Source organism: Macrosteles quadrilineatus, unplaced genomic scaffold (genome assembly GCF_028750875.1).
Source record: "Macrosteles quadrilineatus isolate MER2022 unplaced genomic scaffold, UCM_ALF_1.0 Scaffold_2__2_contigs__length_208266976, whole genome shotgun sequence".
Lineage (NCBI taxonomy): Eukaryota > Metazoa > Arthropoda > Insecta > Hemiptera > Cicadellidae > Macrosteles > Macrosteles quadrilineatus.
Window position 1 is genome coordinate 202,455,621 of NW_026542595.1, and position 72,089 is coordinate 202,527,709.

Sequence of the window (72,089 nt, forward strand, 5' to 3'; positions counted from 1 at the left end):
CTAGAGTTTTGTAAAATTGAGCAATTAGCGCAAACAACATTATACATATAGTTAAACTATAGCTTTAGGGTTTTTAAATAATGCTTTATAGGTACTCATTCTTCTGAAAAGTGCAAATAAGTTACGCTATTAGGCAAAAGAACTTCAAATAAAGTACAATATATTACGAAACACCATCAATATACGTTATATATAACATCCTTGCAGGTATGTGTAGTAATTGAAACTAAAAATACATTTTTTAAGACTTATACATTTCTGTGGTGTGGTAAATCGTGTATATTAATTCCCACTAATTCCAGTCTCTTTACAAAAAACAGTGTGAGTTTCTGAACGGATGTTTTCATATATATAAATACAAACCAAGGGATTATTTTAGTTAAATAACTATTTTTCTAAACCTAAATACAAATTAAAATTATTATAATACAATATTTTGTTATGCCTTGGTTTTCTAAAAAAAACTTCAATTTTTCACGTTAACCATTATTCAAAAATTGAACCAATAAATGCATTTGCTAAAAGCAAAGAGTGCAAAATTCAATTTAAGGAACTCGCAAACGAATAATTCTGTGAAAAGGAAAATAAATCCAACACTGACACGACATTTAGTCTTTTATTGATAAACTTCGTTTTAGTCTGTCAAGCTGCGATATGTCAACAACATCTGTGAACAGCGGAGGGATTAGAGGACGTCATTTTGCCTTTGACATTCAATATATTTTGTACCAGAATTAATTTTTCCGAAATCTGTTTTTATGAAAAGTCTATTATGAACGCTATCGCATATGTTATAAGCAAAGAAACGTTTTACTGACAAAAGTAGAACATAAGGACACTTCTAAGGCATATTTTAACTAATATATGAATAATATGAGTATGGGTTGGAGGTATTTATTTGTATAGCTTTGAAAATGACTACAATCAGCTGTTTCGTTAGCATAAACGATGTTTTACAAACCAAATTTTCAAGAACAGCTGAGTCCAATTTCCTCTGGATCGGATCGGCGACATCTGATGGCCAGGTGAGCACTGCGACCAGTTCTAAATTTACTAGCTTTCCTTAGTTCTAAATTTGACAAAAAAGTTAAAACACTTTTACAATATAACAACAGCCTTATACAATTTGATGCTATATGAAAATAATAACGACTGCTTAGTTATGTCATAACTATAAAGGAGCAAGGTATTATTCTTTACGTGTAGTAAAGATATAGTAGTTTACGCAACGATTGCGTAAAGACTATTAACGCACTCTTACTATAAATACTGTATCAGGTACAATTAGGGAAATATTGCATATTTTTTGGACAAATGAATAATATAGTGAAATAGTTAATTTACAGTTAGTTAGTTTTGTAGTTAATTTCAGCATCGAATATGTGGTCCACAACGAGTTGGGTGAAAAAGTGGTTAAGAGGTTTTCAAATAAACGAGAAGCACATTTTCATTTATTACATTAACTTTATTTTGTTTTGTCCATTTAATGAATTGCTGGTATGTAATTTCATACTTTTGTTTTGATTTTGGTGGCAAAATATTAGCACAAACAGTTTGTGCTCTTATTTCCATCTCGTCAACTCCACTTTCACTAACTTTCATTTTTAAATCAATTTATTCGACCTCCCCTTAACTTCCATCAACTTAGGTTTAAGAATACGCTAGTATCAACAGGAACAAGTCGGATCAACAATTTAAATTGTCAACTGATCAGCTGTATTACTGGTTATGTTTTCGCATATCGATTGATATTCGAACTTGGCTTCCATACAAAAGAAAGGTTTTCATTTATTGGCCAGCATCTATGAAAAACTTAATGTTCGATCGGAAGGAAATAGCAAAAGTTTTATCTGCTATCGAGCAAAACATCTTCCTTCAAGCGGAGATCCTCTAGGAAATGTTTCGCTACATCCAAATGTTTATGATTGATACGGTTTATTTCAAACAGACATTAACAACTATCTTTTTCAAGTATTGGGCCTGCAAATTTATTTTTAAAGTAAATTACAGAGTAAGTTTTTCAACTTACATTAGAGTTGTGTAGAGCTTAGGGATATAAAACTTATAAACTTACTCTATATTTAATTTTAAGTCTTTGAACAAATTTAAACAATTATTCCTGAAATTAACATTATTTTTTAAATTCCGATTTTCTTGAAAATATTTTACACTATGTAGGTATGTAGATGAGTTATTAAGTGCTTACTGTTTGACATTCAAAACGTATTAAATTTGAGATTATAATCCATAGGAGTCAATTAACATTCATTTAATTGTACTTTTTATGTTTTTCACTTACTTTATGACTATAATATCAAAAACACTATTAACACGTTTTCTTAACACAAAGAAACGAAAATGTAGCATGATACCTAATTTGAAGATTACATTATAATTTGCCTAAAATACGTGTAGATTGAGTTTCTAACTACAATTGGTAATTTTGTAAAGTTAAACATCCTTTCAACAATTACTTTGTCTAGGAATTTCTTTTAGCGAATTTCCCATATGGGAAATAAGCTACTTTCACAATAATATGTAAAATGGTTTAGGAATATTTTTCCGAAAAATTATATTTTTATACTTTTAAACACTTTACAGTTATATGTATATTATTATCAAAATTATTGGGTATTTAGGGTACTAAGAAAATTTAAATAGAACGTAAACTGAGTTGAGTTTTGACTGGGGATTGTTATGAGGAAATATTTGCTTTATTTATATATTCTCATGTTGGGATATCAATTATTTTCTTGTGTTATTATTTGAATATAAATTTAAGTGGAATATGTTTGATAAACACACACGGATTACTGGTATAATAAGGTTTTACTTTAAAAGTATATTTCGTTTACTAAAACCGAGCTCGTTATCAAATAATCGATTAAGAGTAGTATTATTTTACATAAAGATTCAGTAGGCCTAATGTTTTTCTGTTTAGATTCAATAATCCAACACTAAAATTTATGAAAATTAATTTTAATGTACTTGTACTAAAGCCTTCCAAAATATTGTTTTCCTCTACTTAAGATTAACATTTTTTGGTTCCGCAAACATAAATCAACACTGAGAAAGAAACCTCAAGTTAGTCTGTTTCACTAAAGAAACATCCCAAGATAAGGAACTTCTAGAAGTTGTGAGAAGTTGTGAGCTGCAATTTACTTCTTTAAAACTTTGTTTAAAAACTGATGCTGTCTCGAAATCAATATTGTTTATTGTTTCCTTTGAAAGAATTTTAATATTGCCAAGAACTAGTTTTTGGTCCTGTAAAATATTTTTAAATTTTTACTTCAAGAAGGTGAAAAGAGACATCGGTTCTCCAAGTCTAAAAACATTATACATTTACATTGATCATTAGTGATATATGTTCAGTGTTATTGGTCACATATTGCATTGAAATATTTTAGCAACGTTCAAAACCAAATATTATTTATCTATTAACAAGGTTAACAAAAACAATTCTAGGCAAAAACATAAATTTATTCGATGAAATCAAGCTTTATTATTATGTATTAACAAGGTTCAAAAGATTTCTAGGCATAAACATACATTTATCCGATAAAATCAAGCTTTACGGAATGATGAAATAGCTTCTAAGAATAAGCCTATTGTGAAAAATACCACTTGTAACTAAAACCAAAAAAGTTACCTAGCTTATAAATATTAGTTTCAAGACATAACGTATCGTAATAAGGTAAACCTATTTGTGAACGTAGTTAAGCCAAACTAGCTCGTAGTAATGTATTCTACAGTAATTTATATTCTTAATGTCTTGGCAGAGTTGGGAGGGGGAGGGTTAAAACTTTTCTAACATTGCTCAAATTCAAAATAGGATGGAGTAAATATTCCCAAACTCTTGACAGATGCCTTGTTTGATGTTGCTTGGCGAAGCCAGTATTTAACAAAGAAACCAATGGCAAACAAGTGTGATGGTTAGTTAATTAATCTAAGGCCAGGATACACAATGCGAAATTTTTTTTTCCATCGGTCCTATTATAATGTCAACATTTCAATATTCTACATCAAGTAACAATTTACAACTTATGAAGTATAACAACGCATTCTTTTTTCAAAATTTTATTTACAATATGTTCAGCTTTTTTGAAAATTTAGCAAATATGATAACAATTCATAGAACGTCAGTTAGTTTCTATTCATCGACAGACCTAACCTAAAAATATTCAATGGAAAATAATAACAATAATGAAATTCTTTAAACAATGCGTGAGCTAAGGACTAAAACATGAGTTCTTTTTTGATCCTGCTCTAGAATCTATCACGAAATACATTAGGTTGTTAAAAATTGAAAATATAGCAAAATACTTTTGTGGATCGGATTCTTTGAACGTTCGTTCTGAGTTCTGGTCAAATATGTCTACGACATTATGTTTTTTTAACTGGACGAACACAAACAAAAACGTTAAAAACTCTCCATTTTATGAAGAATATGAATACACACAGTCAGGTAACAAAACTACTTCCATCATGAAAAATAGATTTGTTGTAATGTGAAACAAAGAGATAAAAGTCGTTTCTCTGTTGCCTCACCTGAATGTATAAACTATTGACAAGACAAGTACTGAAACATTTGCCGGCTCAAGAAGTTATATTTGGAAAGTCACTTTAACAAACTGTTTTCTTTGGTAGTTTATGTACTCTTTCCCTCTCCATCTATATCTGTCTGCAAATGTATCGTTGTATTTTTTAGTAGGAATAGCACATGTTAAACAAAGTACATTAAACAAAGTCCATATATTGAAAAATGTACTATATTTTATATATTATATATTTTTCATTGCAATCATAGGGTTTATTTGTCCAAATTTTGTATAGTTAAATATTTATATGGGTCTTAAGTAATTAGTATTAAGAATATTGATTATAAGGGACTTATTTTTGATTCTCAACTATTATTTATAAATTTGTGACGACCAAATACATTTTAAGAATATAGTAGTCAACGTGAAGGTATGTTTCAAAACAGTTTGTTTAAGACAAATGTAGGAACACACATAGTTTCAATAGTAGTTAAAGAATATATTCGTCTAATATTAATCGATATTTTACGGTTTGGTCTTAGTTTGAACCAAACGAGATGAATTATATCCAGACATGTCTGGAGTGTCAATTTAATCCTCAAGATAATTAAAAGGAACCTTCCCTTTACAATGAAAAACCTTGTAAAATAGTATCATCTTATCTCCTATCATTCTTTAAGCACTTTTCGTTAAGCACAACAAAAACTTAACTTTTAAGTTGGAAGAAATTCAAGCTAGTTCTTTATTACAATTTTAAAACAATTTAGTTTTTGAAGCAATTTTGTATGGCGTTTCAAAAAGTGCTGCGTACTACTCGTTCATCAATTATTGTGTTGTTTTATCTCATAACCATGTACAAGGCAGAGAACTCATGGAAAAATTATAATTTATAATGAATTTACAGTGATATCTATTACAGAATTACTTTCAGAAGATGTAAAATCATCATTATGATACAAGCATTTGTTCATAATACTACAGCTAATAAATAATCTGATAACAACAGAACGCATAACAAACTTTAGTACTATTTTATTCATCAAAAGCTTTTCATTTATTTTTCACAAGATGTCACCGTATAAAAAACAGTAGCTTAAGGCTATAAGAGTCTTAGTTGAATAAAAATATCTAACGCATACAATAGTGATTTTTTTTACTTGTAGTCTTGGAAAGTGTTCTACTTGATCTCCTCCATTTTTACTCCATCAGTGAGTTCTCCTGAACTTACATCCCATGAGGAACTGTAGGATTCAAATGATTTCACAGAGCTACCGGAGATTGTTGAAATACTGTTAAAGCCATCGGCCCAGCTTGACCCTGCGGAGTTTTCACTGATTTCCCCTTCTTTATTATCTTGATAATTATCATCATCATCATCATGATGACCATCATCATCTTTTTCCCAGTCATCATCTTTTTCCCAATCATATTTGTCCCCATTATCTCGTTCACTATCATCTAGTTTATCAGTATCGTGTTTTTGATCATCGTGATCATTTTGATCCTCATTTCCGTGAATGTCATCCTCAGATTGTTCATCTTGAGTATTTAGGAGGTCATTTCCTTTTTCATTCTTCTCTTCATCGTGCTTTTCCTTTTGACTATATCTTTGCTCTTCTTTACGTCTATCTTTTCGCTTATCCTTTACATCACTTTGCTCGTCCCTTTTCTCATCTTTTCGTCTATCTCTTCGGATATCACTTCGCTCATCTCTTCGCTCATCTCTTCGCTCATCTCTTCGCTCATCTCTTCGCTCATCTCTTCGCTCATCTCTTCGTTCATCTCTTCGTCCATCTCTTCGTTCATCTCTTCGTCCATCTCTTAGCTCGTCACTTCGTCTGTCTCTTCTGTCATGACTCATTCTATCTCTTCGTTCATCCCATTGGCCGTGTCCTTCCTCACTATAGTCATCACTTCGCTGATGATCATCACTCCTCTGACCTTCGTCGAGTTCCGAGCTGGACATGTTTGCGCGATCTACAGCACTTCGTATGACATAGTTCTTGTCTATCAGTGCATGCCTGAGACCGTACTCAACCACGTAATCTCTTGCATGTATCATCTTGTCTGGGATGTTGTACTCTAAAGAAAAGGATTCATTGAGTTAGTTAATGAAATTACAATAATATTGACATGTTTGTTGATAAGGCTTGTGAATTTTACTAGTTTACGCATCGATCGCGTAAAGACAATCTTTAAGACGCGAGTAAAACATTTGTAAGGTACCTGTACGAACCTTGGCCAATGCCTTTAAAACTTCTACGATTGTCTTAAAGTCTAGTTACACGAGTTGTGCACACTACTTTATCTACGGCTGTTTTTTAATTACTCCCAATCACTACTCATGACGTCTAAGAGATTTTATGTTTTCGTTTATAACCTCTCATTGCCACTGATTGTGATGCAACGAGCGGAAGCGAGTTGCATAATATCGTGGAACGTACAAGATTTTTTACCTGACCCGACAATATACAGGGGGTTATGTACAGGGTGAGGCAATGAGAACGCTGCAATTTGTTTTATCTGTCACATGTTAATTGTTGCAACAATGAATTATCAGCTGTGCTTAAAACATCAATTAAACCATGCCATTTTAGTAAATATTATGCCTGAGGCTATTAATACTGAGATTTTGATGTGGAAACCTATTTATAAAATAGTGGTTCTTGTGCAAAAACCCAGAGATTGTTTGGATCGTATTCCATCCTTGGTCAACATGGCGCTGTTCCAGATTGGAAAACAATGTTGAACTGGGTAAAATTATTTAAGACAATCGCTTAAACAAAAAAATAATCGGTGGGTGCCGCAAAACTCTTACACCAGCAAATCTTAAAAGAATATGAGTCCCAGTAACTCAAAGTCCGAAGAGATTTGCCTGGAAGCTTTTTTTGTTGAAATATAAAGTGAAATAAGCTACTTGACGTTCTAGGTTTTTCAAAGTCACCCCACAGATTTGCTTGAACCGAAGCTAAGGATAGTCCAAAAACTAAAGTGATTCCTGAAGAAGTGCTGGAGGAGTATTTGATGGAGTTTCAAGTGGCTAAAAAGGAATTTCAAGTAGGACAATGAAGTCACTTGTAGGATTTTGTTCTCAAGAAATGGAAAAATGACTTTTTTTAAGTTAAAATAGCAAAAGATAAGCTGTGTTTTGGTGTGCTATTTATATCCATAGGGTGAATATTATTGAGTTTGTACCGTTTATAAATTGGGGCGCTTTCATTGCCCCACCCTGTACAATATTTTGCATTACCCATTTCACTCATCTTCTAACAGTAAACGTTCTTTTATAAACTAAAGCTAGGTTAGGAAAATTGATTCTTGACAAGTGCACAGCTGATTTCTAGCGTTGAACGTCGTTAACTCCATAGAGGTATATTTTTTAAGTTGAGCACTTAATGTTATTTAAATAGGTTTCATTACTTCCCTGAGTAAGTTTTTGAAACTTTACTTCACTCGTGAAGTAAATAAGTTGCTTACATCACGCTTGGGATAGGGAAGTTTAACATGGCGGGTTGGGTAAAGTAAGTAAACAATACTATTAAGTGGATCTTTTCAATTCTAAGAACTGCATTTAAAAGCCTAGTATAAAAAAACTGCTGTAAAATAATTTTACTTTCGACTGCTTTTTAAACAGGCCTTTTCAATTCAGTTCTTAGAATTGAATAGTAATTCACTTTAGGCCTACCTCATTGTTTGTTTACCTTAACGCATTGATTTATTTATTTTACAGCACTATTAATGGACCAATGTGGTTCAAGGATTGAGAGAAAATATGAAAAATTGTAATATTTTGAATGTTAACTTATCAGCTGTTAAGCCTAATGTAATAAGTCGTTACGTCCACTATCAGTGGCAATGAGAAGTTATAAACGAAAATAGAACCTTTCTTAGAAGTTATCAAGTAGTGATTGTTAGTAATAAAAAATACCCCCGCCGCAGCAAACCTGCAGACTAAGCGAATTTCCATTTGCCTGATTGGATTTAGACTAAAATGTCTCCTTAAAAATATCACATTTATTCCCTATTTAAATAGAATCAGTTTAACACATACTTAGGTTTGCTGCAACAGGGAGGGTAAAAGTGTTTTTTTATGTAAAATGTTAATAGTTAGTAAGAAATAAAAACATTTTCCAAATTTGGGCAAAATATGTTAATAAACAAGCACACTACAACGGTTTACTTATTCTCCATAAGAATAACATGGGAATTTTAAATTAACAATTTTTTGGAATTTTCTCCGTAACCATTAGGCGCATTATAACGCTTCAATATACTAAATTATTTGTTTTTTTAAGCTCTACAAAATAGTTTGGAAAGAAATTTCAAAATTTTATGTTTTTTGTGTCAAAAATAGGAAAACCCCATTTTTACCCCATAAAAGCCCCCATAAACCCCTGTTTCCATGGTCCGATCATGCTGGTTCGCGAACTCGTTCGAATAAACGTAGGTTTACATGTTTGTAGCAAATTTCATCAAAATCGGATCATTTTTGCTAGAGTTATCGCGCTAACGGACACACATATATATATATATATATAAATATATATATATAAATATATATATATATAAATATATATATATATATATATATGAATTTGAACGGATGGTGTTTTTGGTCTCTAGGGACCTCAAAACGAAAAAAAAATCGGTCCCGGGTCCAGGTCTTACCATGAGTACTACGGTAATAGCTTATTCCCTACCTATATGGGAAATTCGCTAAAAACGGTCGTAGGTAAAATAGCGAACGCAACTCACGTAAAGAGACTTTACGACACTCGTAGATGTTCTCAATTTTCTAATTTTGTGGTAAAAACTCTTGCGATTGTTGAGTACACTACTATTTTGTGTTACAGAAAACAATCGATTGATTGGTAAATACATATTTTTATAAGCAAATTTAAACATTATCTTTTTAATTAGTGACGACAGGGATTACAAATTTAAAGGCTCGTGTAGTTTTTGAAGATGATTCCCATTTTATGAAATTAAATTATTTTCGATAATTGAATCGTAATCCTCGAGGAGTCATTAAAATTTCCTCGTAATTATAATTGTAAATACTCTGTATTTTCGTTCTTATAAACCATGTCAGTCATTGGCATGAACTCTAATAATCATGCATAGTATTACAATAATGAATTGAGAAGTGTAATTTTATATTATAATTACTAAATGGGATGGAACTTTTATTGGCAAAATTTGCTTACCATTGTATTTCCCTGCAAAAGCGATGAACAAACTGGATTTGTTTATTTTTTCGTACTGCTTTGGCAGTCCTGGCCTAGTTCCCCACCCTCTGCACTCATACACCGTTCCGTTGTTTCCAATGAAGAAACTGGTGGACATTAAATAATTTACTGTACAGAAAAAAATTAGATTAATTTATAAATTTTATCACTTAATGTATGGCCAAGTCTTAACATGTTAACGACTGAAATATGTTCATCACCATTAATAACTGTAGATGAGTTGAGGAAAAAACGAAGATCCAAAAACAACTTTTAAAGAATATTTATCACAAGAATAGCTACGAATCTTGTATTATTCTAAATATAACGCAACGTTAGTTTATTACTTGAAAGATACTTGCCTGAGTTTTACCAGGAGAATTTTATAATTAGCCAATATCACTGGTAATGGGACTAAATTGCGAAAATAGTCAAAAAATTAAAGACACCACTAAATTTATGTATTTTAGTTTTAGTGGAGTTTATTTTGTTTAAGAAAGAGCAAGAAGCTTAACTCAAGGTATTTGGATACCAAAGTAGACATGTCATCTTTTCTAGCTGTGGCCAATTTTGTACAGTATTCAAATTCAAACATACCAGTTTATAGAGTTCACGTGGTGCAGTAAGTACTATTATAGTATTAGTATTAGTAAATTGTCTAGTATAGTATTATTTTATTTTGGGAGCGAGCTGGTCTAGTGGTTAGAGCACGGGACTCCGGTTCCTGGGGTCCCGGGTTCAAACCCCGCTAAATCACCAATGGATTTTATCTCAGTGATATTGCCGTAACCCCTAGGTCTAGGCTGAAGTAATATAAAAAACAATTCCGGGCTCGTGCCTAGCGTCCTAGGACAAAAAAGTATAGTATTATTTTAAAAACTTTCACCTCTCTTATTTCTATGAAAATGTACTACCCTTGATGGTGTATGTGGCATAAAATTTGCTAAATTGACTATAGAATATTCTTAGAATTTGGCTTGATTAAGATGTTACTGTATTTTACATTTAGGTAATTAAAAGCACCACCCTCTGTTGATGGACTATGTCAGCCATGTCCATAAGCGTCATGCAATTTTATGCCTACTTTAGGGTCTAAATAAATCTATTAAATTTTTATACAGTAATCCACTAAACTACTTTTCTAAAATGATTCACTAATATGACCTCTGTTTTTAAAAGGAGTGTTTAATAAACACACCGGTATTTCAGATTTTTGTTCAAGTTTGATACTTAATATTATACTAAATTCCATCATGACAAAATGTTATGTTACCTGTATTTAATATCTGGACAGGTTTTAGTACATGTGTGTCTTTCATGCAGATAAAGCAGTTCTCTGGTGCATTGTTTCAGATTGAAACACCGATTTCTATAGGTTGGCAGACAGAAGATATACTTCACAGGAAGCTTTAATGGTGCGCCACTCCCCCATTTTGTGCTAGGAGCTTTCCATTCCTGTCTTTTAACCATTGACATTGGCCTTGGCCTGAATAAAAAACAACATTAATTTAATTGATTTAATTATCTTTTTAAAGGGTACGTGTGACGTGTAACCAAACTATTCAAAAAGGTTTGTGGTTATTACCTATAAACTGAATAGATGGTTTAATTTGGTATTTTGTAAACATTTTGGGTACTTTCCTGTTAAAGGGAACATTCATTATTATCGATATTTTTTTCGATATATCGATATTTTGTTTTCCTTTACGATACATTACAAATTGAAAGCCGATCGCTAAGCTAAAATAATATAGTCTACATATGAAACTGTTCTAACCTAACCTAACATAACCAACCAAACTTGCTGTATCATTAAAAAATTCCATTTGTAACAGAAAAGACAAGTGGAGAATTTTAAACGGAGTTTCTAATTTTACATCAAGTTTGGTTAGTTTTGTTAGGTTAGTTTAGAACAGTTTCATTTCAGTATTTTTTTTTTTAATTATTGTTTGTTGATTCTGAAAAATATTTATTTATCGTAGTTGTCAGCTGATATGTTTCAATATTGTTAATATCGATAGATCGAGAAAAAATAATCGATAATAATGAATGTTCCCTTTAACAGGAAAGTACCACATTTTGTACTGTGCAAATTAGTTTTCTAATGTTTCTTAAATTATTTTATAGTTGAGCAGGGTTTTTAAGAAGGCATTGTGGAAATTATTTTTAATCGAAAGTTATGTTTATGTATCACTCTTTTGAATAATAATTTTATACTTTGGTTTGATAAAATTGATAACTGGCATTAAATGTTTAGCAATAACAAAAATAATATTAATATTTTAAATGGGTATCATACAAATTATTAAAATCACAAAAATTGTGATTATGGCTAATCTCGATATTTTCCCTTACAATTTAAACCCCTACTCAGGACCCTTTAGAATAAGTTTTTTTTGTTCTTACCTAGTTTTACGAGGATTTATGTCATCTCTGTTTTTGTATATATTTTCTTCAAGTTTTGAGTATCCAGATCTGTACTGAGATTTTTGATCGTAGTTTTTAATTCTTCGATCCTTATTTGTATCAAAATCTGACTCATCTCTGTATTTATTAGATTTCCAATCTCTTCTGTCATTATAGTTTGAATAGCGGTTGCCGGGGGAAATCTGATCTCTTTCTCTCCATTTCCAGCTTGGACGGTTTTCTTTTGAATCATTCCATCTTTGTTTGAACTGTCTTTTACCTCTGAATTCATTTTCATCCAATTCATCATCACCACTTCTATCCCATTTCGAAATGTCATCAGCGGCCTGGGATTTAAATTTTTCTTTTCGATTTTCAAACTTTGTATGCGTTCTTTCCACTTGTGTTTTCTCATTTGGAATTTCACCATTTTCGCCAAATTGTTCTTCTTCGTGTTCATCATCTAATTTCCATTTTACTTGTTTTTTACTTCCTGTGTTATCAGAGGGGGTACTGTCCCCAACCGTCCCATTTTTTACATTATTTTCATCACCTGGTTCTCCGTAACTTTGAAACTTATCAAGCTTGTCATCTTGTTGAGTTTTTTCATTTCCTTGTTCACGGGTTTCACCGGGTTCTTTTTTGTTTTCTTCAATGTCATTGTTTGACCTAACATTATTTTTGTCTCTAGCATGTTCTTTGTCTTCGTACTCTTCCAAACCATCATGTTGAGATTCTGCCCCTTCAAAATCAGATTCACTATCATGGTCCCATTGTTTTACCCTATGCTTAGAAAATGATGACTTATCATATGATCTTCCTCCGTTTTCCCTAGACCTTCTAGGAAATTTATCGTAACTATCTGATTTCGTATAATTTCTATTAAAATGTGTATTCTCGTTATACCTCGTATTCCTGTTACCGTCATTCCACTTCCAGTTGTTAGATTGATATGAATTAGTTTTCCATGATTTACGAAACTGTCTGTTATCGTCATCTCCATAAGAAGTTTTGTTTTCGTAGTCTTTGTAAGGTCTTTTATTTTCTCGGTTCTCATCATAAAAATCATTCGGATGTCTGAAATCATTCTTTCTGAAATTATTATAATTTGGGCTTTTTCTCCTTGAGCGTTCATTTCCATAGTTTCTTTCTCCAGCCTCCCATGGAGTTTTATACCTTTTATTCCAATACCTTCCACCCTGGTTATGTTTAGAGTTGTCAAACTTGTCTGGTAGCCAAGACTTGGAACTTTCTGACTCTCTTTCAAGTTTTCTTTGCTCCTTCAAAATGTTTTTGGTGTATTCAATGTCATCTATCAATTTTTGGTTTGGACTTTTTTCAGTGTCATCCATTTTTATTTTGTTAGAATCCTAGAACTTGTTACGAAAAAGTACAAATGGAGCTACCAGTAGCACTGTATTAAGTTGATTAAACAACAGTTTTATGTATTCAGATATAAAATTGAAAATTTATGTGTAATTATTTCAAACTGTTTCCATATCTTCATTCATTATATTTATACGATGGCTGCCTAAAATTTATATCAATAATAATTCAATATTTAAAACTCCACAGTGAACCGATTTAAATTGTCTCTCACGTGCTTGACACAGGTAAAAGCTAGATTACAATTAGTAAGAATTCCCTTTAAAATACTGATATTTGACATAAACACAATACTTTCTTTCTAAATACAAGGTACAAGTAAAAACAAAACTTACACTGAACAATCTATAATTAATTGGAAATCAAGTGAAAATTAATGGATAAGTATTTAAACCAGACAGGCTTATCTCTTTAATGATGGATGTATGACTGATACATCGTTTCATCTGCCACTGGTTATGATCATATCAGTATTTCTTTGGTCACACATTCTAAATTCCCAGCTAGTAGCCCATAGTGTTAGTTTTTACTGATATGAGTGTAAGTGAAGAATTAAAAATGTGAACAACTTTATCTTTTTTTCGTGAAAAACACTTTCTAGAAAGATTGGTAGGGTAAGTATAGTTTGCATATTTTTAATTTTAGGAAATACACAGTACATTTTATTTCGGTTGATAACATAATCAATTAGAGTAGAAAGAAAGATGCTCAATTTAGAAATGAGAATAACTTTAGAGCAAATAGCATATTAAGTATTAATAGCTATTCTGCACTAGCTAAGCAAAAAATAATTTTGTTTTTCTTGTTGGTACAAAACCTTTATATCGAATATTTTTTAATATATTTGAAATAAGTTACTTGTATGCATATATTAAACACTAGGAAGAATTTTTGAAAAAATATACTTTTATTTTTTAGCTTTGGTATATTTTTATTTTATATTTTTTCTACATTTTTGTATTTAGGTCCATATTTTTATATTTAAGATGTTCTTTTGCCTACTTGCGTCCCCATAGTTCCAGAAATATTATAATTTCCGAGATTTCTACTCGGTTGTCCGGTTGTTTGAGTTTGAATTTGTGGCATTATATTGTTACTAATAAAGACCGTTTATTTGGTGTGCTTATAAACCTTTAAGAGTGATTTTCTTTTGTCTCCTAGCTTTTTTTCTTTATCCCCCTGAGAAAAATATCACTGAATGTGTGAAAAAAATTCTTATTCCTTTGTTTCAAGACGTCCTCTAGCTCTAACTTTTTTTTATTTATCCGTCGTATTGTCCAGCTCGTAAGATAATGTTAGTCAGTATTTAGACAACGGTGGTGCGTTTCCACACTAGAAAATATACCGGGAAGCAATATGCAATCGATTCACCATATGATACTTAAAATTAACCTAAATTCTATCATGACGAAATTTTATGTTACCTGTATTTAATACTAGCTGGTCCGACAGACGGCGTCCTGTCCTAATGTGGTTTTATGTCAAATGCTCATTCAAAACCATCCTTGAATGCCACCATGCCACCATGCCATGGTGCTTACCATGCTTGGTGCTTAATAATGCCTGAAAGTTTCATTACAATCTATTGAGCGGTTTCGGAGTCCATAAAGGACAAACAAACAAACAAACATATATACATTGGATTTTATATATATAGATCTTGACCGGTTTTAGTGCATGTGATATGTTACCCTCCTCAAGCCCTCCTTAAGGATACCCCTCTTTAAGGATACACTCCTTAAGGATATCTCTCCTTAAGGATAGCCCTAATGAAGGATACCCCTCCCTAAGGGTATCCTCCTTAGGGGTACCCCTCCTTAAGGATGACCTCCTTAAGGATACCCCTCCTTAAGGATAACCTCCATAAGGATATCTCTCCTTAAGGATACCTTCCTTAAAGATACTCTCCTTAAGGATACCCCTAATTTAGGATATCTTCCTTAAGGTTGTGTAATACATCAATTTAAAGGTCTAATAACCCGATCATTTTGGTACAAGAAAAAGTGAGTTATCTTTAACCGTATTTACAGGGTGGGTCAAAACGTTTTAAAACGTTTTTGAAGTTAAGTACCGTATTACCCTAACTACTGAACGGCACAGCACCAATTTTTCTTTTTACTTAGAACACCATAATAAACTTAACAATATATTTGTAATTTCCTCTTAAACCAGTTTTAGAAAACTACACACTTTTGGCCAAAGTTGTTTTCCACTGCATTAAAAATATTAAGTCAAAAGTAAGTTTGGGTTATTTCAGGGATCATTCAATCAATATGTAATTTCAGTTTCAGATTAGCTAGATTGACCTTAGAAACTGAAGTAGACTTTAAAAGTTTATGAACCATCTTATTCTTGTTTCTGTACTCTTCTATTTTATAAAAGGTAAGGAGAGGTATCCTAAAGAGGGTATCCTAAAGAGGGTATCCTAAGGAGAATATCCTAAGGAGCGGTATCCTTTATAAATGTATCCTTAAAGATGGGTATAAGTAGGATATTCTAAGGAGGGCATCCTTAAGATTCGGGTACCCCTCCATTTGATACCCTCCTTAAGGGTGACCTCCTTAGGATACCCTCCTTAAGGATACCTCTCCTTAAGGATGGCCTCCTTAAGAGTATCCCTCCTTAAGAGAATCCCTCCTTAAGGTTATTCCCTTTGGATACCTCTCCTTTGGAAATCCTCCTTAAGGGTACCCCTTCTTAAGGCGTACCTCCTGTAGGATACTCCTGCTCAATGATGCCCTCCTCAAGGACACCCTCCTTAAGGATACCCTCCTTAAGGATTCCCTCCTTAAGGATGAAATCATTAAGGATACCCCTACTTAAGGATGCCCCTCCATAAGGATGCCCCTCCATAAGGATGCCCCTCCTTAAGGATATCCCTCCTTAAGGAAACCCTCCTTAAAGATACCCTCCACAAGGATACCCCTTCTACGGATACCCTTCTTAAGGATACTCCTCCTTAAGGATATCTTACTTAAGAATAACCCTCCTTAAGGATACTCCCCTTAAAGATACCCTCCTCAAGGATACCCCTCCTTAAGGATATCCCTTATTAAGGATATCCCTTATTAAGGATAACCCTCCTTAAGGATACCTGTCCTTAAGGAATGCCCTTCTTAAGGATATCTCTCCTTAAGGTTATCCTTCTTAAGGGTATCCCTCCTTAACGATAACCTCCTTTGGATACCCCATCTTTAGGATATCCTCCTCAGGATTATCTCCTTAGGATACTTCTCCTTAGCTTTTATAAAAAAGAAGATTTCATAAACAAGAATACAATGGCCAATATATAGTTTTAAAAACTTCTTCAGTTTCTAAGTTCAATCTAGCTAATCTGAAACTGAAAGTACGTAACGATTGAATGATCCTTGAAATGCCCCTAACTTTATTTAGGACTAAATATTTTGTAATGCAGTGGAATCAACTTTGACCAAAAGTAAATATAGGGATACACACTACTAAAACAAACATAAATAAATTTCTAGTCCTTCAACAGAAAGCTTTGAGGTGTATGGTGGGACTGAGCTTTGGGGAATCTTGTGAGGAAACTTTCAAAAACCTTGAGATTCTTACCGTTCCTTGCATAATCATCAATCGTAACTCCTCCCAATATTTCAAGCAGATGACAACTGCATTGTAAACCATTGACATTGGGAACTGCAAGTATTTAATCTCATTTACGAGAAACAGATATGTAGCACTTGGACTTTATATAAAAGTACAGTACTATTGGTTTAATGCTAGCTCCGCTCAATATTGCTATCAATAATAATAATAATCATTAATAATCAGACAGTTGCATTGTAAACCTAGTATTCTAGCAGTTGTAGACAGTACATATTTTCTAGCCTTCCCTATCTTCCCGGTAGCAGTAAACCTAAATAATTATCGTTAAATCTAATGCTATAGGAAATAAATATTGGTACCTATTAAAAAAAAAAAAAAAATTAAATCAAATTAGACAAATATTTGCATAGTATGGGGATACTTTTTACAAAACATGGTGAAGCCATTGATTACAAATCCCGTAAATTATATTTTGTCGGAAGATGCATCGATGATCAGATACTTGCTTCCTATAACATTTAATGCTATAACCAACGCCTCCGTAGGAACTGGACAAGGAAATGAAGCTCCGCCGTGCTTTCTGCTAGATTTCACCAGACGGCTTTGTATACCAAAACGGCACACGGAAGATCTCTCAGGTGCCGTTTGACGTCACTAACTGCTGACGTCACTGTGAGGGAACACCAATACCGCAACGATTGAACGATACGGTTTTGAGCAAATTGGCCTCTGTGGTGTAGTGGATAGCGTGGCGGGTTGATAATCCGTATGTACCGGGTTCGAATCCCGCTGGTAGCACCAACTTTTTGTCAACAATTTTTTTCATATCAGCAAGTTTGGTTGGTTTGGTTAGGTTATGACAGTTTAGTTTTAGTTTTTGAATTTTAGGCATTTATAATTTTATTTTATGAACAAAACTATTTTTTAGATTAGTAAACCTTTATTCGATTTGTCCATTATCAGCACGTTTGGTTAGGTTATGACAGTTTAATTTAATAATAGAAAAATTATAAAATTGTCTGTATCTTCAGACGCAGCAGTTAGTGACGTCAGCAGTTAGTGACGTCAGCAGTTAGTGACGTCAAACGGCACCTGAGAAATCTTCCGTGTGCCCCACCGCTTTATATACACGTTGGGTCCAACCGACAACTAACTATAAACAAAGTGTGTAGTGTAATAGAAAAAAAAAAAACAGAGCTAGAGGTAACAGCTGTCAGCTGATACGGACTGGGGAACTGGAACTGGATCTTTTTTATCTTTACTTTTTTAGTTCCTCTAACTCTAACCTCTAACTGGTCTGGTTTAACTTAAGGGTTAGAGCTTTTTGTAAACAGAACCGACACTATTAACGAATAATGATATTGGATGTTGGCTCTTTGGCACATGACAAGATAAATTAGACTAAATCTTGAACCATAATGGATGAAACTGCCGTTAGTTCAGGAAAAAAACAAAGGTAGGTCATAAACAGTTTTGAACTAGGCTAAGTTAGGCCTAGGCCTAAGGAATTTTTAGACTAGATATAGGCCCTAGGCTGTATTAAAATGCTTAGTATAATTTTAACTAAATTTTTAGGAACAGGGCTAGGCCTGTTCCCAGCCCAAAGCTTTGACCATGCAAAATTCTTTGTAACCTAGGCTAAGCTAGGCAAAAGTAGGCCTATGTCCTTTTATGACATCGTAAGGTAGCCTAACTTAAAACTAAGGGCCTATGTTTTTCAACACAATATGTCCATATTCAACCAGAATAAAGGTGTCGGGTTCAATCCTTATTAACTCAGTAATCCAAGCCGAACACCATTTTATTGGATTGGTGTGAACCTGGCAATAACTCCAGCCATAAGTAGTGCGCGCGCCCGAAAAAATCTATTGCTGGCCGTTTTGCGGCAAAATGCGACCGCGTAACATGAAACCGATGATGTCACCAGATAGAGGACAGTTTAACGGACACAACAGTATCAATATCATGTACCTGGGGAATAAGAAAGGGGGGGTAAAGTCAGCAATAAGTAGTGGGCGCGCCCGAAAAAATCTATTGCCGGCTGTATTGCGGAAAAATACGTCCGCAAGCAATAATAACGACGATGCCAACAGATAGAGGACACTTCAACGGACACGACAGTATCAACATCATGTACCTGGGGAGTAATTTAGGGGGGGTAAAACCAGCAATAAGTAGTGGGCGCGCCCGAAAAAATCTATTCCCGGCCGTATTGCGGAAAAATACGTCCGCGAGCAATAATAACGACGATGCCAACAGATAGAGGACACTTCAACGGACACGACAGTATCAACATCATGTACCTGGGGAGTAATTTAGGGGGGGTAAAACCAGCAATAAGTAGTGGGCACGCCCGAAAAAATCTATTCCCGACCGTATTGCGGAAAATACGTCCGCGAGCAATAATAACGACGATGCCAACAGATAGAGGACACTTCAACGGACACGACAGTATCAACATCATGTACCTGGGGAGTAATATAAGGGGGGTAAAACCAGCAATAAGTTGTGCGCGCGCCCTTTCAAATCTATTGCTGGCCGTATTGCGGAAAAATACGTCCGCGAGCAATAATAACGACGATGCCAACAGATAGAGGACACTTCAACGGACACGACAGTATCAACATCATGAACCTGGGGAGTAATTTAGGGGGGGGGGGGGGGGTAAAACCAGCAATAAGTAGTGGGCGCGCCCGAAAACATCCATTCCCGGCCGTATTGCGGAAAAATACGTCCGCGAGCAATAATAACTACGACGCCAACAGATAGAGGACACTTCAACGGACAAAACAGTGTCAATATCATGTACTTGGGGAGTAATATAGGGGGGTAAAACCAGCAATAAGTTGTGCGCGCGCCCGATAAAATCTATTGCTGGCCGTATTGCCGAAAAATACGTCCGCGAGCAATAACTTATTGCTGGTTTTACCCCCCTAAATTACTCCCCAGGTACATGAAGTTGATACTGTCGTGTCCGTTGAAGTGTGCTCTATCTGTTAGCGTCATCGTTATTATTGCTCGCGGACGTATTTCTCCGCAATACGGCCAGCAATAGATTTGAAAGGGCGCGCGCACAACTTATTGCTAGTTTTACCCCCCTTATATTACTCCCCAGGTACATGATGTTGATACTGTCGTGTCCGTTTAAGTGTCCTCTATCTTTTGGCATCGTCGTTATTATTGCTCGCGGACGTATTTTTCCGCAATACGGCCGGGAATAGATTTTTTCGGGCGCGCCCACTACTTATTGCTGGTTTTACCCCCCCCTAAATTACTTCCCAGGTACATGATGTTGATACTGTCGTGTCCGTTGAAGTGTCCTCTATCTGTTGGCATCATTGTTAATATTGCTTGCGGACGTATTTTTCGGCAATACGGCCAGCAATAGATTTTATCGGGCGCGCGCACTACTTATTGCTGGTTTTACCCCCCCCTAAATTACTCCCCAGGTACATGATGTTGATACTGTCGTGTCCGTTGAAGTGTCCTCTATCTGTTGGCGTCGTCGTTATTATTGCTCGCGGACGTATTTCTCCGCAATACGGCCAGCAATAGATTTGAAAGGGCGCGCGCACAACTTATTGCTGGTTTTACCCCCCTTATATTACTCCCCAGGTACATGATGTTGATACTGTCGTGTCCGTTGAAGTGTCCTCTATCTGTTGGCATCGTCGTTATTATTGCTCGCGGACGTATTTTTCCGCAATACGGCCAGGAATAGATTTTTTCGGGCGCGCCCACTACTTATTGCTGGTTTTACCCCCCTTATATTACTCCCCAGGTACATGATGTTGATACTGTCGTGTCCGTTGAAGTGTCCTCTATCTGTTAGCGTCATCGTTATTATTGCTCGCGGACGTATTTCTCAGCAATACGGCCAGCAATAGATTTGAAAGGGCGCGCGCACAACTTATTGCTAGTTTTACCCCCCTTATATTACTCCCCAGGTACATGATGTTGATACTGTCGTGTCCGTTGAAGTGTCCTCTATCTTTTGGCATCGTCGTTATTATTGCTCGCGGACGTATTTTTCCGCAATACGGCCGGGAATAGATTTTTTCGGGCGCGCCCACTACTTATTGCTGGTTTTACCCCCCCCCCCCTAAATTACTTCCCAGGTACATGATGTTGATACTGTCGTGTCCGTTGAAGTGTCCTCTATCTGTTGGCATCATTGTTAATATTGCTTGCGGACGTATTTTTCGGCAATACGGCCAGCAATAGATTTTATCGGGCGCGCGCAGTACTTATTGCTGGTTTTACCCCCCCCCTAAATTACTCCCCAGGTACATGATGTTGATACTGTCGTGTCCGTTGAAGTGTCCTCTATCTGTTGGCGTCGTCGTTATTATTGCTCGCGGACGTATTTCTCCGCAATACGGCCAGCAATAGATTTGAAAGGGCGCGCGTACAACTTATTGCTGGTTTTACCCCCCTTATATTACTCCCCAGGTACATGATGTTGATACTGTCGTGTCCGTTGAAGTGTCCTCTATCTGTTGGCATCGTCGTTATTATTGCTCGCGGACGTATTTTTCCGCAATACGGCCAGGAATAGATTTTTTCGGGCGCGCCCACTACTTATTGCTGGTTTTACCCCCCTTATATTACTCCCCAGGTACATGATGTTGATACTGTCGTGTCCGTTGAAGTGTCCTCTATCTGTTGGCGTCGCAGTTATTATTGCTCGCGGACGTATTTCTCCGCAATACGGCCAGCAATAGATTTGAAAGGGCGCGCGCACAACTTATTGCTGGTTTTACCCCCCTTATATTACTCCCCAGGTACATGATGTTGATACTGTCGTGTCCGTTGAAGTGTCCTCTATCTGTTGGCATCGTCGTTATTATTGCTCGCGGACGTATTTTTCCGCAATACGGCCGGGAATAGATTTTTTCGGGCGCGCCCACTACTTATTGCTGGTTTTACCCCCCTAAATTACTCCCCAGGTACATGATGTTGATACTGTCGTGTCCTTTGAAGTTTCCTCTATCTGTTGGCATCGTCGTTATTATTGCTCGCGGACGTATTTTTCCGCAATACGGCCGGGAATAGATTTTTTCAGGCGCGCCCACTACTTATTGCTGACTTTACCCCCCCTTTCTTATTCCCCAGGTACATGATATTGATACTGTTGTGTCCGTTAAACTGTCCTCTATCTGGTGACATCATCGGTTTCATGTTACGCGGTCGCATTTTGCCGCAAAGCGGCCAGCAATAGATTTTAGCGGGCGGGCGTACTACTTATTGCCAAGTTATTGCCAGGTTCACACAAGTTTTTATTGGGCCCTCCAGACCGACTAGGGTAAAGCCACATAGGCTATTATTAAGTTAGGGCTAGGTTATGGATTGTACATGTAACTTACGGGATTCACCCGCGAATGTAGAAAGACCTCAACACTAACCTTACACTCCACACTCGTCGTTTCTTAACCTTAATCCGCGTTTGCACCAAAGTTGACACCGGTTTTCCACTGGTTGCGGAAACTTGTTGCTTTATCTACAAAATGCAGCCAATTACTCTGTTGTCAACTAGCGGAGAAGCAAGTTTTCCGCTAAATTTTGTTTTCCCACGGAGAGTCGGTAAAGAAAGTTTAAGTTACAACAAAAAGTGGAAGACTAGTTGCTACACGCTTTGCGCAAGCAGCTTGTGGAGAACTGAACCCCCCCACCCGATGATAGAAATGTCATGTCCGGTCACGGAAATTAAATATTTGAAATCAATACATTCTCAGGAAGTTTTTTAAGCTCCCGTTGCACCTCAGCTCATCACTCAACGGATCGACGTCATCTTCTCGGAGATCCTGCCACTGTACCTATCCCTAGCCATCAAAGAGGGTCTCACCCAATATCGTCACAGACTTCTTGTATAGTGGCTGTCTATAATGACACAAGCAGCCGCGGTATATAGATTGCATCTTCTTCGTCCGACGACATCCTTGACACTGCTGTGTAGAGCCTATCTGTACTGACTCATTTTGTGCCTATTCTTTGGCAACAAATTTTCCACTAGCCTAGTTGCTCTAAATCAGTGAGGAGCAACATTTAATTGTAAACTTTTGGTTGTCATTTTTGATTGTCAACTTTGGTGTAAACGCGGCCTTAGCCAACGGAGCAACCATGCCAGTCTATTGAACGTGACCAGTGCTGCTACAATCACACCAGACTAGGGCTTAGGTTTTAAATCTAGTAAGGAGGCTAACTTCTCACACCAGTTGACCAATCACAAAGGCCTGGGATTTTTTTATTAAAAGAATTGTGGATATTTAGGCATGCACTGTGGATGCGATACTCCCTGGTGTGGATTATTAACGTTCGCACGAGTGAGTAGGCCTACTACGACTATCCGAAACAGTATCCTGATGATTAGACCAATTCGTATATAGGCCTACCAAGGCAAAAATGAAATTAAATTAAATTAAATGAAAAATCATTTATTTATACACTCAAAGTTAGGGGGAAAAATGTGGTTTGGATTCCACCATAAACTGTAGGTCCTCAGTCACTAACAAGACTACAAGATCGCGCCACTCATTCTACACTCATCTCCATTCATACTAGGCTTAAAATACCTAGGCCTACTTTGTATGGTCGCCATTTAATAAGAAAGTATTAATGTTTTAGGTAGGCTACCGTAAATGTTTAAGTAACTTATAATTTGTCACAGCAACAAAATGTAAACACTTAGGCCTAAGTAGAACGGCACCGTACTATCCCGTTTATCGGGATGCGTTTTTACCATTCCCAATTTTGCCGTTGCCATTCCCCTGTCTTCCCCTGTCACACTGTCTTGCCCAACCGCTACATAGATCGAGTGAAATTATGTGACACGCTAACATCACATGCTGTGCACTGTTGATCTAGAGACAACATTTCGATGTTGTCCAAAGTGAAATTTGTCTGTGCTTTGTTATGACCTATTCGTGAATGTGTTAACTTAGTTGGTAGGCTATAGGCTACAGTAGAACCTCTTTAATCCGAACTAATTGGGACCAGGGGTAGTTCGGACTATTGAATAGTTCGGATTACAGAACATATTTTGTTGTTTTTACATAACAATAGCTGAAACTGATCAACATTATTTTGGGAAAAGTGAAAAAATGTTTTATAAAGTAAAATACAGTGTTTATTTAATACAGTAGTAAACATGGTGAATAAACAGTCCTGTAAATTAAATACAGTACCGGTATACAATAAAGAACTGCTCTACTGTGTATAGAGTACAGCAATGAGGGGTTCGGATTAGTGGACGTTCGGATTACAGGGGTTCGGATTAAAGAGGTTCTACTGTACATGCTTTTCATTGCAAAAATGAGAGATGAGATAAACAGTCTAGGGAATGTTATCAAATTAATAAGCCAATGTTCTTTCAAGTTTGGAATTAATAATTAATTGTTTTTATCGATTAACATGTAGGAAGTTAGTTTGTATACCAGTACAAGTTACGGTAGGCCTACTTATTCTATCATCCTTCACTATTATTTCAATCTCCAACCCAGTCACTTCTATATTGTTGCTCCACCCAAAAATGTTTCTCTTATTCCTATCTGAATAGGCCTACCTATTATTACCCCAAAGTGCAGGTTGATCATGGACACATTCAATAAACTTCCGTTTCAAACATGATAAACGGGCAATATTTTACGACGGGGTGGTGTGCTGCTCTCATGTAAGTGAATGTGTTTTTCTTTCCTTCAACCCTTTGTCTCCTCTCGGGACATTTAAGTCACTTGAGGGTTTCCCCAGGGATCTGTCCTGAGACCTGTGCTGTTTCTGATTTATATCAATGAACTACCTTTAAGTGTTGAGGCTGGAGAAATCTGTCTTTTTGCGGATGACACGTCTTTGGCCCTGTCTGGCTCAACTTCCGAGGAATTGGAATTAAAATAATTCATCGAAGCAAGTAACATAAAGCAGTGGTTTGACTCCAATTTATTAAATCTCAACCTCAACAAAACTGAATTGCTCCGTTTTTTTTTCCAAGGCAATCCACACACAACTATCCGTTTAGACAACATGGAAATTGAGTCGACAGAAGGTGTCAAGTTCCTTGGCTTAATATTAGGCCTAGACAAACACCTTCGTTCTTATGACCATCCTGACAGTGTGTTTATGAGGGTTGGTTCCGGCATCCTCCTTTTAAAACAATTGTCAAAATTTTGTGATCAACGTCCTTATGACAGCCTATTATGGGGCCATTTCCCCTCATTTAGTATAAGCAGTGCCGGCATGGGGATGTGAGAATAGAAGGACCAGATTTATATTTCGACTTCAAAAGAGAGCAGTTCAAACTATCTCAAAAAACCAGCTCACGAACTTCATACAAAAGATTTTTTTCAGTCTTCAAATATTTTAACTTTTCCATGCATATAAATCCTTGAAACACTCTCTTCTCCAAAAAATAACATTTACATTTTTTTCAATTTTCATATCATGCCAAATTCTTAATCTGCAGATACCAAAGCATTCAACCACCTTAAAAAAAAACATCTTTATTATAACGGTCCTATTAATAGCCTACCTTAGTGCAGCTTAGTGAGAAACACTTCACGTTCTCTTTCTCACACCTAAGGTTGCTGTATCACCCATCCACTCCAAATGTAGACCAAAATTAACATTGCAGTAACTTAGGCCTATATCATCACTCATTCAAATTTTTGTACCTAGGGGGAAAAATCAGAGAGACAGGAGAAAACGTCAGGAAGAGCCGAGTGAGTCAGTCAGTTCTGTTGATACTGCTGGTAGTGTCACTGACCCACAACCTCAGAGGAGTAATAGACGTCAACGGAATGAAGTAGTAGCCCCTCCAACCAATAACGTAGTGACTGTAGCCCCTTTCACAGGTACAGGTATGTATTTTATAATTTTCTTTTGGGGATTGAATGCCTAAATACACAGCCCGCTCTGTTAGTTTGGAGCACAACCATCCTCTTGACTCTAACAAAATGTTGAAGCTAACCCTATTAGTGCTGTAAAGTATTCTATTTATGGGCAGCTGAGAATTTACCTCGGGAAAATTCATAGCATTAGTAAGGCCCGCCGCACATAGGAGCAAGGCTAGGTGCAAGCGAGGTGCAGTCGAGGCGCGGCTTATTCTGTAATACACGTGTTTAAATGGAGCAACGCACATTGAGCAGAGGTTGCGCTCAGTCTCCGCGCAGCATAGCTGCAGCCTCTGTCAGGCGTTGTAGTTAGAATACAGTTTTCCTGCACCTCGCTCGTGCCTGCGTTGGGTTTCTAGTGTTTTGTTAGTGTAAAGATATTGAAATAAAGCATTTAATTCAGATGGCTATATATTAGTCAGCCTTGCATTTCTTTCCACTAATACCACTTTCAATCATGTTATGGATATCGTTAAACTGTTGTTTTTTTACTCAAAAATATTATCTAAAGACCGGTCTGGCAGTTCAGTAATTAAAATATACTCTCCATGGATTATTTTTTTTTTCATGTCATAACGTTTCCAAAAGCATTTTTACGTTTTTGATAGTGAATAAAGTCAAACTAAATTATCAAATTCACAATCAGAATCAGTAAAGGTCCAAAGAAGCTTCCTCTACTCGCGACAGTAGAGCCAAATCTAGGAATCCTCTGTCCCGCCTCGCTTCAATGTGCGGTGACACGAAAAAGTCCTCGCTTCCTCCTGCACCTCGCCTGCTCCTCGCCTCGCTCCAATGTGCGGCGGGCCTAATGCTATTTGTCAAGAGTTTCAGCCTCTCGAAGCTGTTAGTTCTTGTATTTAATGCAAGAGTGACCAATTTTATCCCTGCTGAGTTATCCAAATTCAGAGATTTTTGTACCGGTCATCCATTGATTACAATCTTATATGATGCAAAACATTATCCGGAAACTTTTCTTTTTATCCCGACAAATCCCTTCTTCTTTTTTTGCTGTAATATATATTTCAGTGGTGGAATCAGTCTAGCTAGGCTACCTGTAAGTTTACTTAGGTGTACTGGGGTCTCACAAATAATCACTCTTCTAACATCTGACATCTGGTTTGGCAATTTTTGGAACACTTTTCAGAGAGCGCAGATTGGATCTGAAAACGTAAGCAGATTGTCATGGTTGTTGGCCTCTTTCACCCTCGGTTCTGTAAGAAAGCTACAGTAAACTCTCAATTATCCACAATAATGAGTGGCTAAGTGAATAAGGATAATGCAATTCTAACTGTGACACATGGCGGCACACTATTTTATATAGGTAGTGTAGCCTACACCAGTTCGTGAAGCCGGGCTGCATGTCTAACTCGCAACTTGCCGCGACTGAGGAAACTCTTCCCTCCACCTCCTTCACCATCACTGGTTCTACTTCACCTACCGTCACCAACCTGTCTACATCAAAATCAAGATCTCCTTCTTGGGCAGCTATGTATAAGTTCTATATTTAAGTTATATAGTCATATTAGCGTTATTAAGATGTCCGGCTAAGTTAGACAATTTAGGGGGGAACCTACAAGGGTAACCCCAATACCAGAAATGTAGAAATTAGTAATTGGAAGTTTCGGTGCCCTTGGCATCAAGCTGGCCTCATCATGAAAATAACCACATTTTCCCAGAATGATCTCCACAATTTTCTAAGTTGAATCCTAGATCTCCGATTCAGTTACTTCAATTCCAAATGATATTCTCTAAATCATTTATTGTAGCACCCGATTAAGCATTAGGATAGTTGAAGTAAATTGGTTTAATTAACATAAATCAAAGTCAAGAGTATTCTTGTTTGGGTAAAAGATCTCCATCTTTCTGGTCCCCAGCAATCTTCTATTTAAACTAAATTATTGGTAGCAGATTGAGCACGCTTAAATTTGGTCCAGATATTGAAATTCTCAACACATCAGCATTAGCCCAATGTTCCCTCCATCATTCTCTATATGCCCTACAGTTTCCCACAATTGGGTACTAACCCAAACACACCCCCAATTTTAACCACTACAACCTAAAATGCTTGCGAAGTAACTAACGCAATGTATGGTTGAACTTAAGTACTAGGTAATAATTGAACATATATCAAATGCAGTATTGATACCCTTAAACTTTCATTTCACAACTTCTATTTACAAATGAAACAATATTGGAGAGCCTTTGTGTAGGCCTAGTAGTAAGTAACACAAATTAAAACATACAAGATGTAACTTACAGCATGTTAATAGTATTGATCCACAAATTGTTATGCATGTAATTGATTGTACAAATGGCGATTTTGCCGTAAAAAAAAATGAAATAAATAAATAAACTTATCAACTCATCTGTTGTGGCCTGATCTCTGAATCATCGGTGATCGGAGAAGTAAACAACATCAGCTCTATAGTTTGTCCTTGAGATAATGGGCCACCTAATTTTAAACATTTTGGTCGTTGCTGTAGAATTCTAAGGTAGTAGCCTATTTAACTTGCATATTATATTTTTTGGTATTTTGGTGTTATGCTATCCTGGTTAATCTGGAGCATAGTTAATCCGCAGCATGATCAACCCTGTTTGACCATTACCAGTAGCTTCGTACTGTGCACAAATTTCAGATGCTAAGGTGCCAGCAGAAAAAGAAAACGTTACTATTGACTTCAGCAACTTGAAGAGAGAAACAGAAGAGATTGCAAAACTAACCAAGAAGTTTGCAAAACGAAACATCTCCAGCAACTGGCATCGATACTCTGCTCCACAAGGACCAGAAGATGACAGCAAGGAGGACGTAGAAGCGCCAGCAGATTTCTCAGCTCTGATTCAAGTGCCGTCTTCAAGTAAGTATGAAATAATATAAATATATCCCATTAGCTATTTTATATTTTCCCTTCAAAATCTGTGATTAGTTCTTGCATCGATAGTTTAAATAAAATTGAAGTTGTTACTTGTTGTGTCTTTATTATACAGCTTAAGGATTTGACGTTGTTGTTGTTACTAACTAAGAAATAAGTTGGAACTCCTATGTATATAATTTTGTTAGGTTTTGATTTTTCTTTTATTATATAACTTCATAAATTTTCCTAGAAATTTTAGAAATTAAAAAAAATAACAATTGCCTCAACACCCCATCCCAAATTAAACTCAGGTCCCGCCTATCCCCTATTGGCGACTATTAACCCTTCCCGGACGGGTGAAATCGTGACATAGAATAAGAAAAAAACTATAGGAAAAAATTAAAATTAATTTTCCTTATTTGTGTTTTGTTATACAAGTATATATAAAATAAAAACAATGGAACACTTCATACTGTCAAAATAATGTTTTACTCGTTTTTAATTATGCGAATATATCCGCCACCCGTCTTTGAAGATATGACCATGACAATGTTAGGCAATAAATAAAGAACAATATGTAAACAATAAATAAAGTTAACGTAGTGTTGAGCGCGAAACCTTGGAGAGGTTTGATGGTGCACGGAAAAAAGGTAGGCGCAGGAGAGAGGTGGGAGTGGGGGAGAGAGCGCAGTCATGGAATGAGAAGGAATGTGGTGCCTTGTTACCGTGAAACGTCTGGTTACTGCTCAAGAACCTGCAAGTCTGTCTGAAGAGAAAGATATATCCGCTTCCCGTCCGGAAAATCAAAAACCATAAGCGGATATATCCGCCACCCGTCCTGTATCGCCAAAGACTTAGGCGGATATATCCGTCACCAGATTCAGATCTCTGAAATCAGTGAAATCCTTCAAACCTAGACCCTTGTGCTATTTCTCCTTAATCTAATTTTTTTGATAAAATTAGGCTTTTTTCCCAGAAGGGGGGCACTTGCAGCTGAAGGATGAACGAGAGTGGTCGTCTGCTTCTAATGAACAGCTTGGTGGCTACTTCGCTCTCAATATGAAGCAGCTTAGTCACAGTCTTCAATGTATACCTCTCTATGAACAACTAAGGCTTCCGAAACATATGTTTACTGTAAGTGAAACAACAACTTTATTTTAGGTGACTTGGAACTTTCTATAAGCTAGTCTATATTTTTTGTATTTCATTGGCAGTGTAGACTAAATTCCCCGGGTTCAGTTCTGCAGAGAACCTACCGGTACAAGATATTATCGGATGAAATTTGAGTTTGATATTTATATCGTACCCGATATAGTTTTCACTAGATATTGTATCAGTTGCTGAAGGTCTAATCCCCGGAAGGTCTAATTAGACCTTCGACACACATTTTGCAGTTTGTACTTGTTGCTGAGGGTCTAATCTGGTAATATGTCGAAGGTCTAAGTCTCGGAAGGTCTAAGAGTACAGTCAATGCAAAAAAACCATCCACTGATACTGTTTTAGACCTTGCGGGATTAGACCTTGGGCACACAATGAATATTTTTTAAATAAATGTTTATAAAATGAGAGTTGCTGAAGGTCTAATTCCCGGAAGGTCTAAGATTCGAGTCCCGGAAGGTCTTAGATTCGAATCCCGGAAGGTCTAAGATTCAATTCCCAGAAGGTTTAAGATTCGAGTCCCAGAATGTCTAAGATTTGAGTCCCGGAAAGTCTAAGATTCTATTCCCGGAAGGTCTAAGATTCGAGTCCCGGAAGGTCTAAGATTTGAGTCCCGGAAGGTCTAAGATGCGGGCGGGCATTGCGTCGCCATAGATGAAGGCTATACAAGCAGGCAATAACGCAACAACTTTTAGAGCTGTAATTATCGAGATGATTTATTCACTCCAAAAAGATATTTTTAGAGTGAGCAGTCCGAAGCTCTTGCTGGTTAATTCTCCCTAACTTGAACTTCAGTAATCGTCCGTCACACATTAACAGCCTCTGTTTCCAGTTGAAGGGTGTATCAGAGGGTGTATAGTGTATACATTATATGTGAGGGAAACGGACACGGACATCGGTTTTCGCGGAGAATGTCATTTTTTTATGTCACATGTCACACTGTGTACAAGTAAAAACTATCGCTACGTTCCTATCAGAAATTCCGTGAAGAAGTTTTAAACTTTCCATTAAGGTTCCAAGGTCTCACTCAAAATCACTTAATATTGATATTAAAATTATTCTCTGGCATCGAACACGTTTTCGGTTGTATTTGGATCCGAGGTCCTGCACCAGGACCTCGAAACCAGCAGGGACCTCGGACCCACGGTGGAAAATCACACCGATCGCCTTGGAACCGGCCTTATACGCACGCACGAAAAAATGCACAAACTTTTAGATTTATAATATTAGTAAGATTAAACATTGACTATATACGTGGTATAAAGTCAATGGATGAAACTATTTATTGGCTAAGTTAAGCTGAAATAATCAAAACAGAATCCTGAACACCAAGGAAACTAACAATGTTATTTTAACACCAACATTAACTTATTTCTGCCGAACTTATTTAACTTTATTTCTGCCGATTGCAAGATGGTTTTTTATTACCAATTTAAACTGATGTAATGATTTATTCTGAGCTATAGCAACTGTTATGGCCCAGCAACTATGCCAGTAACAAAAATTAAAGTACCCAATAGTTAATGATATAATATAAATGAAGATTGTTTATATCTCCATCGTACTTGTAATAACGAGCTAGCAAAAAAATAGACGTGAGAGTTGTTAAAACTATCACTAAGAATATTGCAACTCTAAAAGTTGTTGCGTTATTGCCTGTCTGTATAGCCTTCATCTCTGGCGACGCAATGCCCGCCCGCACCTTAGACCTTCCGGGACTCGAATCTTAGACCTTCAGCAACTCTCATATTATAAACATTTATTTTGAAAATATACATTGTGTGCCCAAGGTCTAATCCCGCAAGGTCTAAAACAGTATCAGTGGATGAGCTTTTTGCATTGACTGTACTCTTAGACCTTCCGAGACTTAGACCTTCGTTATACTGCCAGATTATACCCTCAGCAACAAGTACAAACTGCAAAATGTGTGTCGAAGGTCTAATTAGACCTTCCCGGGACTTAGACCTTCAGCAACACTCCCGAGATATTAATGTCGATTGTATGTTTTTCAAAAATACTGATCACACTGTTTTCACATTGTGCTGCGGTGGTTTGGATGGGTTAGGTTAGTTTGGGACTATAGAACAGGGGTCTCCTACCCTTTTTACTCAAGAGCCACATTAATAATTTTTGGAGGAAAGGTAACATTTCCAGTGTAGAAAGGTAGCCAAATTTTTTGTTGCTATATAACCTTTTGACTAACTAAAATTCTGTACGTTTTTGTGCAAAGGGTACTGTGACCAAACAGAATAATTTACCTTCCTCACATAATTATTAATGGGTATATAAACTGTGTGTGTCATTCGAATTCATAATAAAGTTAATATAAATTAATGTTAAAGTATAATTAATTACCATGATATTAGTTTTTATTCCTAAGTTTTTAATTAGGACCTCAGATGTATTATTATTCTGAGGTAGGACTTATGAAAACACAGGAGAACACAACAGCAAATATTTTTGATATAGGCCTACTACCAAGTTTACTTGATGAACATTTTATTGTAAGGACGTTAAGAATATTGAAAATGAGTTTACAAGGAGTGTAAAGCTGAAATTTTTGTAATTTAAGGGAGGATTTTGTATTTGCCCTTTAAGGTCAGCCAAATCAGGGTTAAAGTTTGATGTTGTGGTCCTTAGGACACATATTTAAAAAGGATATCTGGGTATTCATCCAACCTGGGCACCGAGAATTGTACTTGAATTTGGAATGGGCCAAGGTCTACTATGATCACCAATAGGCAATACCTCTCGATTCATTGATGGCATTCCATTGGTTCTCTTTTAAAATCATATAAATAAATCTCGATCTTTGAAGATCACCACAGAAGTTTTACTGATAGGCTACAGTCACGATCTCAGGAGACCATCACGTTATCACTGAGACCGCAACATATACCTTCGGGTGTTGCCGCAACTTTGACTATAACAAGTAGCCTATATAAAATAATTATTTCCCAGTAGGCCTTTGCAGGCTGAATGTGGCCCACGGGCCGTAGGTTGGATACCCCTGCTATAGAATATGAATACATATATAAATATATATTCTATCTATAGCCCCGTAGTTTTTAATTCAGTTCAGCACAGTTCTAGACTATAAACATGAAACAAGGAAACAATTATAAAATTAAACTTTATTATAGGCTATAGTGTAATTTGTTAAAAAGATACATTTATAAAGACTTCAATTTGTATTCGTACTAACTTATATTCTTTTTTCTTGAGTTTTTTTTTTACTAAACTGAACTAATCCAACCAAACCTAAACACCTCAGCAGCACACTGTAAACAATTTTACTAAGTCTTTTATCATACAATTAAATCATTCTAAGCTATCATCCCCTAGTCAGTGAGTGGTCCAGTTGAAGATCGTAGACTAAACTCTGGACTCATTCATTGACTAAGAATGTCGAGGATTTTGGAAATGGCCCACTCCCCCTAAGGGGCAGGTCCTCTCGGGGGGCTTCTGCCTCCTAGAGTCATGAGGGTATAAATTCGGGATTCTGCCCCCTAAATTCAGAGTATTTTATCTCCAAAATTATTTATGAAAAATCTGTAGCACAAATTTGTCTGTCCAGAGAAGGAAAATAAATAAATGTATATGTAATATATGTTTATATTAATTGTACAAGAAGCAGCATTTGATTTTATAATGTTGGTTGCATTCCAGATGTTAAAGACTTTTGTTTTGTTCTGATTGTTAATTTTGTAAATAACAATAATAATTGAGTTGTGATTGAAATGGAGAATAAATTGAATACACTAGATTTTATCTTCTTCTTATAAAATATTACAATGGCGCAGTCAAATTAAACGGACCTCGTTCCGAGTGATAGTAAGTCTAGTAAAAGTAAAGTTTTTTTTTTATATACCAGATTCTGAAGAAGATAAATCTAAACTTCAAAAAAAAAAAAGGGAGGTAAACTTAAAGACTAAGATGTTAGGGATAGGTAAGATTGGTGAATTTAACCCACAAGATGAGTCCATTGAATCATATGCAATGAGGCTTAAGCATTATTTCAAAGCTAATGAGATTGATGATGATACTAAAGTTTCTGTTTTAATAACTGTTGTAGGCCCAAAAGTTTTAACAATTTTGTCTGATTTAGTTTCACCTGCAGCTGTAGATAGCAAAAGTTATGAAGAGTTAGTTAAAGTGCTTGAGAACTATTTTTCTCCAAAGAAATTGGTGGTAGCTGAGAGATACAATTTTTATTCTTGTGTGCAAAAACCTAGTGAGAGTATTTCAGAGTTTGTTGTAGCGATTAAACATTTAGCTAGTTCATGTAAATTTGGCACATTCTTAAAAGAGGCTCTTAGAGACAAGCTTATTTCAGGAATAAGTAATGAGGTCATAAGGCAAAAATTATTGTCTGAGGATCAAGAATTTGATGAAGCTTATAGTTTGGCACTCAGATTAGAGCAGGCTGAAAAACAGACAAGTTTGTTCAATCCAAAACAGGAAATTTGTCATTTAAATTCCAAGCCCAATTCTTCACATGTGAATCAAAATAGGCAGACTGGTAGTCATTTCAATTCAGCTATTGGTGCTGGTATGACTAATATTAATGCTAAATTTAAGTGTTACAGATGTTGTTCAGTTGAACATAAGGCCAATGAATGTCCATATGCAAATTATAAGTGCAATGGGTGCAACATGGTTGGGCATCTACTAAAAGCTTGCCGAAACCAAAGTAAAGTTGCAAAATTTGGAAGGAAGGACAAGTCAGGTGCTAATTGAGTCCATCAAATCTCCGAAGATGATGTCAATGAGCTTAGCTCAAGCTGCAATGAAGTTTCAAATAATGTGTGTTTGTACAACTTTGGATTAAACACAGGTATGGCAGCTTACAAGGTAAGGCTAACTATAGAGAAGGTTCTGGTGGAGATGGAAATTGACAGCGGGTCAGCTGTATCAATTTGTCCTTCAGACGTTTTTAATGAACATTTTTCTCATATTGAATTAAAGCCTGTTTCTATGAAATTGCGAACTTACACAGGTGGTGACGTGCCTGTTCTAGGTCAAGCTGAGGTTAGAGTTTTATATAAAAACCAGAACCTAGTGTTACCACTATTAATTGTTGAGGTTTGTCGTAAAGACCAGCCTATTTTGCTTGGAAGGAACTGGTTAGCAAAATTAAAGTTGGATTGGCATGCTGTATTTTCAAGATCGTATGATACTACTGGTACTAAATCTAAGTCTACAGTGAATGTTACCACATGTGAATTGAAGCAATCTAATTGTGAAGTTGTGTTGCCTAATGGCAAACTTGAGGTTGAAGTAGAGGCGTTAAAGAAAAAATACAATGCAGTGTTTCAAGGGGGGCCAGGAGAAATAAAAGGTGTTAAGGCTCAAGTCACTCTCAAGGACAATGCTGTTCCTAAGTTTTGCAAATTTAGGCCTGTGCCTTACTCGTTAAGGGAAAAAGTAGAACAAGAATTAGATCGGTGGGTTGAGGATGGTATAGCGTACAGAGTTTCTAGTTCAGAATGGGCTACTCCGTTAGTTACAGTGCCCAAGACTAATGGTGTCCGATTGTGCGCAGACTTCAAAGTAACATTGAATCCGGTGTTACAGACAGAACATTATCCATTACCTCAACCTGAGGATATATTTGCTTCTCTGTCTGGTTGTACATATTTTTCAGTGGTGGATCTCACTAATGCTTATCAACAATTAGCTGTTGCGGAGGATTCACAACCTCTGTTGACGTTAACAACTCACAAGGGACTATTTCGACTAAGACGTCTGCCATTTGGACTTTCTTCAGCTCCAGCTATATTTCAAGCTGTGATTGATCAAATTATAAACGGATTACCAGGTACTGTAGCCTATTTAGATGATGTTTTGGTTGGCAGCTCAACAAGAGAGGAAGCCTTTTATAGATTGGAGAAATTGTTACAGCGTCTTATGGAATTTGGAGTACAAGTTAATGGGAGTAAATGCAAGTTCTTACAGCCTGAAGTGGAATATTTAGGCTACGTCATTTCAGCATCAGGAGTCAGTCCACAACAAGGTATTGTTGAAGCTATTCAAAAAGCTCCCGAACCTACTAGTAAAGACGAGCTAAGGGCTTATGTTGGTTTAATAAACTATTATGGAAAATTTATTCAAAACTTGTCTGCTAAAATTCATTGTTTTTATGAACTGTTAAAGAAAGATGTTCCATGGAAATGGACCGAGCAATGTTCTCATACATTCAAAGAAAGTAAATCTTGGGTTCTGTGTTCTGATGTTTTAGTACACTATGATGTCTTGAAACCTTTAGTGCTCACTTGTGATGCTAGTCCTAAAGGAGTTTCTGCCATTTTGTCCCATATCATAAACGGAGAAGAAAGACCTATAGCGTTTGCATCAAAAACACTGAGTGCCAGTGAGAAGAACTATTCACAGCTCCACAAGGAGGCATTGGCACTGATCTTTGGAGTGAAGAAATTCCATAAATACATTTATGGGCGTACCAATTGTATTTTACAAAGTGATCATCAGCCACTAGCAGCTATTTTTGGATCGAAACGAGGGGTGCCTAGTTTAGCTGCTGCTCGCCTACAACGATGGGCCCTGATTTTGTCTGCCTACAATTTTGAGGTAAAATATCGGAAGGGTTCCAGTTTGCCTCACGCTGATGCGTTGTCACGCTTACCACTACCCGAGAATGAAACTTTGGAGTTGGATGAAAATTATATATCTCATGTGGAATCTTGTGTAAGAGAAATGAACTTCTTCAATTCGGGGAGTGACAATTCTCCAATCACTTCTTTAGAGATAGGACAATTGACTGATAAAGACCCACTGTTGTCTAAAGTTCGGGATTTTGTGTTGTATGGGTGGCGTGAAATTGTAGACCCAATGTTAATTCCATTTCAGAGAAGGAAAGATGAATTGTCAGTGGATAAAAATTGCATTTTATGGGGCAGTAGAGTAGTCATACCTAAGAAATTGCAAGGTAAAGTCATCCAGATATTGCATGAACAACATCCTGGAATTACTCGAATGAAATTGTTGGCACGCAGCCACGTGTGGTGGCCTGGGATCGAAAAAGTAATTGAGGATGCTGTGTCATCTTGTTTGATTTGTCAAAGTACAAGAAATGCTGCTTCAAAAGTTCCATTGCAGCAATGGCCGTTAACTTCAGAGAGATGGCGCCGAATTCATATCGATTTTGCTGAAGATCCAACCACCAGACAGCAAATGTTGATTGTAGTGGATAGTTTTTCAAAGTGGATGGAAGTATTTTTAATGGGTTCTATTTCCACGGGGAAGACCATCGAGAAACTTCGTACACTATTTTCTGCTTATGGTTTACCTGAGGAGTTGGTGTGTGACAACGGCACGTCTTTTACCAGTCTAGAATTCAGGGAGTTTCTTAAAAAAAATGGTGTAAAACTAACATTTTCTCCACCATATCACCCTGCCTCCAATGGAGCAGCCGAGCGTTCTGTTCAAGAAGTTAAGAAAAGTTTGTTAAGGCAAGTTTTGGGTGAAAAATCATCTCAGCAGACATCACTGCAGTATAAATTGGATAACTTTCTTTTCGCATATCGTAATACTCCATCGTCAGTAACCGGTGTGAGCCCGGCTGAACTGTTCTTACATTGGAAACCTCGAACAAAATTGACTATGTTAAAACCTAATCTACTAGACGAGTCAAGGAAGAAGCAGGAAATGCAGAAACGAGCCTTAGATAGGCATAGAGGTGCGTGTAGATTTTTTAATGAAAATCAGAAGGTTTTGGTTAAAACAGTCAGACAGGAGAAAGTTAGTTGGGTTCCAGGTCGTATATTACAGTGTAAAAGTCCAGTTACTTATTTGGTTAGTGTTCTTGGCAAAACAAGAGTTTGCCATGCAGACCATCTTAGGCCAACTGAGGTAGAGGAGGACGAAATCATTGTGCGGAAAGAGGAAGTTGGAAGGACTATTGAGGCACATCAACAAGAATTCAATAGAGATTTGCCTATTCTTCAGGAGTCTACATCACCATCAATATCAAGACATTATGCTTCACCTTATTTGCCTAGATTGAAGTCTGATGTTGGGAAACCACGGGGTGTACAATACAGTCCATCTACAGTTTTGAGGAGATCACAGAGGACTGTGCACAAGCCGGAGAAATTGGATCTATAAAGTTGGAGAAGCCAAAGAGTCAGAAGAAATTTTAAAGTTTTAAAGTATTATGAGCCAAGCAAATTTTAAGTGTTGGCGAGTGTAATATATGTTTATATTAATTGTACAAGAAGCAGCATTTGATTTTATAATGTTGGTTGCATTCCAGATGTTAAAGACTTTTGTTTGGTTCTGATTGTTAATTTTGTAAATAACAATAATAATTGAGTTGTGATTGAAATGGAGAATAAATTGAATACACTAGATTTTATCTTGTTCTTATAAAATATTACAGTATACTTTCTAAATTTATTGCGGTATGGATAGAAAAATAGAACCTGACATTTTTAAACCTCATATCAATAAAAGATTTTTCTATTTTTGAAGTTGCCATAGTTTTGTACAAATAATTCAAATGAACATTTCCTCTTAATCACAAGACGAAGACATTGATGCAAATCTTTGGGTAAAATCTTTATTAATACTACTATTTCTACTATTAATCCTCAAGTATTAATATTAAAATTCAAGTAATACATTGAAGACAGAAACCTCCCACCTATCATAATGTGTCCTGTGTGTTCTATTTTGTACATTGTATGGATTTGTGTGAGAGTGAAAATATATAGCTGGATATTCAAAACATTACGTGACCGTGGATATTTGGATTTATAAAACTGGAACTACTCTGAACTTCGGATGCCAGGAAACACAAGTACTACTTCTCTTCACTATTTAGCTCCACTGGGATAATCAGATTTATAATATTTAAGTGTTCTGAAGAATTAGATTGAAATATACAATGTAACAAATTTTCTTTTAGATTTTTGTTATTTATTTATTAAAATACACCACAGCGCCTAAGGAGTGCTTCTGCACGCAGGCAGGTAAATTGTCAAATGTTGGTAAATTGTTTAATTTTTGTCAAATGTGTTACCCAACATTTACTATAAAAAAATAGTATAGTTTTGATTAATGTCAAAATGGTAAAAAAATACATATACTGTTGATTTTAAAAATACACAGGGACATATGTAAAAAAAAATAGTTATCTGGTTGAAAATATTTTTTCACAAATATGTATGAGCAGGGCTACACTACATAGATTAATCATATAAATATTATTGAAACAAGAAAGTTGTTAGTGTATAATAAAACAATGTCCTTTCTATTTCAATTTTGTATTGACATGAAAACGAAAACAAAATTTTGTTTGCCCACCAACCTTCTCAAATTGGTTGACGGTCCGTTGTCTGGTACTCTTCTAAAGACCCCGTTATTGATTGCTTGAATGTGGACTGTTACGTACTTATTGAATTAAATAATTATAACACATAATTGTAAGAAGTAAAAATAATGTCTTGTTTTTATTCATTTCTCAAACTTAGAATTGTAAATATTACATCAGCTGTAAATACAAATAAAATTAATTAATGAGTCCAGACTAATAGATATAATAATATATAACAGTTTCTCCCCCACTTGACTTCAACGTTAGTTCATCATTCACTTGCAACAACTACATTTCTTAGAATTCCTTATTCTCGAAGATCGTCTTAACTGCAATGGTGGTTGGTTATGAACAGGTGGTTCTACAATATTTTCAATATATGCTGAAGGTTCTTCAATGTTTTGTTGGTTAGCACCTACAGGTGGCTGAGGTGGCTCTGACATTGTGTAATCCATGTTTGATCCAGATGTGGTTATCTCTGAGGAATCCATTGGAGGCTGAGGTAAGATTTGAGAAGAAAAGGGACTTGATGGTGCAGGATCCCCTAAAGGTGTGTTCCATGGCAAGACATTTGGAGAGTTACAACCCTCCAAATTTGTTTGACTTGGTATGATTTGGGTTGCTTTTTGGTATCTATGAAAATATCTTGGTGTTTTTGATAACCCACTAGCTTCAACCTGTGTTTTTCTGAGCTGGTTAATATGTCTCTTTATTTTGTTTTGATTGTCTAATAAGATGATATAATGAAGTTTTCCCAAGCGTTGTAAAACTGTACCGAATTTCCACTGTGTAGATCCTACATAGTTTCTGGCTTGAACTCTATTTCCTGGATTTAGTAATCTTATTTTGGCAGAATGATCATCAGGTATTTTTCTTGTTATATTTCCCATAGGACGTATGAGATGTAACCTAGTACGTATAGTCCTGTTCATAAATAGTTCTGCAGGCGTTTTACCATTGTTAAGAGGGCTTGAGCGGTACTTAAATAAGAAAAGATTCAGCTTTTCCATCAGACTTCCTGTATCTTCAGTCATTGCTTTGAGTTTTTGTTTCAAGTTTTGTACTGATCGCTCAGCCAGACCATTTGTTGCAGGATGGTTTGGTGCACAGAAACGTTGTATTATCCCGTTATCCTGACAGAATTTAGTGAACTCATCAGACTTGAATATAGAAGCATTGTCAGAAACAATGGTGTAAGGAAGTCCATATCGAGAAAATAGGTCATCCAGTGCATGTATTGTTGTTATTGAGGTAGGGGCTTTTGAGGAAATTTTTACTTCCAGCCACTTTGATTTGGCATCTACAACCACAAAGAAATAGTGATTTTTGAAAGGGCCGGCATAATCCATGTGAATCCTTTGCCAGTTTTCTTGAGGTTCTTCCCAAATGTGAGGAGGGGCTTTGACTGGATTGTTTTTTACTTCAGCACAGCTTTTACATGATTTTACCATGCTTTCGATTGCAGCATCTATGCCAGGCTAATAACATAATGATCTAGCAATGCTCTTCATTTTCACTATTCCAATGTGAGATGAATGTAATTCTTTCAGTACTGCTGGTTGAAGTGTTTTAGGGATGTAAACCCTTGACCCTCGCATAATAATACCAGAATGAAGGGTGAATTCTGGGTTTTTTATTTCTCCTTCAAGAAGCTTTCTTTTAAGGCTTTGTAATTCATGGTCTCTATTTGTCTCTAATCTGATTGTGTCTGCGGTAATAGCTGAGGTGTCTGTAATCATGTCAAGAGTTGTCTGATTTACCTTGTATGAGTCTTCAAGGAAGTTCACCAACTTTACATCCAGAGGAATTGGATTTCGAGAAAAGTAGTCTGCATTTGTATGTTCTTTTGATGGTCTCTGTTTGATTTCGTAATCGAATGCACTTAAGAATTGGGCGTACCTTAATAATCGATGTGCTGAGATGACTGGCATGGCTTTCCTTGGATTGAATATTTGTTGAAGTGGCTTGTTATCTACAATCAATATAAATTTTCTGCCGTAAAGATACTGGTAAAATCTCTTAATACCCCAATACACAGCAGTGGCTTCTTTGTCAAGTTGACTATAAGCCGCTTCACTTTTAGTTAAGGATCTGGAAGCAAATGCGATGGGTTTTTCTTGACCATTTATGACATGGGACAGTACTGCTGAAAGACCAGTAGGTCCTGCATCCGTAGCTAACGTAACAGGATAGTCCGGATTGAATGGAGTCAACACTCTTTCACTTGTGATTTCTTCTTTGATTTGATTGAAAGCGTTTTCACATTTGTTATTCCATTTGAACTTAACATCTTTCTTTAGAAGCTGAGTTAATGGATGAATTATTGAAGATGCATTTGGAATGAACTTCGCATAGTATAGTGCCAACCCGAGAAATGATCTAACTTCCTCTACATTTGTTGGACGAGGTGCTTTCGTAACAGCTTCTATTTTATTTTGACATTTAGTGACACCTTGACTTGTTATACGATGTCTGAGGTAATTTATTTCAGATTGAAACAATTTGCACTTATTCATGTTTACATGTAAACCATATTTCCTCAACGTCTGGAGACACTTTTCTAGTCTTTGATAGCACTCTTCAAAAGAATGCCCTTGAATGAGAAAGTCGTCAAAATATGCAATAGTTCCATCTAAGTTAGACACTACCTGGTCAATGATTTTGTGAAACTCTTTTGGTGCATTTGTGATACCCATAAAGAGTCGTTTTGCTTTGTAAGTTCCCCATGGAGTGGAAACTGCAGCATAGTTTTGACTTTCTTCTTCTAACTGTACATGTAAATAAGCTTTATGCAGATCTAAAACACAGAAGTATTTTCCTCCATTTAATTTATTTAAAAGATCTTCGATTCTGGGAATAGGATATTGAGTATCTTCTAGTTGAGGGTTTAGTGTAATTTTATAATCTGCACAGATCCTTACAGATTGATCTGGCTTAGGAACAATAACTAGTGGAGTACCCCACGCCGAGTGATCAACTTTTTCTAGGACCCCTTGATCAACTAAGGATTGTATTTCTCTTTTAGTTTTGTCTAGCAAGGCATAAGGAATAGGTCTAGGCTTCATAAATATGGGTTTTGCATTTTCTTTCAGTTTTAAAGAACATTTGAAATTTGGAATGACACCTATATTTGATTGAAACACATCTTTGTATTTGTTTAAGAGTTTAGTTTTGATTGATTCGATATTATTCTTGTCTGGGTCCAAACGGTTACCAGTATTTATTAAATTAACCGCTGATACTTGTACGTTTAGTTTTCTAATCCAGTCTCTACCTAATATAGGAGTGTAGTTCCCTTTTACAACATACAAATTACCGTGAGTTTTAATCTGTTTGAATGAAATTGGTACCCTTGCTACACCTATTGGGGAAAAAGATTGATTTGTATATGAACGAAACCTTACATTTGATGGTTTCAACTCACAATTCAGTTTCAAACTTTGAAAATCAGTTAATGATACTATAGTAACTTGACTGCCAGAATCAATTTCAAATTGTTTTGAGCTTCCACCAACCTTGACTGTGACTACAAAAGGATCGTCTCGAGGTTCACCTAAATTGTAATAAATAGGTACAGTTTTTACCTGATTGCAGTCATATTCAGAATCTACGTCGCTTCTTTCAGATTCTGATTCTTGTATTTGCTTTATTGGCTGCCTTATAAGAGATGAAATGCAGACTTTCTCTATGTGGCCTTGCTTATCACAAGATTTGCAATAAAGGTTCTTGGATCTACAATCTGATGCTTTGTGATTATTCTTCCCACAGCGTAAACACGTATTTTCTAATCCAAGTTCTGTAAGCAGACTTCTTCTATTGAAGTTTCTAGATGATTGTTGGCTTTTTCTAGTTTTATTTCTCATAGAATCGAAACGAGACACATTTTTCGATGATCTGGATTTAGAAATTTGTTTAACATCTGTATCGGTACCGTATAACTTGTTTTGTATTTTAGCAGCTCCAATTGCTAGTGAAATTTCAACTGCTTTTTCAAAACTGATGTCGTTTCCTTGCTGGAGAATCTGTTCCCGAATTTCACTGTCACGAAGTCCACGAATAAATTGTGCTTGTAAAATGCTATTTACTGGTTTCCCACAATTTTTTTCTTGGCAATTCCATTTTGAAGATATAGAGAGCTGTTTTAAAACTGTAATGTATTGAGAAATTGATTCATTAGAACCTTGTTCCCTTGATAAAAATTTGTGTCGTTCTGTGAGAACATTTGTCTGTGGACAGAGCTGTTTCTCCAGTAAATCAGTCAAGGTTTCATAGTCTTTTGAAGATGGAAGGTCAGGTGCTGTTAAACTTGATAGAAGGGAATAATATTTTGCACCGAGTGCATTTATCAATATTCTTGCTTTTGTTTCCTTGATTTCATTTGACTCTCCATGTAACTTTTTCAGTTCAAAGAAGTTTTCTAATCTCTCTTTATAAGATTTGAATGTTTCCACTTTTTCATCGAAAGATTCAAAGGTTACTGAAGAATTTAAGATGGGTGTTGTGACTTAACTATATTCTCCATTGTTTTCTGGCCTAGGACTTGCAAGTTGTCTTACTAAATGGGCAAGAGCAGCAGTTTGAGCTTGTAATGTTTCCAATATTGCTTTGTTATGTTCAGTCACTTCTTGATTATCCATTTAGAATGTCCTGCTCTCTTTAAGCTTGTAAGTAATGCCTAAATCTTTTTATTTTCACCTCTGAGTCGCCATTGTTACATACTTATTGAATTAAATAATTATAACACATAATTGTAAGAAGTAAAAATAATGTCTTGTTTTTATTCATTTCTCAAACTTAGAATTGTAAATATTACATCAGCTGTAAATACAAATAAAATTAATTAATGAGTCCAGACTAATAGATATAATAATATATAACATGGACCTTATCCTGGTGCATGATAGCAAAAGATGGACTTTTTGTGCTCCCCGCTTGGTGCATCAGAGCCTGTCAAACCTGAGTTGCTTGATGAACTGCAGTATCCTATCTATGACCTCTTCCTGAGGTAGGTGTCTAACCCTTATCATTGTTCCAAGAGTGATTTCCCTTAAAACCTCATTTGGAGCTGTGTAGTCGTAGAGTAGATGGTCTGCAGTCTCCTCGGACTGCCCACATTTTTACATGCAGTGTCTACATTATGGATCATCAAGCAATGTAGGTGAAATTTCAGGAAGCTATGGCCCTGACCGACCATTCCTGTGTTCTGTCTTAGTTGCCTCCTGTCTAATTGTAAAGCATTAGAGGCGACTAAGAAGATTAGAGGTCTGGGAAAAGGAGAAGGGATTGAGTTTGCTTACCGAAGGTGTTAAAGCTTAACCCATCTTTTCTTGTGTTACTCCTGAGCCCATAACATGACTGGCTGACATGCATACCCACGAGAAGTTCCACAGAAAGGCTGTGGTCCCACAAAGTCTGAGGCTGACAATATTTGCCTCTTGTTCGCCAACTTGTCAGCCACCTCATTCCTTTCTATCACTGAGTGTAAGGGAAGTCAGGAACCCAACAATGTTACCATATTGCACCTTCCTAGGGTGCATACTGCTGTGAGGCAGTCCCAGACCACCTTCGACTTGAACTCACAGGAGTCGAGCGCCTTGAACAGAGCCTGGCTGCCTGTGAAAATGAAATGTTCATGTCCCTTATGCCCATCCTCAGGTTCTCCCTGGCACACTCCATGATCTCAGTTGTCATGTATTCAGCATGGAAGACAAAGTCCACCACATTCTGCACTTCATGAATTGCAGCCCCTGTCCGACTTACATTTAAACCATAGGAATAAAATTGAAGGTCCCCCTGTGGAAGAGGATTTCAATTTCACCCGACATCCACTCATCCCTGGATGGAAGGAGGATGGTGAATGGCTTGGCGAAGAAGTAAAAAGACCCATAATAGAAAATCCATATTTATATCGATTGAATATCTATATCGAACTAATATTTCATCCAATATCATATCGCAGGTTCTTTGCACAAAACATTCCATATATGTCATAACATTTAGAATAGGTGCATTGTCAAAATTAAATCCATACACAAAACATTAAACATTTAAGCTAAACTTAAAATTAAACAACTAAAATAAAAAATGAAAATTTTCTAATTTAAAGTTGTGTAATAATCTTCAATTAGGCAAGAAGCCTTGTCCCTAAGTAAATTATCTACTGTCTCTTTAAATTTGTTTGTTTATTGACTTGTAGCATGGTGGAAGCCCATCATTGTACAACCTCAACCCAGCATATAATGGACTTATTTCATACAAGGTCAAACGGTGTCTGGGGAGTTTAAAAATATTTTCATTTTGGGTTTCATACCTGTGGTTAATATGTTGTTTCTAGTAGCTAATTTTTTACCGAATGTATGTAATTTAATAACTTTAGAATATCCATCCCTTTAATGTCAGAATTTTTATAAAAGATGTTTCTTACAAGATCTGCTTGAATGTGAGTTGGTGATAGTGTGACCGTTTCTGTAACCTAAATAAAGATGTTATGCCAGTAGCTTGACCGCCATAAAATTATTCCATATCTAAATACTAATACAGACCCCACATAAGCATGATAATCAAATTTTAAGTGTTTCAATAGAAACACAGTCCCTTATATGAACGAATACAGATGATATCGGCCTAATTTTGGTATGCAGATATTTGAAATGTGAATCCCTTTTAACTGTGTCATCTACATAAAACACTAAGAATGTATGCGCTTTAACTAAATGAATAGAACAGTTTTCCATATTTTTGTATCTAGTTGAAAATGTAATAATTTAGTCCTATTTGTTTTTTCAACATTAAGTTTTAATCCATAAAAAAACATTCTTCAATTTCCATTACCACACCTTTCAGAGGAGAAAACATTTCAGTAATGTTGTTATTTTTTATCAAAGCAGTAATGTCATCTGCAAAAAGAATAAGTTCTTTCTTTTCGATGATCATCATTAATGTAAATAAGAAAAAAATTGGGCCCAATCTTGAACCTTGGGGCACATCTGTGGATTTAATTTCCCATGGTGAATAAAGTTTGTTTTCTTCTAAAATGTGTATTTATGTGTATTAGTGCTTTTGTATTTGAGTGAAAATTTAAAAACGTACGTTTTCAGGAAAAGCACTTTGAAATTTTTTTTCCCCTTTTTTCAAAACTTTTATTATTTTTTTTATTTTATTAACATTTGAAGTTTCATAAAATGTCCATGGTAACGCAGTATCTTTTGGTAGTTTTTTTTTCAAAGAGCATCTTTAGTGGAAAAACACAAAATCCTGTCACGACCATAACGGACGTTTAAATGAATATTAAAAATAGTTAATATTATTTCTATAACTATGTTTTGCTATAAACTAATTTACTTTTATGACCATTATACAATAAAAAGGTCACTGAGCTTTTGGTATATTTGGTCTTTCTAAAAAAAAAGAAAAAAACTAAAAAAATTGAAAAAAGCCAATAAAATCTTTTTAAGTTTGTATAACTCCAAAAAAACTTACCAGAGACCCGAAAAATTGTTATGTTTGTATAGAGGTGTCTTTTGTGTATAAAACATTGAAATATGACGATATTTTAATTTTTGAATTTTTATGATAGAAACCATAAATGTGATGGTCAGGGACAAGCGGTACGGTCGTGAATTGTCTGGAATAATCTAAATCTTTCTAAACAATCCTTCAATTATACTGTTAGATATAATAAAATTATGTGTTTCAATTGAACTAAACTGTTCAATTTACAATTATATTAAAGTTATTGTCACGACCAAACACACTATAATCTATAAGGCTGGATTGGTCGTGAAAAAAATCGCGATGGTCGTGAAACTTTGGTCGTTAAATTACGTGTTATTTGGCTCTGTTCTGGCGGTAGCCCTGCACCTCATGTTCGAGGATACAAAGTGGAATTCTAGGTTAATCTAGCAATTGAAATATCTTATAAACAAAAAATAACACCATGTCTACTTCATCGAATGACTACGTACGGTCATGGACACAGCAAAATTACAAAAAACACAATCTTTCCTTTATTAATCTTGTAATTCCTCCTTTCAACTCGAAACGACCGGCACTACAATCCTGACGTACACCCCGAACTAGTCTCTAAAACCAACTGACTCCATCGACGCCAGGCTTGCCACTGTCGTGCTCCAAAGTTGAAAATTTTTCCCAAATGGTCGTGACCCCAAATCGAGGGACAGACTTATTTTGTCATGGTAGTCAGTTTGCAATGACAATAAAATTATAATATGCTCATTTTTTGTAAGTTTAATAACCATTGATGACATAAAAATATGGCTTTATATATTTCGGCATGAATAATTAGTCTAAAAACAGCGTGAAAGTTGGAAAATGTACCCTAGGGACACGTCATGGTCGTGAATTTTGAGACTTTAAAAATACGAAAAAAATACCTAGAACCTATTTAAAACCAAATAAATGTGTGTAACATGTTGCCCCCGTCCCATAAAATATTAAAACACATAATAATAAACTACAAATCCAGTAGCTACGAAGTAAAAGGCCAGGGACATGAAAACGTACGTTTTTAAATTTTCCCTCATTTATTGCTTTTGAAAACGTTTTCATTGTGCATCAAACACAATTATTCTAATATTTATTTTATTTTATTTATTTATTTATTTATTTTTTAAGAGGTTGGCGGCCTCTTTTAACCTTGCATTTGCCCGTCCACATAGACTAAGCGCCCGTGCGTGGATCGTTTACAGCAAAGCAAGGAGTGAGATATTTATAAATACAATAACCTATAAAGAAGTTTTTACCAAAAATAGCAATGATGCTGTCAAACAACATTCATTGTTAAAAAACTAGGCTATAATGAGTCGTTTGTATCGCTTTAGCATTACACATATGAATTTGTGTAATATTAACCAGTTATGAGAAAATTGTTTGATAATTTAGAACTTGAAGCATTCTAACAACAACTGTAGGTTGGATGTTGCTTTCTGTTGTGTAATGCAAAAGTCTAGTCTTATGAACTAGTCTTTGAAATAGAATCTTTTACACAATAGGGTGTCCACTTTATTTGGAAACAGGAGAAATTGGGAATTGTATGTCAAATGTTGACCGGGAATAAGTCTCTGAAATATACAGAAAGTTTTACATTTTACATTTTTGCCCAAAAAATCTGCCAGAAATCACTGTTTGTTGTTCTTTTTGCGTTAGGCCTATTTCAAGTATGGTATGTAAATTGCAATGGTGGAAAATAATTATAAAGTTGCTTTTAGCAGAAATACGTGTTTGCTTATCTGTATTGTTATTGTTTATTCTTAGTTTGAGTTTTTTTCACTGTGCCAAGATGACCACCGTTAGGCCGTCATAAACACGCCGATATACACGTAACCAGTTAGCCGGCCGGGCGATTGTTACGTGCATGGGGTCCCATAATTTTTATGGGAATCCCATCAGTCCTCGTCCGGCCAATCCCTGCCTTCAGGTTGATCAGGTCGTGTATGGTGTCGCCGGAAGGATGACAGTAGTAGTATTATTTTTTATTTAGGTTCCATTTTGAGGTTAGGCATGGTCATTGACATAAACTAACTTTATTTTCTGCTCAGTCTTTGTGTTGTGCCATCGAGTGTTTTGTATTTTGTATTGATCAGTGACAGTGACAATCCAAATTCTTCCAATAAATTTATATCGGTTGGTGCTGTTCTGATAAGCCACTCTTTATGCCACAACCCCCTCTCTTCCACTTTTTCATTTTCTGCAGTGCTGCTAAAATCGCAGCATACGCCATCACTTCCTCCATTTGAGACCACATGTCACACTACAGCACTGCACATAGCTGCTGCAAAACCCAAAATGACTGCACACTTGCCGCTAGGCGGCAAAGATTCAGTCCGGCCGGCAGACAAATCGTTTTGTGTGTGGGGACCCTCCTTTCACAAGTTTCCCTGACAAGTTAGGCCTTCCGGCTCTCGCTGGCCTGATGATCGTTACGTGTATGGGGGTCTTTGACAGGTTATTCAACCTTATAATCGTGGTTTATGTCATAAACATAAAAACTTCAATGACTAATGACTCCAATGAGTTCTATGACTTCAATGCCATGTGGTTGTGACCTTTTAAATTTTTACTATTTTACATTGCAAGTCCTTGTACAGTTGATGGCCATCACTATTAATAGGGATCATTTAAGATATTTTAATTTTTCAATTTCAATATCTTGATCAGCAAAAAGCCTAATAGAGCAACTGTAGCGTATGAGATGTAATTTTTTTATGAAAATATTTTTGAATGTTCATAGGCGAAGGACCAGTCCCTGGTGTTAGGAGAAATGAGAAAAACATTAATGAAGGACATGAGACATATACCGGCAGAACTTTCCAGAAAGGGTATAATGAGGGTGTGTCTCAAAACCTCATCGGACAGTTCATCTCGGCACTTGGCTGTAGCTTGAATCCCTTTTCTTTCTTGATTATTCCTCTTGTTCTTTCTTGAGGTTCGAACGAATGCAACTCCAAGTTTATTTCGGGAACTCGCACTGGAAAACTGGTTTCATGGCCAAGTTTAGTTTGCAGGAGATACACTTGAATTCGAGCAGTTAATAAATTACTTTGAAAGAGAATGAACACTTGAGATACTTTAACCTTTCAGAGGGCGCATTGGTTTTCAAAACGGGAGAGGGCGCACCCGGAGGTTACTTCCAGGTCAATAACATTTATGAAGTAAAATTTGTATTTTAGTGCACAAATTAGGTTTTATTTTTAGTTTTAAACATTAAAAATGTGTTTAGTGAACTCTTAATTATAAAATAACGTAATTTTGATTTTATAAATATAAAGTTAAACTATTATTCTATCAAATGTTCTAACATAAAAGTATATGAAGAAATCTTTTAAAAGAGGAATATATTCAAGAAGTTAATTTAAATTTTACCACAATGTCCTATAATGTGGTCTTAGATGATACCACTCTCAATACCTAATGTTTTAAGTAATTTAACATAATGGGTATCTTAATACTAAATGACTCTGTACATACGTCGTTCGTGAATCTCCCTTTCAGCATGGCTAAGAGTGTTGCAATTCAAAATTTAACTTCTTCACTCATCTTATAAAAACTATATATTTACTAAATAATACCATGAATCGTAAAAAAATAATTATATACAGTAATTGTTTACACGCAATAATCAACGCACACACTAAACTAGAGGTCGCATCACGGAAGTTGCCTCCAGGCTGTACGAGAATCGGCAGGGCGCACACGGAAGCTACTTCCAGCCTCTTACAAAACTTAACAAAACTAACAAATATAAAATAGTAGGGGTTAGTTTTGACCTTCACTCGATTCTAGGAATGAGGTGCGTGAGGTACTGTAACACTCACACTGCCGACACCACTCAAAATAACATAATCGTGAAAAATAAAACATCCCTGGAGGTTACTTCCGTGATGCGACCTCTGGAAGGTTAAATGTGAGATACAATACAAGGACAACATAAGATTAAACAACTGAGAAGTGATATAACACGATTTAGAGATAGAAATAAGAGCGGTGGCCGGTACTAAGGCCCATGTTCAAGACGGCGGTGGTTACACATTGAAAGCAGATTATCGCGTGGATGTCGACCTTGTAGTTGTGTCGTAGGAAGTTTTAATTAAGACGCACGTGAATCAAATTAACTTATATATTGACACAGTTAAACAATCTCACAATCTTTATACACTCTAAATAGACACCAAATGAGTTAAACCGTGTTTAAACACGATTGGATTCACGCGGCATGCGTCCTACCTACTTGTTGCATAGCCCCCTCTCAACAAACGGACTATCCACTCCCGCGCCCTTAGCCTAGTATTCATGCGCACTTGCACACTCAAAAAGTAGTTCCAAACAGTGGTAACTATTTTTAATCGATATTGTCTAGTTCAGGCCCGTCACAAGATCTGGTTTTTGTTTTTCAATCTTCTTAGGCTTTTTTGATTAGTCGTTATTTCAGGTAAAAGTATTTCTGTTAAGTTATAGGCTAAGTCAGTATTTTTAAGATGTTTATATGACCTTAAAGATCTTTTTGATTGACATACATTTTAAATCCTTATTTCAAAACCATAATAATGACATTTACAAACTTCTTTTGTTGGATGAACTAGATAACCACTACAGTAGGCTACAATAAAAAAAAAATATTCTAAATTTGTCTGGAGTAATTATAGGTTTTGTTTTTTTAATTTTAACATTAAAGAATCAATATTTTTTAGGAAGACGAATTGAAACACTTTGACAACATCGCTAGTCAGGCAAGAAAAACATTCAACCCAGATGCTGTTGAAGATCCCAATGATTTAGTTTCAAGAACATTGTCAAATCTGATAATTGATGGTGAGAAACCAGAGTCTCAAATTACTGTGAATAATGATATACAAACGTCAAATACTAAAGAAAACTGTCTAAAATCAACAAATATTTTTTTACAGTCAGATTTATTGCCTGAAACTACTTTAACTGATAACCAGGATTCTTTCAAGAGCCAAAGAGTTGTTAACAATGATATGGCTGCATTAAATATTGTTAAAGAGGAAAAGCTAAAGATTGATGTTAGCAATGAGTTTTCTTCATCGTGTAAGTTTACAGAGAACGAAACTACAGAGAAAAGTAATCTCCCAGATAAATTCCAAGATGATATTCAACAGACTTGTAAAAATAACATTTTAAGTGATGTTATAGCAGAAGTTTCTTCTAGCAAAAATGATATTATATCAATAAAAGAAACAAAAGAAAATAATCCACAAAGCATAACAATAGATCAACCCAAGGAGAAACGTACGAAAAGTAAAAGAGAACCTTGTAAGGATGATGCTGAAAATAAAACTATCAATGTTAAAAATACTTTAAAGATTGAAGATGATGACGAGTTAGACTTTTTGTTGTCTATAAAAAAACCAGGAATCCCAGAAAACAAAAAACCTGTCTCCAATGTTGGTAAGTAAAGATCATTTCATATGAGGTAAATGTCCATTTTTTTTTCAAGTAGCCTAAATCAAATTATATCTTGGTCTCTTTTTGGTTTTTTTCAGTATAGTGGGTAATTATTCACCTTCAATCAATAAAGAGCTGTAGCTGAAGTAGTATTATATGATACTCGCTAGGTCATGTGGATGATACCGTAACTTTCCTTTACTTCCCTCAATAAACCTTCTAAGATACCAGCTTTTATATGTGCACAGGGCTTTATATAATGATTCAAACTGCTTTAGGATAGGGTGAAGTGGGGGAAAGGAGAATCATAGTACAGTCCAACCTCAGTATAACGAATCTGAAGGGACCGAACTGAATATTCGTTATATCAAGGATTTTGTTAAAACGAGGTTCGTTATATAGAGGTTAGGTTTGCAGGAATTTCGCTAAGTCGAGGTTCAGAACCAGCGTCGGTCAATATAGGTCGGGATTTGACCTCATTAAAATACAATTAAAGTAGCATAGGCTACGCAACAATACTTTACAGTACAGTGTTTACATTGTAAAGTAGAACCTAAATTATCCGGCAAAATAAAGGGGAGGGATCTTGAATATTGCGCAATCATGACAATGGCTTTGACCTTGGTACAGATTAAAAACTGCAAGTTTAAAATCACAGCTTGTTCTAACCCTCCTAAAACCTAGCCAAACACTGTATTGCGTAGTCATAAACCATGTAAAGAACAAAACAAAACAGTAGAAAGTTTTGTAAGCTAATGCTCGTGATAGGCCGGTAGGCTACTTACAGTACAGTACTGATTTATCACAACAGAGGAATGTCAATAATAATCATTAACTATAGCATTGGTGTTGCTAGTTGAAACAAATCGTATTGAAAACAATAAATTATTAGATAAGTCATTATAAAAGTGTATAATCATAGCCAACTTAAGGATAATAAAAACACTCGTAAAAGGAATGTTAAGATAACGATGTTGCTATTCTTTCTCTTTGGTTTTGTTTTTATATTCTTTCTTAGTTTTCTCTTTATCCGAAAATTGTACAATTCACCATAGTTATCCCATATCGCCCAATCACAGCTTACTAAACATTACGTCGTCATCAGTCCTCAGTGAATGAAATCAGTTCAGTTCTCAGTTGCAACATAGCGCGCGCAGCGACAGCAGACAAAGATGTAAAACGGAGCAGACGAATGTTAGCGCAAGCGATGACGTGACCTTTCCATTTCATTTGATAAAGAAACAGATTTTCCCAAAACAATACTGGGGTGGGGGATTTGTTATATCGAGGGAAAGACGTAGACAATTCGTTATGCAGAGGTTAAATTCGCAATGTAGAGGTTCTGACAATGATAAATTCGTTATATTGAGGTGTCTTATTTTAGCCGAAATCACGAAAAATTCGTTAAATCAAGGTCGTTGTTTTGGTTTGTTCGTAGAGGTAAAATATACATTGTGTCTTATGGAGAGATCTAGGGGATTAAAAAAAAATTCGTTATATCAAGGAATTCGTTATATCGAGGTTCGTTATATCAAGGTTAGACTGTACCGTTCCCATATTCCATGCTTTCCCTTTCAAGATCAAGCCTGTTGCAATATTATACGCTCATTTGACGAATAGAAACTAAAGACAGTTAGGTTTACTATGCTAAACCAATAACATGCCCTTAATCTCACATCTCACTAATTTTACACAGTTGCTGTGAACTAAAGCACCAAACAATCCTGAACTACACACATACTTAGATTGTCACTGCGAACCATAGCAGTGATCTCAGCCTCCCATTACTAGAGTTCGTGCGTTTCCTGGTGAAGCCTGGGGGTAGGTAGTTAGAGTGGCTCAGAACCGGTTTTGTAGGGGCTTCAACCCTACCCCCAGGCTTCACCAGAAAACGCACGAGCTCTAGTAGTGGTATGCGTACCACAGGTTGAGACAGATTGGCCCGGGTTGTTGGCCGAGATATAGTAAACTTGTACAACTGTTTGCTAAATAGTGAATTTCATCTATTACAGGACCTACCTTGAAGCCAGGAAGTGAAGCTTTATCTCAAGGATCGTCCGACCAACAACATTCTGAGTTGGATGATTGGTTGGACTCTGTGTTGCAAGACTGAGAGCTAATGCGGATATTCATCTTGACTGCAGAAACAGCATTTCATAGCATGGAACTTTTAATTACAGACAACTTTTATGAAACATTTATATTGTTAAAATGATACAACCAATTTGTCATATTTAGTAACTGTATAAAGAATGTAAAAAAAGTATTTTAAGTATATATTTAAAAAAAGTAATTTATACAATTTTTTAAGTTTGTAAATAGAATCTTGGTAAAAAAGTATTGGTTTTCACCATTTTTGGTGGCAATAAGACTACAAAATACTGGCGGTATATAATTACTTTGTTGCTATATTATGTCTCTAACCTACCTTCTTTTAAATTTGAGCTCATTTGTACACGATAGATTATGAAAAAAGACAATATTACTTGTTTACAAAAACATATTGTTGCACAAACATTTTCTATAGGGTAAAATTTATGAGCAAAACTATTCAATATAGGCCTATGTGATAAAAGTTAAATATTATTAAAACCGATTGAAACAATTATGTTTATTATAAATTACCCTCCAGCCTAGTCCAAGGCTTCTAAAAAAGAAAGAAGTTTCCTAAGACCTGAGTATGACGTAACCCGCTGGCCCGTAAAATTTTAAGGGAATGTTTGATTGAAAGCCAGCCAGGTAAATGGAAATTTCCTTAGTCTGCTCTGCATTTTGCTGCAGCGGGACTATTTATTTCAGCTGCATCTTATATATTAAAAAACTTATGACAGCTAGTCTGAACATACTACTGGACCAAATTAGACACGGGTTGTACCAAAAGAAAGATTATCGGTCCTACATGTGCAGGTTTTATTTGTATTTTGAAAATATTTTTGTTTATTGGGTAAAAAAAAATTGAAATAAAACTTTTCTTATGGAGATTTAACTTGTGGCCAAATTTTTAAACTTATGACAGCCACCCTGACCATACTACTGGAGCGATTTACATGCGGGTTGTACTAAAAGAAAGGTTATCGGTCCTATATGTGAAGGATATGTTTTTATTTAAAGAATATTTATGTTAATTGGGTCACAAATGGATATTCAACTTTTCTTAAGGAGATTTAACATGGGGCTAACTCTATGACAAGCATGTTTATTGAAAACCTTTTTTATCAGCTCCTGTGCATCGCAGGGAAAATCTATGCATACTGTTAGAACAATATTTGCCTGTAGATGTGCAGAATCCCTTTATAAAATTAAATAGGCTCAAAATTAAGCCCCAAAAAAAATTTAAAATGTAAAAGAATAAACATATTACTTATGGGTTGCCATGTTGGTGATGAAATAACAACAAAATATAAACACTAGTACACAGAAAATCAAAACAAAAGGAAGAAATTCCAACCACATGTTTTATTTACAGCGTGGGGTGAAAATAGAGAAGTTTGCACAATACATACTTTTGGTCGAGTTTTCGACCACACACAGGGCGAGCTCTAGTATGGATCTATTTTTATTTTCTGTTTCAAAAGCCTAACATGTTCTATGAGAATACGGGTTATGTCTTAAACGTGCCTTAGGCCAACCAATTTTTGTATCACATAAACCAGACTGGCGCAGTCTCTGGACTGGAAAGCAGGTATTGGAACACTGCTGTTTGCTGCTTCCCACTCTTCCCGCTGCAATAGTGATTGGTGAGTAAAACTTTGTGTTTATTGTAGAAGAAGTCGATATACCTCTAACGTATAATAATAAATTGCATAATGGAAATGACTTTTGAAGTCCGCACTAAAGGTAGAGAAAACTCTGCTTTGTACCTCTGGCTCCTAATTGTATTCTTTAAGGCAAACTGAGTACAGTAGAATCCCTCTTATACGGACCCCTTTTTAACGGACATCGGTTTAACCGGACTACACTTGGCGAAAATGACATCTCTTTAACCAGACAATTTTTATCGGCACATCGGTTTAACCGGACTAGATCACCAGGAGGTGCTGAAACAACCGTTCTCGTGGGAAAGATTTGAGACCAGTGATCATGTGTCTAAATACAATGCTCTCCTAAATTTAAGTCAAATACACATCTAAACGGTCTATTTTAACGAGTTTTTGGGGACGTCGGTTTAACCGGAAAAACTGTTATCCGGACTGGTTTCAGTCCCGAGGAGTCCGGAAAAGAGGGAGTTTACTGTAGTACTTATCTAAATTCTTTGTTCGCCTTTTAAACAGTGTGTGATTCCTTGGATTTGGTCAGGAAGATCAGAGCAAAATGTACAGTCTGTTTTAACCCTTTGAGTGCCAACGTCCGGGGAACCGGACGTTTTTAAAACGAGCCAAAAGTGCCGACGTCCGGCCGACCGGACGTTTTTAGAACGAGCCAAAAGTGCCAACGTCCGGCTGACCGGACGTTTCGTAATGATCGAACAGTTGTCATAACAACCGAATGGATACTCGGATTCTTTTAACCCATATATTAACATTGAGTCGAAAGTTACTAGATGCAATACATCGATTTTCGTTGGTCGAAATATCGAAAATTCGATTTTTACGAAATTTTAACCTAAAAATCGCCAGATCGCGCTCGGCATTTTTAGCGCGACCTTCGGGAAAAATCATCGGCATTTTTTGAGCGTTACTTTTATTTCTCGCCTGGCACTCTAAGGGTTAACGATTTGCCAAATTTACCTTTTCCAAACCTGCCAAATTTACAGTTCGAGTTACAACTTCCGCCCAGTCACGTCACCTGTCTCGAGTCCCCGAGTACTCGGTTGTTTTTTAATGTTAAATGTTCGTCTATCTATGTGCGTTTTTGTGTGTACGTTCTATATACTTATTTATTAAATGACGACCTTCATGTACGGTGGTGAATAACGACGCCTTGTATGGCGATGGTTCCTTAGTGAACTGAAACTGTAGTTGCCAAAAGCAGCAATTTGGATTACTGAATGCAGGTATTTAAACCATTATAAATATTCAAATGTAATCTGGAGGCCAACAACTCTTGAAAATGAGTTTTGGTGGCTTTCTTGATGGTTTCAAAGGTTTCAGATGAAATTTCTATCCTGTCTGTGCTTTTGTTCAGGTGTGACGATTTTGAGCTGCATTTTAGAACACAGTTTTTTATGATGAAATATTCGTCTTTTAGGCCTATTTGTTGAACTGATTCTTAATTAATTCCTACAGTCCAGGCAACAACACAAAAAAACGACGATTTTGACGGAAGAGACTGACTATTTTACATTGTCTAAAAAAATTGTTTAAGTCTTGGGAGTGAATCACCTTTGATATCTTTTCTCCCTTCTTAAAAACACTTATACCACTCAAAAATTTGTGTATGTGACTTACATTGATCCCCATACACGTGTTGTAAGGTAGAATAAGTCTCTGTGTGTCTTATTGGCCTTAAAAAAAAATCTCATTTGAAACATTGCTTAACCATATAATTTCATATCAAGTGGCAAATACGATATGACGCGTACGAAGACTGTATCCGAACCAAGCATCCTAGCACCGTTAAACTGGCCGGAGCATGGAGGAGAAATGTCAGGCGAATGGCAATACAGTATAGCGTTTGGCAATGAGGCTATCAGATTTTGTATTTTTATTTTATTATTGTTATTTCAATACACCTTGTATCAAAACATTTTAGTTTTTACTGTGGTAAAATGTAGGGTGCATGTCCTTACTTTTAAGTGTTTGCTTATTGATTTTACCTGGTTTAGAAGGAATATTACCTATAATTTAAAACTTTTGTATTTATAACATTTTTACTGATGGCAGTTTTTTTTTTAACTAGCTGTTTCAGTTCAGCTCCTAGAATTGAAAAGATTCACTTAACATCATTCTTTGCTTACTTAAAGCATTGTTGTTTTACTTAACAACACGAGTAACAGACCAATGAAGTTTAAGGATTGAGAAAAAATAAGTAAAACTAATGCTTCAAACTCCAACCAATCAGTTGTTAAGTATTATTTAATTGTTAAATGTTAATGAGTGGTGCAACTAAAGAGAGGTTATAAACAAAAACATAACCTCTCTTTGAAGTTGTGAGTATTGGTGATAGTTGGTAATTAAAAATGGGTACCTAGGTGTAAAGTAAGTTGTGCAATTCGTGTAAATAAAGACTTGTACCTTAAATTTCTACTCGTGTAGTTAATACTATCTATGCATAAACTACAGATCTATGCTTATAGGTACAGTTGGTAGGATTTTTACTACTTTTGAGTGAACTTTGAGATTTTTTTGTAAATGGTTGTTGGTTGGTCACTGACAGATGTGCTTGGTGTGTGTGTGTATGTACTATGTCTAAGAGAGGGAGAGAGGAAGATTATTTTTTTACAGTTTAAAATGTAAGTTATTTTCTTTTGTTAAAGTTTCTGTATCCATGATTTAGATTTTTGTTTTTGTTGTATATTAATGTAATTGTAAGAAAGAGCCATGTGGCCCTAACTTTTGCCTGTATAAATAAATAATATTTCATTTCATTTATTTTATTACTTTTAAGGTTGTAATTTCCTTGACTTTGTTCATTATTTTATCATTTATTATCAATGATGCATTCTTCATTCACCTAGGATATTCTTTACATTCACTCCACATAATAAAGCAAACCAAGAGCAATTTAGACCATTAAAGCGGATTAAATGGATTTGGAGAGGAGCAGAAGATGGTCGAGGATTGTATGGACGCTCAATTAAAACATGCCTCAGAGATTTGTTGGAGAGGTAGAGGTGGAAATTGCGGCCACTAGTTGTAACGAGCCCGCCACAGAGTACAAAGAAAGAAGCACTTCCCCCTCCACCTCTCAGGCTTACTCCATGGAATCTCTGTGTGTTTCATTGTGCTACACAAAATTCTTTGATTTATTTTATCACTAATTTTAATAGTACTGGTTGGTTTTAAGTTTTAAGTAAGACGAGGTTTATACTTGGTTACAACTAATCTTAAGTAAGTCTTAATAGTCTTATGGTTTGTTTTGCCAACAAATATAACAAAAAAAATAACATACAAGATAACTGGGTTAACTATAGTAAAAAAATTAATTTTATAATATTTTAAAAAATATTGCGGAAATTTTCCATTGCAATCATTACAATTGAAGTTTTTTAACGTTTTAGAAACTGGAATCTGATCCTGTCCTCAAGTGTAAAAGTAAAACATGACAACATTTTGATCACAAACCCAACCTACAGCGGATAATTACAAAATAATAGGCCCAATCGTTATGACATATTTCCACCCACTATATTTTTTTATAAAAATAAATAGTCTGTATAAAAAGTCGCCTTCACCAAGGTTTTAAAAAAGTTCTTAATTTAAATGGTCTTTAAATAAAGGACCTTTTAAAATTTGCAGTTATTGAAAAAAAACTGTATCAGAATGAAAAACTAAGTAATTTATGTACCGTACCTATAAATAATTGTTTGGGAAACAAACTATATTTTAAAGAGGAATATAAAAGATTTTTTTAGCTTTTCTTTTGAAAACAGAAGAAAGTAAAAACTAAACAGGAATAATTTTTATCTGAAGGCATTGTTATATTACAATTTTGCCTCCAAAGTCGAAATGATTATTATGATAATACAGGAGCTATTTGACTGATACAATGTTTGTCTCATATGACAAGGACAAACAGCCAATATAACCTGTCAAGTCAATATATATACTGTAGTCTAATATAGCAGTTTTGTATTTATTGTGCTTGTTCAAGAACTTGAATTAAATGAATTACCCTTTTTCTGATACATTAGTTTTTAGACAAGTCTTTTCAGTGAAGTTCAACTATCAAAGAAACTTTGGCCCATTCTCAAACCTTAAAAAATCTACTGACCTCAAAATCGAAATGGGATTACCAAAATGCACTGTATCCTTCCAGCTTTTCCGAGTATAAAAGCAGTTACCTTAGTTTCATCATATCATAGAGGTCTAATTTTGAGAGGAAAAATAAAAATGTTATAAATATTTAAATTAAAACAACGCAGTAAAAATCGTTGTTACTCTCCTAATTTCTTTAGTATTTTTTTATTTTTTTTTATTTCCATGTTAAAATTCAAACCATCGTTTTTGTTTCAAATTTCACTTTAAACTATGAAAAAATGCATACGCATTTGACAAAAAAAAACCGGTAACAAATTAAGGCAGACCCAAATAAATGCAGTTTGTGTAAAAAAAAGGAAAAAAACTGCAACATATGGGTTAAGTGTCATGCGTTTGGAATGATCATAAATGCACAACCTAGATGGTAAATGATGTCAAAAGACTTTTGATGATTAATTCAACTAGTTTATCTTTGATTTGAGTTACAAGTTTCAGTAGCGCCTTGGTGACGTCTCCATCCCTTAGCAAACACTCGTAACTGTAGATCAAGTCTGGATTGGTAAATACAGTACTCCAAGTAAAACAAATTATCAGTTTATACTTGCCAACTCAAGACTTTGGTTGGGCTACAGTACAGTAAAATAAAATATTATTCAACTGGTTGTAAATGTGTACAAAAACAGTTTTACGCTTTAATGTCATGTATGAAATTATATGCTTTACATATAGTGGTGCTATATGTTATAAGCCAACATTGCAAAACTTAAAGTTCACATTTGAGCAGGAATCTACAAGATGATGCAAATCAATATTAATACGTAGAATATAAGAAAGTTGCCTAAGACTCGTATAAAAAGTATTTGAACGACAGTATAAAAACTAACTAAACTAAAATATGGTAACACTTGTTGGCAGGGGTAATTATATTTACAAAATTGTTGCGTAACTCAGTTGACTAACATAGATTATTTATCAATGAAAATTTATTGTGTATTTATTGTATTGTGATAATGATAGCTATGAAAACTTGGCATGAAAAGAGATTTTTTAATGCCGCATTTTCTCTCTGTGGATATAAAAAATATGTATGTATGTGTGTATACATCCACAGAAAGAATATCAGTGCAATCGCCAGTGATTGGCTGTAAATCTGGGTGTAGTTTATAACTTGTCCCATGAATAAGTAAGTAAGTTAACAACAATTTAGTAATACCGGGTGTACACAAAAGAAGTAAACAACTTTGTTTTAAAATTATAGCGAAGTTTTACTAACTTATAAAGACTAACATACACCATTAGAAAGAGAAAAACCTCAAGTTTTTTCCTATATACTACAAGTGTTCAATATGTGAACCTCGGCTTGCTTTGCAGACATCTATTCTAAAATCAAATTCTGACCAAACCTTTTGAAGAGTGGCTTCATTAACACTTTGTACTGCAGCAGTAATGCGATTCCTGAGCTCCAAAAGAGTCAACGGCAAAGGAGGAACAAAAACTCTGTCTTTCACATAACCCCACAAAAAAAAATCACACGGGGTTAAGTCCGGGCTTCGTGGAGGCCAACGTAAGAGGTGTAAGTTGTCGTCAGCAGCACGGCCAATCCAGCGCTGCGGTAGACTCTCGTCAAGGTAGTCTCTTACATCGTGCAGCCAGTGTGGCGGTGCACCATCTTGCACCCAAACAAAGTCTTCACTGTCTTCCTCGAGTTGAGGCATCAACCATTCACTCAGCATGTCTAAGTAAGCATTTCCTCTGACGGTTGCTTCTTGAAAGAAAAATGGACCATACACCTTCTTCTTTGATACAGCACAAAATACGTTCAGCTTAGGTGAGTCTCTCTCATGTTCAACAGACTCTCGAGGATTTTCGGTCCCCCAAATTCTTACATTGTGTCTGTTTACTTTACCACTTATGTGGAACGTTGATTCGTCGCCAAAAATGAGTCTTTCATAGAAACCATCTTCTTCCTGCAGTTCCTGCAGATCACTACAAAACTCAAAGCGTTTCACTTTGTCGCCATCGTTCAGACTTTGCAACAACTGCAGTTTGTACGGAAACATCTTCAGACGTTTTCTCAAAACCTTCCAAATCGTGGAATGCGGCATTTGAAGCTCCATACTCATCTTCCGCGTTGATTTCCTCGGAGTGTGTACAACAGTTGCACGGACTAACTCAACCTGAGCATCAGACGTCGCTGGTCTTCCAGAGCTCTTTCCTTTTCTTATGCAACCCGTGGCCTTGAATTTCCGATGCCAATCGTAGATTGATTTCCTATTTGGAGGGTCTCTATGATATCGTGTCCGAAAACGACGCTGAACAGTGGTAGCAGATCGAGTTCTTTCAAACTCCAGGACACAAAACGACTTTTCTGTAAGAGTATTGACCATTTTCAACGAAATCACTAAACGACTACTTTTGCCACATTGTTGGCATTGTTGACAACAGTCAGCTGTGTGGAACAAAACTTGAGGTGTTTTCCAACACATTGATACCAACCACAGCGATGTCGAACACGTAGTTTTTGTTATATTAACGTACAAAGTTGTTTACTTCTTTTGTGTACACCCATTAGATTAAAGGGTCAAATAGGGTGTTTTTTACGCAACCCAAATGAATTAAAAGTATTGTGTGAGTCACATTTGAATAACAACAAAGCTTTACGTTGGTATCCCTTTTTCATTACTGTACTCATTGAGATATAGACTGTACTTCATTGCCGATCAGCTGATATGAATTGTTGTGGGGAGCTAACTATGTGAATTAGTGGAATTACGAAGTTATTGTAAACAAGGCAACTAGGTGTTTCCCCAAGCTTGAAGAGTTATACGTAAAGTAAATTTTTCTTTTTCTTTTTCAAAATAAGGTTTTCAAATAAAGTTTTCAGGTGTGATTCATACATTAACTATTAATTGACATGTATAAATTCAAGGAAACCGAATCCGTATTAAAAATAATACTTACATAGCCTTCCAAATGTTTCATCGGTTGGAAAAATCCAAAGAAAAAAAGATTTATGTAAAAATTACATATTGGTTAACGAAGATAGTTGGGAAAAATATTCTAACTTAGTATATCTTTATTTTTTACTATACACCCATGGCCATATTTCGTGGAGTTTGGCAGTTTACCTACGGGACTTTCTGTATATCATGCATGACATATACAATACATAAAATAAATTGATGTAGGACCTTATGTATAAAAATACCCAACACTTAGCCTACTTGACTCACCATAATCCTCTTGTATTTCTACAAGTTCCATTGAGAAATCTACTTTACGCTATAAAGTTAATGTAACAGCCTAAAAGGATGAATAGTCCATGAAGAATGGACAAACTCAGAAAGCAAATAAGGCAAGACGGAGGATAAAGTAAACACCCTTAAAAACTCGATTACGTTCCGATTTTGGCAAACATTTGACCTTTAAAGATTTACTGCTAGAAGTTTTTCTTCAATTACCAAAAACTGTGAGAATTTTTTTAAGCAAAATAGCGTTGTTTATAAGTTTTTTTATGTCTCCAATAAAAATTGTAATTTGTATTTTACAAACCACACAGGTTGTATAAAATACCGTTTACATTTTTTTCAATTCTTTTTGCCTTTGCAAGTAGCCTAATATATTAGATCCTACTGTTAATTTAAGTCCATTAATAATAGCTAATAAATTATAAATAAACTAGTTGAAATACAAACTTAACACAATGCTACGTGTATAAAATCTATCTCCAAAGACCGTAATGCTTTGAGAAGTATTTTTCCATGTAAAGCTCTTCCAAGCTCTCTAAAGTTTTACCTCACAGGAAATAAAAGTGGCCAGTTGAATTTGAAATGGAAAGCGTTTAGGCCCCCTACACTTATGTAATATTCAGTGTTAACACTTTTGCTTAGCAGTATCACGTTAAATCACAGTGCAAACGATAAAGAGTGCTTAGTTTAAGCACATTTCCATAAGCATAAATATTATTGAATCTTATTTATTGACATTCAAACAAGTGTACGATTATTGTTAACTATTTAAACAGTGAAAATAATTAAATTGAAGCTATTTTTATAAACAACTAGCTGGCCCGACAGACGTCGTCCTGTCCTATTGTGGTTTTATGTCACATGCTCGTTCATTTTCAAGATGAGCTCGTTCGCATGGCTCAATCACGTCCTGGTTGAAGTTCGTTCGCTACGCTCACTCACCTTTAGGTTGGAGCTCGTTCGCTGCGCTCACTTGCCTTCAGGTTAGCTCGTTCGCTACGCTAACTCGCCTCCAGGTTGAAGTTCGTTCGCTACGCTCACTCACCTTTTGGTTGCAAATTAGCTGTTCTTATAAATTAAAAAAAAATATAGTGCTGCACCCTGTTGGTAAACCTATTAACTTTTTAATGCTATTGAACATCACAGAATCAAATTGTTTAGCTGCACCAGCTGTTAAGATTCTTTAATTCCATTTAAATATGAGTACTCATAAGGTTAACATGGGAAACTCCAGAGCCACTGGGGCGGAGCCCTATTGACGGATCTGCACCAAACTTTACACAAACCATCCTTGAATAATGCTTAATAATGCCTAAAAGTTTCATTACAATCTGTCGAGCGGTTTTGGAGTCCATAAAGGACAAACATACAAATATACAAACATACAAATATACAAACATACATTGGATTTTATATATATAGATTCCATACAGCAATAAACCAATTGCAAATCTAATGTGATCCTTTAGTTCATTTTAATTCTAGTAAGCCTGGCTAAAATTTTAACATAAGACAGGGAATGTCTAGTTCTATCTTTAGTCTAGTCTTAGACAATAGAAATATTAATGGACACATATTATTTTGAACAATGATATGATAATATTCTTGTACTGGAAGTGCTGTTTTCGATCAAATCTAGGGGGACGATACAGCAGTGAAAAAAATAACTACATTATCGCCCTAACGCATGTCACATATTGAAATCATCAATTCAAGCTGTTATAGACATTATATTCTTATGGTTGAATATTTTGTTGTTTCACATAAATCTTTATATCACAGCCAACTACTGTAAACTGAACTTAAATAATAAATGTCTTTACATTTTGCATTTTAATAGATTTGCACTTTTTGTCCTAGGACGCTAGGCACGAGCCCGCAATTGTTATTTCACATAACTTCAGGCTAGACCTAGGGATAGCGGCATTGTCACTTTTATAAAATCCATTGGTGACTTAGCAGGATTTGAACCCAGGACCTCAAGGACCCCATTATTTTTATGTTCCGTAATTTTGCTCAAAAATGGTTGGAATCATGTGGAATTCGAGCGTGTTTTTTTTTTACTGCACGTTTATGCAGATGTCCAGTTTCAAGTTGGTCTGATATATTGATTCAAAAAAGCAACCACTCCGTTGGACACCCCAAGTATTCCATTTAGTATTGGGAAAACCCCATATAGTAAATGAAAAAAATATTTGCAACTCATAAACTTTCCCACGTATTAAAGTGGATCTTTAATCATCTTTTTGAAAAGTAGATCGTTAATTATTGAACACTTTACTACTTTATTTAGTGCTAACTATAAGAAACGTTCTATACCTAATAATTCAAATCACAGTGAGATAGAACGTCCCTCACACCAAGCCTGGCTTGTCCATCTATCTCAATAACTCCCTTCTCTGCCTGTCTCACTTGCCTTGGAATTCTCATTCAAATCAGGACATTTTGAGAAAATTGATTGAATATTTTGCTACATAAAATTTAATGCTTTTGGTTTGATTCCTTAATTTCAAATGTACTTCACAATTAAAAACTTTGTACAATCAGACACCATTGTACTATAGGGGTTTTCGTAGAATATATATACTATATTATACTATATTATTATACTATATTATTATACTATATTATACTATGAAACATTTCTAGGAAACTGATAGAATATTTGGTGTATAAATACTATCAATTTCTTATACTTATATATTCCATGTGGTTCCATTTTTGTCAAAAGCGAGTTGCTTTCTCAAATGAGTTTAGAGGAAATAATGTTTAACTTGATTTAATTTTAGTTGTGTATACAAACTATACATGTCACCAATTTTCCTTTAAAAGTAAAACATCTGTTAACATTTTCTATTGTACTGATACATTTACGCGTTTGGGTCAAAGCAGACAGACCAGCTCCAAATTATGTCCAATCAAAGGGTTTCTAGTGTTTACACACGATTGTACCTAGTCAAAGTTAAAGCCCTGCCCCAAAGTTATGACGGATTATGTGCTGCACCCTGTTCAAACCTGCTATTTAGTCCATTGTTACCCACTGTGGCACTACAGTAAACAATGTACGCAAATATAGTTGTATAATTCCAAATTATTATTGTATTATTTTCAACTCCTGTTAGTTAATTTCTAAGTATTCACAATTTTTGTTATCTATCTATCTAGCTATCTCTAAACACAAACATGAAGGGAATCATTACTAACTATTGATTGCTAAACCCTTTAAACCCTAAACCCCTTGGGGAGCGAGCTGGCGTAGTGGTTAGAGCACGGGACTTCAGTCCCTGAGGTCCCGGGTTCGATCCCCGCCAAGTCACCAATGGATTTCATCCAAGTGATAATGCCGCAACCCCTAGGTCTAGCCTGAGGTAATGTGAAAACAATCCCAGGCTCGTGCCTAACGTCCTAGGACAATAAACCCTAAACCCCTTAAACACACTGTAATATGTTTTACAAAATTATCATAATGGTTAGTTTTGATTATTTTATAAAAACAACTTGCTTGTAAACAATCATTTTTGAATAAATTGTAGAGTGGTACATAGAGTTTTGACATACATGTGTATGTTATTCAGTATTCTTCAATGTAGTGAAAGATTCAATTCAATCACCACTATTCAAAACGCTGACAATTGAGTGTAAAATTGCCAGTAGAAGCTTTTAGATTTTTTCGAGTTTATTCACGTACGGTGTTTGTACTCTATATTTGAATAAGTTCTGTATGACTTTTAACGAGTAAAATATTGTTGTTATACAGTTTTTACTAGTGAGTTTCAAGGGTAATAACAAGTGAAATGGTAAGTGCTGTAATTGGTACCGTTAATCTGTAATCATTTGAATCAAAAAATGTTTCAATCAAAATGCTAGTATATGTTTGACGATTCCCGCAAACAGTACCAATTCATGCAATTTTGTACGCAACAGGAAGATCTGTTTAATTAAATGAATTCATAATCCAATCTAGCCCAAAAACGGGAACATTGTTTGTGGGGTTTTGTTTCCCATAGGTATTTTTGCACTTTTGTCAAGATTTTAGGGAAACGTTATAACGTTCACAGTTTTATCAACTTAAACGAAACATCTTTGCATTACCCCTGATGAGCGTATTTTTAAACGAAGAGTGATGTTGGATAACAATGTAGATCGTTTTGTTACTGGTGTTAAGATAAGACTATGGTTCTTTACCTAAGATAATTTGTTGAAAAATTACCAAGACTCATGTTTTAAATAAAACAATCAATATTGATTAACATTGGAAATCACAATTTGTTTACCTTTGTTTTGTTGTTAACATTCGTTTTTTATTTCATTTGTTTAAACAATGAGAATAACATGTTGGAGTTATGATTTAATCCAAACAATGACACAAAATTTTGTTAAGGAAAAATTATATTTGTTTAAATGTATTTGTTACTAGCTGTAACCCGCGGGCTTTGCCCCGTTTAACTTCTTAATTTTCAAGATTATCTCGTTCGCATGGCTCAATCACGTCCTGGTTGAAGTTTGTTCGCTACACTCACTCACCTTTGGGTTGGAGCTCGTTCGCTGCGCTCACTTGCCTTCAGGTTAGCTCGTTCGCTACGCTAACTCGCCTCCAGGTTGAAGTTCGTTCGCTACGCTCACTCACCTTTTGGTTGCAAATTAGCTGTTGTCATAAATGTAAAAGAAATAATAGTGCTGCACCCTGTTGGTAATCCTTGTAACTTTAATGCTATTGAACATCATAGAACAGAACCAACTTGTTTAATTGAAACAGCTGTTAAGATTCAATAATTCCATTTCTCATAAGGTTAACATGGGAAACTCCAGAGCCACTGGGGCGGAGCCCGAAAGGATTTTTGAAATAATAATATGCCTATATGTTAATCGGGAATGTGAGCTATCATCATGCCAAATTTCAGCCCAATCCGACCAGTATTTTTCGTGTTCACTTGTCACAAACATACATCCATACATCCATACATCCATACATCCAAACTTTCTCATTTATAATATTAGTAGGATGTATCAGAATTGAATCAGTGTTTGATCAATTAATATTGTAAAGTTTCTTGTTATTAAAACCGAGTTCTAACAAATAGGCCAAAGAAAAAGCAGCTGGGATATTTTGAAACAATTTAAATATTTTGATTATTTTTTCAGAACTAAATCAGCAACCTTCTGCTTACTATGTGAGTAACCAACATCCATTCATCCACCCAAAATTTTTTTTACGTAATTGAATAACCATGCAAAAATCGTAACCAAGAAAACTCAATTTGCACATCTTACTAAAACATACCTTGCAATTTTCTCTCCTTATTTTCAAGGATGATAAGTTCTAAAGTTATGTTTTTAGTTACAAAGTATACTTGGTGAAAGTGAATTTTCATTTGGCAAAGTCAAAGTCTCTGATGTGAGCCAGAATTTCAACCCCTTTGTATTGCGTCTCACATTTCATCCCCCTTGATTGTTTCACGTTTCTGACAATGTTCCGTAATCAACCTAACTGTGCGTGGTTCAAAGGTCAAACTTGACTTAGTCGTCTTTGTTGGAAAATTGAATTCAGTACAACCAATAGGTTAGCTGTGTTTTGAATAGCACCACGTTTACTTGTCTTTTTCAATTTCCAATTATTTAGTTATTTTAATAAGATATCATTAAGGGTGGATCAGTGTTCCACTAATTGGCCGTACTGGACGAAAGACAAATTTAATGATTTAATTTTACATGTGTCATTTTTAAATTGTTGTTCCTGTATTTTCAATTTGTACAACCAGGAGGTCTAAACATTGTTCTTGTCTTACATTGTTCTTTGTTAAATATTATAATTACAATTGCCAGTCAATGACTGATTACTTTTTAATATTTATGCCATATATTCCTCCACACCTGGTATTTTTTTACATTATTTGCTGGACCTTCTAATCTCTCTAGTTGTTGTTGAAATGACAGAAATCAAACTTTTACCTTACCATAGAACGAGACAAAAGCAAGCAACACAGATTAAAATGTATATTTGTATACTTTTCGCTTTTAAAATTTCGTTAGCTTGGTAATTTTTATTGCACAATCCTAGTAGTTGAACTCGAGATTTTGTAACCAGTGCACTTATTGTTTGATCCAGTAGTTTATTGTTCAAATTTGATTTATCAAACAAATTTGATGAAGTTGTTTATTGACTGTGAATGTTCCTTTTCTTACTTTAAGCAAATTTTTATATAGGGAAGTTGCTTTTACCGTAATTGGCCTGGCAAGACCTAGAACCGGGACCGATTTACTTTTTCATTTTGATATCCCCAGAGGCCAAAAACACCATTCGTTTAAATTTATGTGTGTCCGTAAACGTAAGTAATTTTGTCAGATTTTTATCAAATATCCTTTAAGGCGAGATGAGTTCGCGAACCAGCATTATCGGACCATGGGAACGGGGTTTTACGGGGGGGTTTTATGGGCTAGAAATTGGGGTTTCTCATTTTTGACCCTCAAAATACCATATCTACTAATTTATCTCTAGACCTTATTAAAGAGCTTAAAAACAAATAATTTAGTACATCAAAGTGTTTTTGTACGTTTATTGGGGACGGAGGCAATTACAAAATTGTTTTATTTTAAATTCCCATGTTATTTAATGGAGAATATCGTAAAATATTGTAGTTTGCTTGTTATGGATATATTTTGACCAAACTTGACGATTTATTTATTTTATACCAACTAATTAATAGTTTACTAAAAAACGTAGGCCTACTTTATTAGTTTCCTTGTAGCAGTAAACATTTACCCCATTTTTAGTTACTCGTTAAGCCTAACATTATTTAAATAGATTTAATTGAAAATCTATTCAGACTATCGGAAATTTGCTTAGTCGGCAGGTTTGCTGCGGCGGCGTTATTTTCTTTGAATATCATTACGATATATCTTTTAATTTACTTTTTGATTGCAAGATAATGAGGGGTAATAATTGTGATGTGTGATGTAAAATTGCAATCATGACTATAGTACGACGATGATCCAAAGATATTCACGGAAAGAACAACTAACTTGAATTATCCGAATTAAATATTTTTTTAATATCAAGCCTTTAAAAATATTATACAGTTCTGTGGTTTCACCAAACAAAGGTTTCTATGAATATGATGTAAACAGTGAGGAGGAGAGGTAAGTTTACTTGCTGTCTATCTGTCTTGCTCGCGCTATCCGTTACAGCGCTGCATGTTTTATCTCTGTCAAAGTTTCTGCTGGAAACGAAGAATTATTCATCCCAGAAGTATCAAACTCTGGAAAAAAATCTCTGGTGCATGTTTACGGATCTGGTGTGTTTCAATGTACCTAGTCAATATGGGAATCTTCTTTATTAACGTTTTAGTCAGCTGTTTCAAACTTCCAAAAAGTAACTAGGTTCGTTGATTATAAAACGAGTGTGTTTTGGTTTTATTTTACATATTTTTACTATACTTGGCTATTTACAGTTTTTTTTCCAGACCAATAGGTTATATTTAGGCCTATAGAAAATCCATTCGCGTTCAACTTTTAATGTCCGCACTAGTGAGTACTACGACTATCCGCAAAACTATTCTGATAATTACACCAATTCGTAAAAAAAAAGTGGTTTGGATTCCACTATAAACTGTAGGTCCCATTGGCTGTATTAGTTAATGAACATCAGTGTCTAAGGAACATGTCAGAGTTAGCCACTAACAAAACTACAAGATCGCGCCGCTCTACACTCATCTCCATTCATACTTGGCTTAAAATACCAACAGTATGGCCGACATTTGAGAATAAATTATTACAGTAAACTGTGTTTATAAGAATTTGAATGTTTTCGTGATTTATTAGGAATTGTAAAGCGAATATTTTATTTTACTAAAACTTAACTTCTAAAACTTTTGTTTGGCAATGTTTTATATGAAATCATTTCATATTGTCTAATTATTGTAATATCCATTTTACATGTACATTATATTTCCAATTAAAAAGTTCAATAAATAAACTAATAAATAAATAAATATTTTAATGAGCTACTTAAAAAAGTTCCTAATTAACCATTACGACTTCTTCCATAAAAATCTGGCCAAGAGTAATCACTGCACTTAAGATCACAGAAATGATTACTACGATTTAAATTGGAATAATTGCTCAATTTCGTCCAAGTTTTCTGACACTAACTGCTCTCAAATGCTTCAATTTTTTTAAAAAGTCAGTAATAAAGCAAAGTGAAGCCTCATAATTAAACAATTACTTCATCCTTGATCCAAGGAAAGTATAACTGCAATTAAACTTGTAAGTTTTTCAAATGCCAAGACTCCGAAAATTGTATAGGGAATATTTATTTAAAATCTTCTGTTTTGTGCCTCTAGTGTATTTATTGTTCACTCTTACATCATTGGATACAGAAGTGAACAAATCTATACCATACTATTGTGAAAGGACGTGAGCTCAAGTGGTAAAGCGCGGGGCCTCGGAGCCCGAGCTCCCGGGTTCGAATTTCCGCCAATCTCTAATAGATTGTATCCATGTGATAATGCCACGACCATTTGGGACTAGCCTGAAATAATGTATTAAATAGATCCGGGTTAGAACCTACCGCCCTAGAATGTAAAGGTGGGACAGAAAACAATTTAATATACTATTTATGATGATACTTGCATAACCAATGGAAAATATACCAAATATTAGTTACAAATATTAATTAAAAGCAAATAAAAAAATCTAATAAACTATACGC

The 72,089-nt window shown here is 35.4% G+C and overlaps 2 protein-coding genes across 2 annotated transcripts; one reads left to right on the forward strand and one right to left on the reverse strand.

Moving 5' to 3' along the window:
• Window positions 1-5,608: 5,608 nt before the first annotated feature.
• Window positions 5,609-12,499, reverse strand: LOC128987604 (cylicin-1-like). The gene is made up of 4 exons (XM_054408546.1): window positions 12,173-12,499; window positions 11,040-11,252; window positions 9,746-9,873; window positions 5,609-6,620 (listed from the first exon to the last, which is right to left on the reverse strand). The coding sequence occupies exons 2-4, from the start codon at window positions 11,240-11,242 to the stop codon at window positions 5,716-5,718; spliced, it is 1,236 nt and encodes a 411-aa protein (XP_054264521.1). The 5' UTR covers window positions 11,243-11,252; window positions 12,173-12,499; the 3' UTR covers window positions 5,609-5,715.
• A 5,920-nt stretch (window positions 12,500-18,419) lies between these two features.
• Window positions 18,420-54,880, forward strand: LOC128987575 (uncharacterized). Its single transcript, XM_054408497.1, has 6 exons — window positions 18,420-18,581; window positions 25,793-25,974; window positions 28,644-28,862; window positions 29,836-29,993; window positions 51,558-52,278; window positions 54,288-54,880. The coding sequence occupies exons 1-6, from the start codon at window positions 18,544-18,546 to the stop codon at window positions 54,386-54,388; spliced, it is 1,419 nt and encodes a 472-aa protein (XP_054264472.1). The 5' UTR covers window positions 18,420-18,543; the 3' UTR covers window positions 54,389-54,880.
• The last annotated feature ends 17,209 nt before the right edge of the window (window positions 54,881-72,089 follow it).

What these genes read in the sequence shown, in the direction of transcription:
- LOC128987604 (XM_054408546.1), bottom strand. Translation starts at nt 11,242, where the DNA reads ATGTCAATGGTTAAAAGACAGGAATGGAAAGCTCCTAGCACAAAATGG. An exon ending in TGTCCAGATATTAAATACAG is followed by an intron (nt 9,874 to 11,039) that starts GTAACATAACAT and finishes AATGTCCACCAG; the next exon opens with TTTCTTCATTGGAAACAACG. An exon ending in TTTTGCAGGGAAATACAATG is followed by an intron (nt 6,621 to 9,745) that starts GTAAGCAAATTT and finishes CCTTTTCTTTAG; the next exon opens with AGTACAACATCCCAGACAAG.
- LOC128987575 (XM_054408497.1), top strand. Translation starts at nt 18,544, where the DNA reads ATGGATGAAACTGCCGTTAGTTCAGGAAAAAAACAAAG. An exon ending in AGCCCCTTTCACAGGTACAG is followed by an intron (nt 25,975 to 28,643) that starts GTATGTATTTTA and finishes CACAAATTTCAG; the next exon opens with ATGCTAAGGTGCCAGCAGAA. An exon ending in AAAACCTGTCTCCAATGTTG is followed by an intron (nt 52,279 to 54,287) that starts GTAAGTAAAGAT and finishes CATCTATTACAG; the next exon opens with GACCTACCTTGAAGCCAGGA.